Raw genomic sequence first — 72,089 nt, forward strand, 5'->3', positions numbered from 1 at the left:
TGGAGTTTGTTCACCTTCAGTGTTGTTTGGGTTGTATGTATATTATGTATGCTGGATTATATATTATGTATGTATATTATGTATGTGCTCCATTTATGTATTATTTATTCAGCCTAGCTAGCAGCGTGTGGCAATGTAATTACCATATCCCACATGCTTAATTAATGTGCCTGGCGACGTATGGAAGCTGCTAATGTCTCACTTGCCATACGTCGTCTATAGCAGTTGACAAGGAGCCAAGCTGAGGAGAGCGCTACTTCCCTTTGTGTACATATCTCTTATCCAGTAAATCGAACCTACAAAATCTATACAGGTGTTTATGTTCTCTCCTGTATATTGAACTTATTATCCAGAACCTAACATGGCGCAGTGCGTAGTTTTACTGGATAATTACGAGTGATAGTGCAAAGTTTGTGGAAAGCCGGCTTATGGACTCCTTCCCTGTGTCAACCGCCGCCACCCCTCCTCGAAGAATTTAGCAACTTTGGGCAGTGTCAGTGATTTTCTGTGAAGTGTTTAGTGCATTGTGTGTTTCGTGCCATACATGTGTGCCCTTGTTCTAAAGGATTCCCAAGGTACACGGCATGTTCTGGGCATCTGTGGGGAGTAGAGTTCAGTGCACCCTCCTCTGACCGCGTCCATAGGGTAACTGGCGACTGACTGTGAGTCGCCGCCTCTCCCTCCTCTCCCTCCCAGCGAGACGCTGCCCAAGGCGCGCACACACACATACATGTACTAACACACTGACCGCGGCGATTGCCTTATATATATTTTATATATATAATCTACTTATCTGTGTATTTAATTAATTTTTTGTCTGAGATCTTGTTGATACGACGGGCTGACCGGTCAACACTGATTTAAGACACAGTACACAGATGAAATAGTTATGTCTCGGGCCTTACGTAGCCGTGGAACCAGCGTCCGGATGAGTCAGTCGGATGATAGCTCCGCAGAGATGGATGACCAGGCTGACCATGACGCTCCAGCTCCCACAACATCGCGCAGCCCTTCACCTCGATATTCAGCGTTGTCTCCAGAGATAATTGCTTTAATGAAGTTTATGAGAGATGAAAGGCGCGAGGATGAAGCTAACAGACGTGTGGCGGATGAACACAGAAGGCAAGCAGAGGCAGAGAGAGACCACCAACGGAGATTGGAAGACAGTGCACGGTTTGAAGCCTTGATATCTCGCCTCACTGTTAACCAAGCCCCTGGCTCTAACACTGCCTCGGTACTGACTGGTTCAGATACCTCATCAATGCTTCCTTCACGCCCCCCAGCCCCACCTAAAGCAGCTGCTCAAACACCGCCCATCTTGAAGCCTGATGTGAATTTCCAGACTTTTCGTGAATGGCGGCGACGGTGGACTGATTATTCTACAATGGTGGACCTCCAGAGTTTGTCACAGCCTAAACAACTCATCCAGCTGCGTATGTGCCTGTCCTTGGAAATTCAGCGTGTCTTGGAACATACGTTGCAGGTACCTCCGACCTCTTCGTTGTCTGTAGAGGAGGTACTGGACATTCTACAACGGCACATCAAAGGACAGCAGAATGAAGCTCTGCGCAGGAGGGAATTGTTTAGCTGCAGACAGATGGAGGGTGAGACTTTTGACGCCTTTTATGTACGTCTTAAGAGAGCCTCGGAAGAGGTAGATATATGTCTAGGCCACCACCAGCAGTGCGAGGAGACCCAGTTGAAGCAGGTGATCCTGATGGGTGTTAAGGACGAGGAACTTGTCCAACGCCTCACCTCCCTCGACTCTTCCTCTTCTCTCAAGGATGTGTTGACGATATGTCGCTCCTATGAGGCTGCCAGGTGTGCCACCTCTGCCATCCGAGCTCCCCCTACAGCTGTACGCGCTGTGTCCCGGTACAAGAAGGACAAGAAGTCTGCTCCTACGCCTTCGCCCACCACGTCCACGCCCGGTTCATTTTGTAACAACTGTGGTAAGCAGCACGGAACACAGGTGTGTCCAGCTGCTGAGTCTACATGCAACAGTTGTGACCGTAAGGGCCACTGGTCACTCACAGTACGGTGCCCAGCCAAACGCGTCCAGTGCAATGTGTGCGGTCGTCTGGGCCACTATGACAAGTGTTGCCCTTCCAACAAACCCAAGGGACAGCGTCGGCGGAAGCATCAGCTCCCTTCCACCAGAGAGGGCCGCCCACAGTCTTCCAATCAGAAGCATGACGACCCTGGACAACGCTCGAGCCATATTAGGAATGTGTGCTCCCCCCCGCGTCCCAGGACCAAAGTCCCCCAGTACATCAGTGTCATTGTGACCTACCGCAGTGTGTCATCCCGTCTTCAAATGTTGCCCGACACCGGCGCTGATGCTACAGTCATCGGTCCCCAGCATTTGCAATGCTTGGGGCTCTCTCCAAGTGATCTAGGACCGCCCCCCAAGGATCTCCGCTTTATGGCAGATGGTTCACAGATGACCCCGGCCCTGGGTTCACTCCAAGCACAAGTCACCTTTGGCAACAGGTCGTGTCAAGCCTGGATTGATGTGCATAACGGTGTCCCGACTCCTTTGCTGTCCTACAGACATTGTCAAGAGTTGGCCATCATCTCCCAGGACTTCCCCAAACCTATTCTTGAGGTAAAACACGCCAACAGGGTGCAAAAAGGGAGCAGCAACGACCCTGCTGCCGCCCTACCCCTGCCTCTTGCCAGTGACACCTCTCCTTCGGATGCTCGGAAGTACTTCCTGAAGGAATTCAGCGACGTTCTGGTGACCAAGTCCGCTCTGGAATCCAAGCCTCTCAAGAAGATGGCAGGTCCCCCCATGAGGATCCACCTGAGGGACGACGCGAAGCCCTTCGCTATTTACACCCCTCGACTGGTTCCCCTGGCCTTCCGCGAGGCGGTCAAAAACGAGCTGGACTCCATGGTCGCCCAAGAAATTATTGCACCAACCGGCGATGACCCGTCTCCATGGTGTCACCCTATGGTTGTCGTCGCAAAACCTAAAGGTGGTGTTCGGATCACCACTGACCTCTCCAAGCTCAACAGCCAGGTGTCTCGTCCTGCGCACCCTTCTCCCACGCCCTTTGCAGCTATACGCAGTGTGAACCCGAAGGCGCGCTTCTTCACGACGATGGACGCCCTGTGTGGATACTGGCAGATAGAGCTTGCCGAAGAAGACCGACCACTCACAACTTTCATCACCCCGCATGGACGTTACAGTTATTGCCGTGGCCCCATGGGATTCGCCGCTACAGGAGACGCTTTCTGTCTTCGAGGTGATATGGCTCTACAAGGTCTGGCAAACTGCGTGAAAGTGGTCGACGACATACTCGTGTACGACGAGGATTATATGGATCACCTCTGCCGTATCTACGAGGTACTCAACAGGTGCCGGAAGCACGGCATCACCCTAAATGCCGACAAGTTTGTTCTGGCCAGCTCTTCAGTGGACTTTTGTGGGTACACCCTTTCAGGGAATGGTATCGCAGCTGACCCGGAAAAGGTCCGCGCCATCACGGATTTTCCCACCCCTGCTAACCTCACCGACTTGAGGTCCTTCATCGGTCTCGTCAACCAGTTAGCAGAGTTTTCGTCGGACATCTCCGCAGCTGCTCAACCACTTCGCCCCCTGATGAGCCCCAAGAGGACATTCCTGTGGACCCCCGACCACGACAAGGCCTTCCAGCAAGTGAAACAGGCCCTGTCTCGTCCACCTGTCCTCGCCACGTTTGACCCAGCCTTGCCGACAGTTCTGCAGACAGATGCCTCACGCTTGTATGGCGTGGGATACGCCCTACTGCAGGATCATGGTGGAGGGCAGTTCCGGCTCGTCCAGTGTGGCTCGCGTTTCCTCTCTGACACTGAGACGCGCTATGCCACTATTGAGTTGGAGCTGTTGGCTGTGGTTTGGGCGATGTCCAAGTGCAGGTTTTACCTCATAGGCCTGCAACACTTTCACCTAGTGACCGACCATCGCCCGCTTGTCCCGATCCTCAACCACTACACGCTAGACGCCGTTGAGAACCCTCGCCTCCAGCGTCTGAAAGAGAAGCTCTCGGCGTACATCTTCACAGCAGTGTGGCGTGCTGGTAAGGAGCTCTGCATCCCTGATGCCTTATCCCGCTCTCCTGTCAGCCGCCCTACTCCAGAAGACCATGTGCTCGACGCCGACCTCGCTCTTTCCGTCAGGACTGTGGTCACTCTCCATGCCGTCCAATCCCTTCGTTCGGACCTGTCACCAGATGACGACAAGGCAATGGAGGACCTTCGAACAGCGGCCCGAGATGACCCTTCCTACGTCCGACTTGTCGAGTGTGTGAGGAATGGATTTCCTAGCAACCGCTACGATCTTCACAACACCCTGCTCCCGTATTGGAAACTCCGCGATGAACTCTACTGCGACGGAGACCTTGTTCTGTACGGAGCACGTGTAGTTGTCCCTGCTGCATCACGTCCCCACGCCTTGGCTCGCCTTCACGACAGTCACCGTGGAGCTGAGGCCACCAAACGACGTGCACGACAGACTGTGTTCTGGCCCGGCATCAACTCCGACATCTCCAATGTTGTCCGTGCGTGTGAGCCCTGCCAAGTATTACAACCCAGCCAGCAGCAGGAACCCTTCATGAGTGACGACAACCCCACCCGCCCCTTTGAGTCTGTGTCGGCCGACTTTTTCTCTGTGTCAGGAAAGTCCTTCCTTGTTATCGTCGACCGTCTCTCTGGTTGGCCGGTTGTCATCAAGTGCGGTAATGACACGACGTCTGCCGCCACCATCAGCAAGTTCCGCCACTACTTCCGTGACGTGGGCGTTCCTGTACGCCTGCGAACCGACGGAGGGCCTCAGTTCACAAGCCGGGACTTTGCTGTGTTCCTTGACCGATGGGGAGTCCGGCATGTGTTGTCATCGCCCCATTACCCGCAGTCCAACGGCCACGCTGAGGCTGCTGTCAAATCCCTGAAGCACCTCATCCTTAAGGTGGCCCCTTCTGGGAACATTGACTGCGAGGCCTTCGACCGGGGTCTTCTTGAACTCCGCAACACACCTAACTACACCGGACGCTCCCCTGCCCAGGTTTTGTATGGACGCCCCCTTCGTTCTTGTGTCCCTGCTCACCCTCAATCCTTCTCCAAGGAGTGGCAGGCCAAGACAGAGGATTGTGATCGCCGAGCCGCCGAACGTGTTCAGGACGTCGTCGCCCGCTACAACGACCACGCCCGTTCTCTCCCCAGGTTGAGTGTCGGCACCCAAGTCCGTGTTCAGGACCCGACCTCCCTACGTTGGGACAAAGTAGGCGTAGTCATGGGTCTCGGTAGGTCACGGGACTACCAGGTGCGGTTACCCAGTGGTCGTGTGTGGTGGAGGAACCGCCGTTTTCTCCGCCCCGTAACAATGCCTTCTGCTGGCCCCGCCACCAGTGTTGAGTCCCATACCCTTCCCAGTGATGAAGTCCCTCGACGCTCAGAACGGATCCAAAAGAAAAGGTCCGCTCAAGACTTTGCTATGAGCGTATAGGGGGGAGGGAGGTGTATGTATATTATGTATGCTGGATTATATATTATGTATGTATATTATGTATGTGCTCCATTTATGTATTATTTATTCAGCCTAGCTAGCAGCGTGTGGCAATGTAATTACCATATCCCACATGCTTAATTAATGTGCCTGGCGACGTATGGAAGCTGCTAATGTCTCACTTGCCATACGTCGTCTATAGTAGTTGACAGGCAGCCAAGCTGAGGAGCGCTACTCCCTTGTGTACATATCTCTGATCCAGTAAATCGAACCTACAAAATCTATACAGGTGTTTATGTTCTCTCCTGTATATTGAACTTATTATCCAGAACCTAACAAGGGTGGCAAAGTGGTCGCTGGTTAGCGTGAGGTGTAGCTGCCAGGAGGCCGAATGCGGTAGTGCGCTGGAGACGAAGGTTAGATCTAGCCTTCCACCCCTAATGTGGGTGGGCTCTCCGGTGTTTAGGAAGGCGATCTCGGGTGTGTCTTGAAAAGAGGTGAATAGGTGTAGACCGTCTTCATTTGTGGGGCTTACCGAGCTTAGGAAGGGATGATGTGCATTGAAATCCCCTCCTATGAGTGTGGCGTGGTCAGCGGCTGAAGCAAATAATTGAGCCACCTCCAGTGAGCCCCTTGGGTTCTTGTAGATGTTGTGGACAGTTATTTACCGTTCTTGGAGGGTTACTTTGACGGCCTGTATCTCAATGTTTTCCCCACATGGCAATTGCTGCATGACCTCGGTGGCGGGTATGTTCAACTTGACCAAGATCATACATCCTCTTGTCGACGCCTGCGTGAAATGCTTCCTGTATGTCTTGTAGCCACTGAATTTGAAACAGAGGTGTTCTTGTGGGAGTGTTTCTTGTAGCAGTATAATGTCAAGCTTGTTCTTGGCTGCATCTTCTTGCAGGAGGTGTTTCTTGTTTTTGATGCCCTGAGCATTCCTAGAAAGGATGTTCAGGGTGCTGATGTTTTCGACCACTGTTTCATCGAGGACTTCTGGTGATCCTCGATAGATATGTTCAAGTCTGATTCCTACTGGATCAGGTTCATATCCTCTTGTTCTGTGGTGGTTTTTGCCTTCTGGGATGTGGTTCGGTTCAGGGGAGCTGAAACGTCCAGTTTCTTTCTGGAAGCTGATGGTATCTTTGGTTCCCTGGTGGCCTTTTTCGGTGTAGAGTGTACCTCGGCTGTCACTCGTATGGAGCCGGCATGGTGTCCTCCACTGAGGTGGCTGGGTCTGGAGCTGTGGCGACTTGCCCGAGGACGCTCCCCGTGAGTATTTGGAGCTGTGTAGGCTGGATCTTGTGGCCCAGTATATCTGGTTAGGCCCACCGCGAAGGTTGTCAGTACCTTGGCTAGGTTTGATACGTGTATCATTCCTTCTGGTGCCTTGGCTTGTGCTTGTTTTTTTTTTGTAGTTGTTGTCGTTGTCTGCTGCTTGAGGGGCTGAGGTGTGGCCGTAAGGAGGCCAGGAAACTGGGCCGCACTTTGGGTGTTGACCGGTTGAGGAGGTTGGCTTTGTTGTCTTTGCCCCTTAGGTTCCCCACAAGAAGGTACTTGGTGGGGCTGGTGTGCAAGCGGTGGAGGCCGGTCTTGCTGCTGGAGGGGGTGCTGGTCGGTTTGCCTGGAACCTCTTTGTCCTCTTGGTGCATCCAGGTTTCCTGGTGTGGTGTTTGACCCCGCAGTTGGCACACTCGGGGGCAATTTTTTTCCCATTCTTCAACTTGGTGAGGCAGGAGTGTGTGCCGTGCTTCTGCGCACAGACGGCGCAGATTTCCTTGTACGTGCACCTCGTCTGATGATGCCCGTATTTCTGGCATCTGAAGCACTGCAAAAGCTCTGCAACGAAGGGCCTCACTCTGTAGATCCCCCAGGTTTTGAGGTCTATGGTGCTAGGGGGTGGGCCGTAGTGCGTTATGAGAACTTGTTTTGTGGTGGCCGTCTTGTCGGTCGCGGGAGAGCATCTTTCGGCCTTTAGGATCTTTGGATGCTTCTCCAGGGGTTCGAGCGGTAGCTCCTTTGGGTATCGGAGGACTACCGACTTCATCTGTTTCTGGGCGGGGTCCAGCTTGGTTGATGCAACGGTGGTGGTGTTTTTCAGGTATGTGTCGAGGGTGGCGGCTGCGTCCTTGTCTTTGGGGTGAGAACTTGGCCAGTGGGTTTTGTTTCTCCATCTCTGTGATGGCGGCATATATTGTTTTCGTGTCCGTTTTCGAGATCCGAAATTTTGGCAATGTCGTTGGGGGCGAGCTAGTGGAGGTAGTGGGTGCCTTTTGGGCTGCTTGACGGATTTCGTTTCTCGAAAAAGCACGTAGGGTTTTTTTGTTTACAGCCTTCGTCCAGTTGTCGTCCTCGAGTGGCGGTGGCAGTGGTGGTGGAGTTGTTGGAGGCGGCGGAGGTGGTGTGGATGGCCCGCAGCTGGTCCGGTTTCTCTGTGCAGAGCCTGTCGTGGTTCGGGTAGTCGGGTTGGCGGTTCAGGTGGTGGTCGCGGTTTGGAGGGCGAACGAACTCCATAACCGTTAATTAAGAGGTGTTTTCTTCTTCTTTAGATATTTTTCTGTTGTTCAGAGCCTACCTATTCCGGTTGAGTAAGTATCAGAGGAATTTCAACACTCCCCACAGCCACTTGATGGCCGGGTGGTCGTAGAATGGCTCCTGAGCTTCTCTCCCGGAGCTCCGTTTGGGGAAACCTACTTCCTAGTGTATGTGACCGCTCACTTATAGACGTGAGCTAAGTGTGCCTATTGGGTAAGGATGAGGATTGCTACCCTCTTTCCAGGTGGACCCGCACGATCACGGTTTCCCGGAAAGACTCGACAGAGGGATGGGTTCTTGCTCCAACCCCCTTTCGTATTCACAATCTCCTGGGAAGAAGGTGAACAGTTACAAGGGGGACCGCAGGACGAATACACTTTTAAGGGTACAGATCCCTAGGCCAGAGCGAATAAAGTAAAAGTAGTAGTAGAAGAATAAGAGCTCAAACCACGTCGGGAATATCACGCTATAGCTGCTCTCCAGCTGGAGTGTGGGTCACTCACCCCACCAGTGGGGAGGACAAACCAATGCTCGAAAAACCGAAAACGTTCATGAGATGCTGTCGATGATGTCAGTGGCGTACGGTCCGGTCAGCAAAGTTAGCCAACAATGGCAGTCTTTGGAGTCACAAGGACTGAGAAAGGCTTATGTACACAGGGTGACCTTACAAAACATGAGCTGAGGTCAAAAACATGACATCCACTAATCCACACGCCAACACCACAGCAAATATAAGAGGTAAAAAATATAAGACCCACTCATCATCTATCCTACATCTACTTCGAATGCTTTCAAATCATTTTTAACCTTGAGCAACTGACAAATAAATTTGTGTACAATATTATCAGTTTTGTACTGACCATCACTAAGGTTTATAGAATTCAATTCTCTCATCAAACTTGCATCAACCAGAAGTCTTTCTGTGACACATAATGATTTATACAATTGTAATTCAGTTGCCTCTGAAGATGTCTTGAATACAGACGAAAGCTAAGATGCTCCATTGTTTCCCCCTTTTCATGTGTGATTTATCAATATATATATATATATATATATATATATATATATATATATATATATATATATATATATATATATATATATATATATATATATATATATATATATATATATTATAGTATATTAGGGTGGTCCTTATTTTTCAACTTTGGAATTTTTTACCACAGACCCTGCTAAAAGTGTCCATTTAGGACAAAAACATTGTGTGTAGAGTTATTTTTAAATATATTAATATTTAGAGGTTGCTCAAAGCTGTCAAAAATTAAGTAATCGATGTAGTCGATTACTTTGTAGCCGATTACGCCCACCACTAGTGCGTCGCATTTGGCACGATTGTGGTGAGTTTTTGCTGGTCGTGATTGATGATTGGGGAAATTAGAAACAGTTCTGCAGAGTATTCTCATTATTAATTTATATTAATAGTTAATTTCTTTATTCCTCAGGTCAAAATGGCTAATGCAGGAGTAAAAACACGAGAAAATGTGTATTTGATAAAGACATTATGTGATGACATTACAGGGGCTAAGTTACCTTCAAACAGGCAAGTGTTACAGTATTTTTTAAGCCTGCATCGCATACAGAAAAAAACCATCAGAGTGGCAGCTGGGGAAGTCACAGACAAAGTTCTTCAATTTTGGACAAAAGCAAACATTCCCACAACCACAAACCAGATTGTGTGAATCAAGTGCACAAAATGTTTGACAAGTGGAGTAGTTTGAAAAAGAACTCTTCAAGAAAGACAGAAACTCAAAAGCAGAAAGAGAAAGAGTTCACTGATACATTTGAAGATCTCTTTGACATTGCACATTGTCATCTCTTGACAAAGTATTCCTGAAAAGACAGAAACGACGAGAAAAACTCTCAAGAAAGCAATGAAAAGGAAGTTGGCTGCAGACAGTGCAGAGGAAGAAGCCAAAAAATGCCAGGCCATCGTTGTCTTGGACAGCAGTAGTACGTCTTCTTCTGAGGAATCCAACCCAGTTCCTGGCCCATCAGCACTTCAAACTCCACCTACTGTCAAGAAGCGTGGGCGAAAAGAAGTTCTAACTCCAGAACTTTCTGCAGCATTAGATCGGACCAAGTCCTCTGATAGAATGGCCAGTAGTACCAGAAAGATGAGACAGTATTGTAGTGTCAGGGTAAACATTTTCAAGTGTGGTGTACATTGAGTGATTGATAATATATTCAGAATCTTATATTCACGCATCTTTTGATGCGTGATTGCTGATGGATCTATAGATACCAAATTTCTTATTTTTTGGTACATGTTATATAAATTTTATTTCCTGATCTGAAGGTCATTCATTTTATTTCTCAATTATGTATAATGCAGATTTGCAACTATGTATTTCAGGTTGATATATAATAAAATTAATATATCACTAGTATATTCTTTTTTTTCATATACACTTGTAAGTAATGATGCTTATAACCATGATTATGAGTATATCTATTGTAATTGTAATTGTAATCGACTGCACTTACAGTTTTGCAATCGTAATCGTAATTTTCATAATTAAAATAACATGTAATCGTAATTGATTACACTACCCATGTAATCACCCCATGTCTGATTTTGACAGGGTTTTGTCTGCTATATATTCGCATTGACTGACCTGACTGATGTTTTTTATAGTGTTGTTTAACGTATATCCGATGACCATTTCTTGATTACTCTCATTGAAATTATCGTCCTTTATTCGGTGTTTTGTTTGCCTGTATTGGATTTGTTGTTGTAGCTTATTATTGTTGTTTTTGTTTATAAAATGGCTATTGATTTATCATTATTGCAAAAATCATGCTAGATTGGTGAATAATTTTCATGTGAACCAGCACCTTGACACTCTCAGTAAAATTTACTCATTTGTCCTTTTCCTCTCAATCATGAATAACAAGAAGCCAACATTTGATCCCCATAACATAAGTGTAAAAATCACGATCGTAATGTGAATCCTTGTGAAAAATTCTTGGATGTTATGTTGAGAAGGCAGGTAATGAGGCCTCTGACGGTGTGGCTATTTCGAGATTGAATGGAGAAAAAACAAAAGCTTTGATCATAAATGTTTGCGAACTTGTGAGGTCATCAGGACAAAGGCTTCACCTTCAGGCAAGTGAGGTTAACTTTCTCACACAAAATTCAACCCCGGGGAAAGTGCCCATCATGTGCAGGTACCAGAGGTAAATTTTTTACTCACAATTCTTCCTTATGAAGAAAGCGCACATAATTATTAACGTCTGAACCTTGAAGATTTATGCAGTATTTGTTATATATATTCTGGCTTTGAAAATTAACTTAACCATTCATCTCTCTTTGAACTCGATAAATTAACGCAATAATTAATTTTTCTTTGAAGTTTGAATATTCACTAAATATTCGTCTTACGTTGACATAAACATTTAGGAGAATGTGGGTAGTTGATTGCTGCTGCACTCTCAGCTGCACTGTGCGTGGCTTTAACAACATCTAAAATAAAAGTGAGAGCGTCGCTGGTATTGTATGGAAAATACAGTTTTACGTTTAGTTTTTTGTGTGTGTTTGTATTTTTCAACGTGGCTAAGAATATATATATATATATATATATATATATATATATATATATATATATATATATATATATATATATATATATATATATATATATATATATATATATATATATATATATATATATCAAATCCACAATGAAAACGCATTCATGATATATATATATATATATATATATATATATATATATATATATATATATATATATATATATATATATATATATATAAATAAGAAGTATGTCTGTGTGTTTGTGTGTGTGTGTGTCTGCACGAGAATCTCGGAAACTACTTTACCGATCTGTAGTGATGATGGATGGTGTTATATGTAGTGATGATGAATGATGTTATATGTAGTGATGATGGATGATGTTATATGTAGTGATGATGGATGGTGTTATATTTAGTGATGATGAATGATATTATATGTAGTGATGATGGATGATGTTATATGTAGTGATGATGGATGGTGTTATATACAGTGATGATGGATGGTGTTATATGTAAAGATGATGGATGATGTTATATGTAGTGATGATGGGTGGTGCTATATGTAGTGATGATTAGACAATAAAATAATAACAGTTTAATGCTAAAAAAATTATACTTTGCTGTACCGTTGTAGTGAAAAACATGGTGGAACTTACATACACCGTTACTGAACTATTGATGGAAGAAGAAGTTTTGGGGGCTGACCAGTGAGACAATGTGGAGCCTCCCTGGGGGTGGCATCCTACCGTTGCCTAACGGATGAGCCGCCCGGAGGGCGGCGATTCTGCTAGTAATTAATAATTGGTTTTTTTTCCATTCATGAGAAGAGAATGCTTACTCATTCCTTCTATCATTTACTCACAATCTCTCCTCAGAGTCTTCTTGATTTTTTTCTGGACGTTGAAAATGACAGGAGGTAAATGGTTGCTTCGCCGCTATAATGACTACAATTTATATATGTAATTTCAAGCCGGCAGCTGACAAGGACAATGTTTTGAATTATTATTACAAATGGACGTTAGTAAAATCAGCTGCCAAAGCGAGAGTTGTTCAATGGTAAAAGCAGACGTCAGTTGCTTTGAATTTTTATGTTTAACAAAACACCACCAACAGCCATCCGAGAATAAATAATAAACAGCAATATGAAAATGGCAGAACAGAAGTGAAAGGATCAGGAAAAACTTTGAAGCAAATATCAAATAGTTGTTTTTTTATCCGTTTCGTAATAAACCCTGTACGATTTTGTTCATCTGCAGCACTGCGGAATGAATACCCTCACCTACAGTACACCAGGAGTGTTTTGTGTGATTGTGTGTGTGTGTGTGTCGCACAAAGGGTGGTGAAATGCACCTAGTGTGGCAGCATTATGTCAGTATTAAGGTGCAGGTACTGCTTGCTCCCTCTCGCTTTCAGCTGTCGCCGCTGGCTATCCCTCGTAGCGAACAGAGAAGCAACTTGCATAAGTGCATAAGTCTTCCCCTGCTAGTACACAGCCTCCTCACCATCAAGACTCCTGGTGTGCCTCCTTGTGGCAACACACCGTAACAGGGTGCCTCGAGGGACCAGTCTAGACCAGCAGGGGACCTCGGAGTAGCAGTGGACCCCAGAGGGACGGCGCATAGGCCCACTGGCATGTGGAAACGTCCTGTCGCCTACCAACCACTGCCCCGCTGCCTTGCGGATTAACCTTGGTAGGTATAAGGCTACAGGAGTAAACCCTGAATGAAAAATCTGTGGTGGAACCCTACATCAGGCAGACATGCTTATAGAGCTCCAACAAGACCCTAACGGCGGTATAGGCGGAAGAGGTGACCACCGTGGAAACCCAACGACTACACTGGCGGACGAAGGCAATGCCTGATGGACAGGCTACAAAGGCGAAACTCAACAAACTGGGCAATCGGCAGTCCATTACAACTCTTCTTCTATCCAGTCGTTGTAACACTTGCTCCATTGGATCAGGAAAAGGGAGAGCCAAGATGTGTGGCTGCAGCCAGCGCTCCTCCCTCACCATAATAAATCAACTCATGCAAAGCCATCATCCAGCTCGTCATACCTCTCATCATCATCAAAACCCCTATACCCCAAAAAGTCCTATGGCGATGGACGAGTGGCGGCGGAGACAGGCAGAGATGATTGCCAGGAGACTCTAGTCACAACTCTGCACATGGGCGGTACAGGTAAGATGGTCGTTTATGCACTGGATTCTAGGCAGCAGTGCAATCCGGTCCTGTCTATGCAGCTGAGCAGCCCTTATGGGGAGCCACTACTGCCCACCCCACACGGTGAGGGGGTTAGAAAAGGTGCCCTAAACATAGCCTGCCAAAAACCCAACCTGACTGGGCAACCGCACCCAGTAAGGTCATCCTTATGCGGTCGAAAACATAATCAAAATCAGAGATCCAAACAAAAACAAACTATACTACCTCCTATGGTCGCTGCATGCAATGTCAGTACCCTTCTGGATACTGGCACAAATGAGCGTCCTGAGAGAAGAACTGCCCTTGTGGCAAAAGAACTGGCTAGGTGCTTCTTTTTTTTTCCGGGCATTAGCCCACCCAGGTACAGGTCACTGGCCCACATCGGGGCCTTTGGGCGAAAATGTAATAATAATAATAATTTCAATAAAAAGAATAAAAATAATAGAATTAATAATAATAATAATAATAATAATAATAATAATAATAATAATAATAATAATAATGATAATAATAATAATAATAATAATAATAATAATAATAATAATAATAATAATAATAATAATAATAATAATAATAATAATAATAATAATAAAGAACCATAAAGAAATACAAAACCGAAAAAAATAGATATCAAAAGTGAGAAACAATATATGTATGCTGTGTTGTCAATAGTAAGAGAAACAATTGAGACCCTGCAATTGTGTGTAAATGAGGCAGAAAGTCAGATCAGCAACCTGGGACTTGGTCAAAATTTTCATGATGCCATATGGCAGGAGGGTCTACCATTAGACAACACATTATCCTTCCAATATCTTCCCAGGCGGTAGTACCTCCCTGTTTGGTAGCTGCCTACTATACCTACTATAAGATATAAGGTATAAGGTCGACATAGCAGCCATTAGTGAGTCCCGGCTCCCAGACGAGGATGAACTCACAGAAAGGGGGTCTGGCTATAGCTTCGTCTGGAAGGCTAAGCCTGCTGCAGAGAGAAACTGCATTTATGGAGATGGCTTTGCCATCCACCAACGCAACCTACACAGGCTAACTGAAATGCCTATTAAGTTCATCAAGCGCTTCATAAAGCTTCGAGTCCCACTGAATCACTCACGTCAGGCCTTTTTTATCAGTGCATACTCCGCAACACTGGATGCAGAGGATGACATCAAGGGGGCCTTTTACGCCAAACTCGACAGAGTGTTACCTCTATCCCCAGAGAAGACAAAGTTGTGCTCCATGGTGACTTCAATGCCAGAGTTGGCAGAGATGCTGACATTTGACAGGGGACCTTAGGAAGAAATGGACTAAACAAATGTAATCTCAACTGCCTACTCCTCACTATCACCAATACCTTGTTTTAGGCAGGCCGACAAGTTCAAGGGTTCTTGGCAACACCCACGATCCAATCACTGGCAACTTTTGATTACATCGTTGTCAGAAAAGAGATAGACGAGATATCCTCATCACCCGTGCCATGCGTGGCTCAGTCCACTGTGACACTGATCATCGGCTCGTCAGCATCAAGCTCTCACTTCACGTCGCCTAAAACGGCGAAGGCAGCAAGCCTCTAGAAGAGGTTTTAATACCAAGCGTCTGGAGGATGCAGCTGTAGCACATGCTTTCAGAGAGCAGCTCCAACATGTGCCTATAAACAACCCAACAGCAAACAACTCAAATCCCAGTACTGATTGGGATATTCTCAACACTGTTATGGCAAAAAAATACAGAGCCCCCTCCGTTCATCTGACGGTAACTTCATAATTTTAGACGATGAAGGCCGTCTTCAGCAGTGGAAAGAGCACAGACATTCACTGCTCAACCGAAACACCGATGTGACTATCCTGACTACCCAGCAGGTACCTCCCACCTCAGCTAATCTCCATCCCTGGATGAGGTAGCTCCCGCTATAAACAGATGAAAAATAGCAAAGTTTCAGGACCTGATGGAATCCCAGCCGAGGTGTATAAAGCAGGAGGACCTCTGCTTACCAGCCGTCTCCCCTCTCTCCTGGTGATTATATGGGAAAAAGAAAGAAATCCTCCAAGCTCTTCAAGACACCTCCATTGTCAATATTTATTAGAACAAGGGAAACCGGTCAAACAGTGGCAACTACAGCGGGATCTCGCTGCTCTCCGTTGGTGGCGAGATTATTGCCCTAGTGCTCCTAAACAGACATCTTCCTGAGGCGGAAACTTCCTCCTAGAATCTCAATGTGAGGGGCGCCGGTGGTAGAGTGGTACCGCTCTTGCCTCGCAAGCGAGATGTCACGGGTTTGATTCCCGGACCGGTGGAAAGTTGCTTGGACACACTTCCTAGCCCCCATTGGTTCCTGTTCACCTAGCAGTAAAGTAGGTACCTGTTGTAAACCGAAAAAATTGCGAATTCGTATTCAGGGAAAGTTGATGGAGCTTCCAATAACTTACTGACAAAAAACCTATGACTTTTCAGGCTTCTACGCCCTTGACAAAAAACCTATGACCCTTCAGGCTTCTACGCCCTTAACTCAAGAGACATAAAAGCAAGCATGAACTTAGCATGCTTCCCAGATGGGCTTCTGCACTTCACCTTGCACAGATGGAATGGTGTTACGCACAAGGGTGAGGAGGCCACTAGCTTGCCCACGGTACCGAGGCGGGGTGTAAACAGTATAGCCAGAGAGGCGGAGTGGAGTAACATCGTCTGTGATGGTTTCCTGAAGTAGAGCAACATCTACTTGATGGGAGAGCACAAACTTGGCGTGGTCTGTCCGGCGAGGTCTAAGTCCCTGGATGTTCCATTGTAAGAAGAGGAGGGAACGGCCTCCGGTGTGAGATGAGTCGGAGGGGATAGACAAGGCTCCAGAGGAGGTACCAAATTCTGTTGAGAAAAATGAAGAGGGAGGAGTGGGAGAGCGAGGGATGGATCCTCCATCTCGGGAGATGGAAGGAGGCGGGTCATCAGGGCTTGCAAAGTGCGCCCCTGTTGGGTCAGGGTGTCCAGAATGAGTTGTTGTTGCTTCTGCAATGTCGCAATTGTTTTCACAAACAAGTCGAGTTGGGCTGAGAGAAGGTTGATTTGCTTGGAGTGGCGATCCAGACGGAGAGTGATTGTTTCCATAGAACCAACTTGGTGTACCTGTGCAGGAGCTGGAGGTGGCGGCGAGGATTGCCGAGGGCCCGACTGGGCATGTGGTGGTGGTAGCGACGGAGAGGGACGGTGAGGGTTCAGTTGAGTAAGAGGTGGTGGTGCTGGTGAGAGACAGCGGGGGTCCGGGTGGGCAGGAGATGGTGGTGACTGTGTGGCAGGGCCGGCAACGACCTTGTTCCAAGAACGGTAGGGAGAGGGAGGGAGGGGAGAAAGGATGGGTGGTAGGGGTGATAGGGGGGATGGTAGAGGAGAGGAGATCAATGGGAAATCCTTGGTGGATGGAAGAGGCGGTGGTGGATAGGAGTGAGGTTTGGTTGACTGGGGCTTCGTCAGAGACGAGGGCGGTGGTACAAGGTAAGTTTTCCCCGGGCGAGTGCCAGGACGCTGTGGGCAATTGGCATTCCAGGCGTGGTGACTGCCATGGCAATTGACACACCGTGGAATAACTGGGATTTTGTTCTGAATTTTCGATTTGCATTCCACTGTTTCGTGAGGACCTGCACAGAAACCGCAGGCGACCATCCTCGTGCACTCCCAGGTGCGGTGTTTCCACGATTGGCAACGACCACAGATTTTCGGGGTTCCGATAAATCGGTCGAGAGGACAGTTGTGAATTGGTCCTACATTCACCTTCGGGGGAGGGGGCCCACCCACCAGCCGATGAGTTCGTTGGATGGACGTTTGGAGACCGGGTTGATGCGGCGTTCCATGTCCAGTAGTTGTGGGAGAAGAGGGCGAAGATCGTCGATAGGGATCTCCCAGGGTACGTGGCGAACCATTACCTTGGTACGACGAGTTTCTGGGGTGATGATGGTGAACTTCAGCATCACCTCCCCCTGGGGAGCAGGAAAGCCCACCTGAGTGAGCAGGCGTACCGTCTCGTCCATTTGTGTGGTGACTATCACGGCTGTGGGACCTCGGCGGAGGCGAAGTGTTGAGTCCTGAAGCGGAGAGCAGTGACGGAAGAACCAGGTCGTCCGTGTGCTCAGAGGCAAGTCCCGAGGGAAGGCGAGACGACGAAGGCGCGACGGGGCAGGGAGACAAAGGGAATCCCCTATGTCCATCGTCGGCGGAGGGTCGGTCATTGAGCCACATGTAAGCTCACTTGGGGACCCCGATGACAGGAGGAGTCCACCCTCTACAGCCCCAGAAGGGGTGCAAGGGGGAGCCGTGGCCCCTGCTGGAGACCCTGACTTCTGAGGTTTCTGCTTCTTCTTTGACGTGTCTTCAAGAAGAAAGTCGTCAGCATCACTGTCACCTACTGCCGCCGTTTCCAACGAACGGGAGCGTTTAACGGCGGGCATAGGGCACGTTGGCACCACTGCAGTCAGGTGGAGTGGTAATGACGTCACTGCTACGTCACACTATCACATTGCGCATGCGCAAACTTGAAAAACTTTGCTCAGAGGGATCGGGTGGTAGGACCAGATGTTTTATCCCCCAAAAATGACAAAGTCCAAAAGTAAAAAAAAAATATATGCCACTGTGCTGATAACTGGGTCTTACTATAGGCACAGGCTGACGACCTGCTGAATCTGGGTCAGAATACGAATTTCATGAGCAGCCCAGCCTTTTGCTGACACTACATGCACGCATGCGTTCCATGTATATATATATATATATATATATATATATATATATATATATATTATATATATATATATATATATATATATATATATATATATATATATTGTGTTATATTATATATATATATATATATATATATATATATATATATATATATATATATATATATATATATATATATATATTGATAAAATCAAGTGGGAAAAGGGAAACAACGGAGCACCTTAGCTTTCGTCTTTAATCAAGACATCTTCAGTTGCTTCTGAAGATGTCTTGAATAAAGACGAAAGCTAAGGTGCTCCGTTGTTTCCCTTTTCCCGTGTGTTTTTATCAAGATTTATCTTATCCACGTTTTCATTGTGGATCTACATGAAATATAAATATATATATATATATATATATATATATATATATATATATATATATATATATATATATATATATATATATATATATATATATATATATATATATATATATATATATATATATATATATATATATATATATATATATATATATATATTTATATACATATATATATATATATATATATATATACATATATATAAATATATATATATAAATATATATAAATATCATAAATACAAACATATATATATATATATATATATATATATATATATATATATATATATATATATATATATATATATAGATTAACCAATTTAGAATATTCACAACTCAGCAAGCATGAACAGAAGTAAGGTTAATCAAAATTAAAGTGACAAGTTAGCAAATAATAACTATGGTTGGGTAAACACATCAATACAATGTTACTTAATACACAAAATAATTATATAACTTCACCGTTTATTCCCCACTATAATATTAATATCCCTTAAGCTTAGTATATACAAAAATGTTATATCCAATACACAAAAATACTATATCCTATTTTCCTCCACTCTCAACTTAACGCAATGTATACTCATGTTTATGTCTATTCCTTTGTGTTGAACTCCGTAGGATCCGTGTCCTTCCTTCCTCAGCCACATCAAACCTGCTTCTCTCTGTCCATTATACCATGGACGCCACGTCACATTTTGGCGGGAATCCACAACCAAACATGCATCCGTTTTCCAGTGGCGCCATGCAACGTTATTTCTGACTCCTTTCACCAGATCGACCCGTATGTAGGTGCAGTCCCGTTCAACACTTGCCCACGTGATCTAGCTATGGTTGTTGTTGTTGTTGTTGTTGTGGCTGTGGTTTCCAATACGTCCTCTCCACTTCCAGGACTCACGTCACATCACACCTCCGCCACTAAGGGAGAAGATGACAGAGGAGTATTCATAGTCGACTCCTACAGCAAGAGATGGCGCCGAGTCTTGACAGGTGCTGGTCCAATTAACAGAGCAGAGGGGTTTAGCTTATTCCGGGAAGAACACGTTGTAGAGTTTCATTGTAAGTCAATGGGTATTGCGGTGCACTTTAACTTCAGTTTGTCCAAAGGTTTTGATACTTCAAACTCTTCCACAAAGTCCGTGGGACAGGGGTTTGGTGATAAGCAGGGAGACTGGTGTGTCAAGCCGGGGGAGCAACTGGCATATAATTGTGTGTGTGTGTGTGTGTGTGTGTGTGTGTGTGTGTGTGCGTGTCTGTGTGTGTGTGCGATAGAGGCCGCATCAGGCAGACTTGCTTACAGAGCTCCACAAGACCCCAAACGGCGGTATAAGCGGAAGAGGTGACTAACATGGGAATCCAACGACTACACCGGCGGAAGAAGGTAATGCACGATGAACAGGCAACTAAGGCGAAACCCAATAAACTGGGCTATCGGCAGTTAATTGCAACTCTCCCTCACCCCAGTCGTTGCAACATTTGCACCACTGGATCAGGAAAAGAGAGAGCCAAGTTGCAGTCTGCGCTCCTGCTTCACCATATCATCAACTCCTCATACTCTTCATCATCATCAAACCCATATATCCAAAAAGTCCGATGGTGACGGACGAGTGGCGACGGGGACAGACAAGAGATGACTGCCGGGCGTCCTTAGTCACAACTCTGCACATGGAGGGAACAGGTAAGATGGTCGTTTATGCACTGGGATCTAGGCAGCAGTGCAATCCGGTCCTGTCTGTGCGATTGAGCATCCCTTTCGAGGAGCCACTCTGCTCACCCCACGTGGGTAGGGGGCTAGAAAAGATGCCCTAAACATAGCCTGCTTAAAGAACCAACCTGGTTGGGCAATCGCACGCAGTAAGTCATCTTTATGCGGTCGAAAACACAATTATAATCACAGATCGAAGCAAAAACAATCTATACAAACTTTAATGGTCGCTGCATGGAATATTAGTACCCTTCAGGATATTGGCACAAATGCACGTCCTGAAAGAAGAACCAACCTTGTGACAAAAGCGCTGGCTAAATATAACATACACATAGCAGCCAATAGTGAGTACCTTCTTCTGGAAGGGTAAGCCTGCTGGGGAGAGAAACCTCATTTATGAAGTTGGCCTTGCCATCCGGCTATGCATACTATACAGGTTTAATAGCCCCTATCGTATAGGCAGAAGTATTTATATAAATGGGTTAATTACATTTGATTTATATACTTTATCATCCTCTGTAACTTTCCACTCGCTATGAGGTAGCATGTTCAGAGCACGTGAAATGGTGTGCCCATGGGAAGTCGTGTCACTTAGTGCTGAGTCAAGGGATTAGGTAGTCCGCTTTCAGGCCACCTCTTGCGGCAGTAGTTCATTATCACTCACTAGATGAAGACGTTATTGAGAGCCATCGTGGATGGTTCCGTCTTCCCTCGAGGGAGGTACGTATATTACCGTTCTCCCTCGATGGGTCCCTACTCATTCTCACTCAACTATCGTATCGACAGGACGTACTTAGCAGAGCTATTTAACATAGCCTCCGTCCATCTCATGTTAAATCTCATTTTAAATCTCATGTTAATATCTCAATAGCTACATTGAGATAATTTTCAGTGATTAACCTACGGTAATACACAGTGGAACTACATGAAATATAGTTCATTAACTAATAGTAGAATCAACAGTGGTGCTTCTCAAGTGATTGTTACAAGTGGTGACAACCCAGGGAGGTTGTTACATATATGACAGTTTCACAAGTAACTGTTACATCACACTAACAGTCACCTCACCATATACACAGCTGGTAAAGGTAGAGATATTAAGTTCTCCCCATTACTGTGGCATACTGGTTCAATGAAGTAACTGTTATATAGGTGGCAGCGGATTCACGAACCCATATACGAACGTAAATATGAAATAACAATCAAAGATATTGCTATATGTGTTACATTTACAACTACAAATAAGAAGAATTGTTATATACGTGGCAGCGGATCTACAAAGAAACCGTTATACTACTGTTATATTAACTGTTACATTTGTTACAACGATCAAAGAAATCAGTAACGGACAACAACATTCCGGTTTATATATACAGTATGTATACATTCTACAGAACAAGTTCTAAGTGTTTTTACAAAAATAAGAGAAAACCGTGACGTGTAATATTTATCCAAAGTGTTTTATAATATCCCGTAGTGAGACGTTATACGTTGAGTGATTTTTATTTTCTAATCCAGAGATAATCTTTTTTTTTAAATCGATAACCAATACTGAGTTATTGATAGTTGCTGAATATTATTATGGCAACAATCCTGTGAGCTAAAGTGAACATTAGTTTCTGCAAATGATTCGTTCACTGCCCAGGGTGTGACAGGACGTGACTACAGTTGTTGTGACTACTTATCAATCAATATCCTGTCAACAAAATTCTTTCGTATGGCGTGAGTAACCCCCAGTTACTAGCACCCCATCACCCCCCAAGTGATGACACATCTCCAATCACGAGAGATGGTCTCAGCATTCTGAGGTATGGTGTGGTGGATGCACTAGTGTACCCAGTGAACCCCAGAGTCCTTGCGTTCACTGACAGGGAGCAGCAGTTTGCTGTACTCAGGATTTTCGTGGACATTGACCCAGTTACCGACCTTCGCATCAGCTGTGTCTCCTGTGAGTGACACACACGCAAGTCTACGGGATTGCGGCAGCATTTTCACATTTTCAAGAAATTCTAGAAAGGATTTTTTTAATCAAGCCTACAAGGAATAGGTAGTTTTAGGTATACATTACTGTATGTAGTATATACCCACATTAACATATTCAATGGCATAACTCCACACAGATAGACATAGTGTAGGGTATGTTAATTTAATAAGTGCCTTACTTATTTTAATATATACTGACGTAATATAATTTCCAGTATTTATTTTTCACCTGTTCAGTTATTGAAACTTTAATATAATTTAAATCAATTTCCTGTAAATGGATGGACAAGGTTATTTTTGGTGGTTAGTATCTAAATAATTTCTCAAACCTTAAGCCATAGAAAATGCGGACATTTTTTTTCCCAGGAAGGAAAATAATGTTAATAATTTTCAAAACTACAAATATAATAGTGTTATAGTTATGTTAATAATGTTATGAATTCTAATGATGTCATAGACACATCTTTTCAAACTACAAATGTGATAGTTTTATATTAATTTTAATGATGTCATAGACACATCTTTTTAAACTGCAAATATGACAGTTATACAGTATCACTTTTGTCTTTTAAGTCAGAATCATCCAATTTTGCCATTGTACATAATATAATCTCCACAAGGCATTGCAGACTAGGGCTTGAGTAGCTGTTCAACCGCAGGTGTCAGCTTCCCCAGTTTAGTGCTTACACACATATGCAAGTGACATGGTTAGGTTTATGTATAGGGGTTTTTCTTCGAGTTTAGTTTATTCCTCGCGGAGCTTAGATGGTGTGACCGAGCGATGTAATAGCCCCAGTCTTATAGGCAGAAGTATTTATATAAATGGGTTAATTACATTTGATTTATATACTATATCATCCTCTGGAACTTTCCACTAGCTATGAGGTAGCATGTTCAGAGCATGTGATAAGGTGTGCCCATGGGAAGTCGTGTCACTTAGTGCTGAGCTAAGGCATTAAATAGCCGGCTTTCTAGCCACCTCTTGCGTCAGTAGTTTGATATCCTTGACGAGAGGAAGACGTTATTGAGAGCCAACGTGGATGGTTCCGTTTTCCCTCGAGGGAGAACGTATATTACCTTTCTCCCTCGACGGGTATTACTGGGATTGTCACTCAACACCTCACACTAACCGGACGTATTTAGAAGAGCTCTTTAATATAGCCCCCGTCCTCATCTTAACACTCATAGGTACAGTGATTAAGTTACGGTGTTATGCAGTTGGAACTTTATATGACAGTTTCTCAATAAATAGAGAACAGACAATTGGGTTTCGCTGCTAAAACCCTATATACTTTTACATGTTCCAGCCCCATTAACCCAGAAGGAATTAACGGTTAAAGGGCCAGTTCACAGGCTAACTGAAATGCCTGTTGGTGATCAGTGAGCGCTTTATGACGCTCAGAGTCTCATTGAATCACTCACGTCATGTCCTTTTCATCAGTGTGTTACGAGTTGGGGATTTAGAATATAGTTATACGTCTACCCAGATCCCAACAGGCAACAACAACAAAAAAACAAAGACAATCGTACTATAAAAGGGTAGACAAAGGATGCGAGTTTTCGTTGTGTATAATAAAGTACCATAAATCCCTTAACAAAATATTCAGCTTATAAATTACCCTTAACCAAACTTAACCTAAACATTAACAGTATATACATAATAATACAACATAAACCATTTTGAAGCAAGTGGACGTGGGGGAGGCAATACAAGATACAAGTACTTAAGTGAGGAGCTGAGATGGCTGACGAGTAAGGCTGAGTATTGTAGAAGACGGTAGGTAGTCACTGTCCGTAGGTTTAGAGGATAGATGATCCTGTGGTCACTTCCCAGAGCCAAGTCCTCTCTCCTCGAATTGGAGCTCACAAAGAAGACTTGGAGGAAGTGACGCAACAACCAGGATATGGAGAAGGGAAACCCCGGAGTGTTAACTAAGACGAGTCATACTCGTGTCTCGTCCCTAGATGGCGTTGCTCGAGGTGCTGGGTAGGTAGATCAGGACAATAGATGGCGTGGTTCGTAGTGCTGGGTGGAGGGGTTCGTAACACACCCCCCCTCCAAAGACCTCCGTAGCGCGGGCGCGAAGGAGGTGATCACCTGGTGCGTCTGGAGAGTAGCTGCTGCATTTCCACTGGAGCTCGGGATAAGGAGTCTGCAATCAGGTTGTCCACCCCCTTTATGTGCCGGACTTGTAGATTATAGGGCTGGGTGAGGAGAGCCCAGCGGAGGATTCGCTGGTTGGAGGTCTTGTTGGTTTGGATGAACGTGAGTGGGTTATGGTCGGTGAAGACTAGGGTTGTTTGTGGGCAAGACTGGAGGTAACATTCAAACTTCTTTATTGCCAACACCAGAGCCAGGGCCTCCTTCTCTATGGTCGAGTAGTTGGTCTGATGTTTTTTCAACTTGGCGGAGTAATATGCCACAGGGTGAAGAACATCAGTGGTTGGGTCGGGTTGTAGGAGCACAGCCCCCACTCCGACACCACTAGCGTCGATTTGCAGATGGAAGGGCGAGGTGTAGTCAGGGGGGTGGACTACAGGCTTGGAGGCAAGGAAGGCTTTGAGGCGGTGGAAAGACTGGTCGCACCTCTGGTTCCAGATGTAAGGGACCGCAGAACTGGTAAGGTCTGTGAGGGGTCCGGCCACGCTGGAGAAGTTACTGCAGAACCGACGGTAGTAGCCGCACATCCCCAGGAAGCGCATGAGTTCCTTCCTCGTCCTTGGAGTGGGGAAGGACAAGATGGCTCTAACGTTTGCGTCCTTGGGTCTCACCATACCATGCCCAACGATATGTCCCAGGTAAGTCACTGAGGCCCGGCCAAAAGCAGATTTAGCCAGGTTTATGGTGAATCCAGTCTCTTGCAGTCGTGCAAACAGTATCTCCAAACGCACCAGATGTTCGTCCCAGCTGTCCGACACCACCACCAGGTCATCCAGGTAGGCGAACGTCCCACCTAGGTCCTGAATAAGGTAGTTGATGGCCCTCTGGAATGTGGCCGGAGCATTAGAAAAGCCAAACGCCATAACCAAATATTGAAAAAGACCAAATGGAGTTATAAATGCCGAGATTATTTTTGCCCTATCCGTGAGTCCCACTTGATAATATCCTTTCAACAGGTCCACGGTACTGATAAATTTTGCACAGCCTATGCTGTCTATTATATCTTCAATCAAAGGTAAAGGGTAGGAGTCTGAGACAGTGACCTGGTTCACTTTACGATAATCGGTACAGAAACGAAAAGTGCCATCGGGTTTTGGAATGAGAAGGCAAGGTGAAGCCCAGGGGGAGGTACTAGGCTCAGCTAAGTTATGTTTTAACAAAAAGTCTACCTCCTTTTTCATAATCTCTCTTTTTGTGGATTTAGTCGATAGGCTGATTGCCTAATGGGTTGTACATCATCTGAGATTAGCTTAATATCATGTTTAAGTATATTGCAAAACCCTGGGAGGTCTGACGTGACTTTAGGAAATGTTGATAATAACTTAGTGAGATCTTTTGCTTGAGATGGATTCAGAACAGAAAAATACTCATCCAAGTTGTTGAGTATGTGACTGTTAGCAGGGTTTTCTTTAGGTAGAGGGAAGTCTAAATTCTCCTATAGGTCCATGTCATCTGTCTCCGACTCCGGCCCTGACAAAACCGTATGCAATACAGGTTGGCTTATTGCCTCTGGGATGTCTTCCTCTGACTGCCTGGAATGGTAAAGTTTCGTGAGATTAATGTGAACAAGTTGTGAATCTTTTCGGCGATCAGGAGTATGGACTATATAGTTGAGGGGAGATAGTTTATCAGCATTGATTTGAAAGTTTTGATGGAACCGTTCCAAGCAACCTTGGGACGGTGGGTGGTAAGCCGAAGATGTACAATGGTGTACACTGGGGTCTTTCATCACCTGTTTGAACAAAGATGGATCAGATTGTTGGGCTTTAATGAGCTCATCCTTACTAATGGTCTTATTGTACAGATCTTCTGTGGGTAGTAAGATATTGGAGGTGGTTTCAGATGAAGAGGGCCCATTTCGCACACTCTGTGACCGGGTGACAGCACAAGATGGGAAAAGATGAGGAATAGTTTCTTTAAGGTCAGTGGTGGAGTTGACAGGTAAGGGAGAGTCAACTGTCTTTATGTTAGGAACCACTAGATCTCCTACCAAGTCATTACCCAATAATAAATGAATGCCGCACACAGGCATTGGGTCTTTCCTAATGGCTATTTGCACTTCCCCAGTAATCAAGGGACATTGGAGGTGCACTTTAGCAAAAGGATAGGAAGAATGGGATGAGAGATCTGAAATTAGAACACTCTCATTAGTAAATGCGGTAGATATATCAGGAATGACGTTAAACAGGAGGATAGATTGTGCTGCGCCCGTATCACGTAGTATACGAATAGGGAAAGAACGAGACCCCTCCTATGATTGAAATTTTTCCCTCATAGGTGAATGAAGAGAAGAGATCCTGATGGGGCCTTTCCACAATGGTGGTTGCTATTGGTTTGGATTTGGGATCCAGGGAACTACTTTTAGCAATTCGACACTTTGGGTGTTTACAAGTCTGGATCGTATGGCCTGGGTTTTTACAGTAAGAACAAGTAAACTTGGTTGCATCAGGGGGGGTAGGTGTGGGACCTTTCGACCTACCACTCACGCCCCAAGGTTATCATCAGAGGAGGACCTAACATGTCGGAAAGTACCACGTTCCCTACGGCACAGTGACTCCACCAGCAAGGCGTACTCATCAGCCAGCTCAGCGGCACGTCCCAAATTAACCTCTCCACGATCCTCCACATGCTTCAAGATGTGAAATGGTATCTTGCTCTTCCACTCCTCCAGGACTACCAAGTTTAACAAATCCTGAGGTGGCCATTAAGAAAACCTAGATAAATTAATTAATGGTCAAAAGATAAGTGGATTACCCTAGAAAATATCACGGCAGTGGATAACCAGAAAGTCCCGGAAACTAACCAAGTTATACCTAGGGAAATTACACTTATGAATATTGTTCTTCTGAGAAGATCCTTAGATAAGGATAAGAGACTTGAAAGAGGTAGGGCGTATTACGGCATTAATATAAAGATCCGGATTAACAACCCTGAGATACTTGAAAGAGGAAGGGCGTATTACGGCATTAATATAAAGATCCGGATTAACAACCCTGATAAATGGTATGATTGACCCTGAATGAGATAATGAGAAGAACAATAATTGAGGCTTTATAATTATGGGGTCCTGGTAGAGCGGGGCGTCCCAAGATATCACTTCACCCTAAACTAGTGACTATGGAACAGCCTACTCTGGAGTGAGGGTACGGCATTAAACAGATCCGGATTCTTCCCTACACTCGATAAGACTTACTACACGACTGCCACGTGTAATAACAGGTAAGCCTTATGACACTTGGAACCTAATATCCTACGGCTGTCACTCTTACTGTACGATAATACCAATATATGCACACACATATGAAGGAAACTTTAAACTACCGTAAAGCAATTGTGAACAGAAGTGACTGGGAGGAATAATTAACACTGAGTAACAAGGGGGGAAGGAGTATGGTACTTAAGGTCGAGTCCTGTCACGGTCGCCATTTGTTACGAGTTGGGGATTTAGAATATAGTTATACGTCTACCCAGATCCCAACAGGTAACAAAAAAAACAAAACAAAGACAATCGGACTATAAAAGGGTAGACAAAGGATGCGAGTTTTCGTTGTGTATAATAAAGTACCATAAATTCCTTAACAAAATATTCAGCTTATAAATTACCCTTAACCAAACTTAACCTAAACATTAACAGTATATACATATTAATACAACATAAACAATTTTGAAGCAAGTGGACGTGGGGGAGGCAATACAAGATACAAATACTTAAGTGAGGAGCTGAGATGGCTGACGAGTAAGGCTGAGTATTGTAGAAGACGGTAGGTAGTCACTGCACCGTAGGTTTAGAGGATAGATGATCCTGTGGTCACTTCCCAGAGCCAAGTGCTCTCTCCTCGAATTGGAGCTCACAAAGAAGACTTGGAGGAAGTGACGCAACAACCAGGATATGGAGAAGGGAAACCCCGGAGTGTTAACCAAGACGAGTTATACTCGTGTCTCGTCCCTAGATGGCGTTGCTCGTGGTGCTTGGTAGGTAGATCAGGACAATAGATGGCGTGGTTCGTAGTGCTGGGTGGAGGGGTTCGTAACAAGTGCATAAGCACGAACGCAGAGGATGGCATCAAGGAGGCCTTTTACGCCGACCTTGACAGAGTGCTAACCTCTATCCTCAGAGAAGATAAGGTTGTGATCCTTGGTGACTTCAATGCCAGAGTAGGTAACCATGCTGGCATTTGGCAGGGAATAATAGGGAGAAATGGACTCGGCAAGTGTAATACCTGCGGCCTACTCCTCAGCACACAACCTAACTATCACCAATACCTTGTTTAGGCAGGCCGACAAGGACAAGGGTTCATGGCAACACCCACGATTCAAACATTGGCATCTCATTGACTATATCATTGTCCTCATCACCCGAGGAATACGTGGCTCAAACTACTGCTACATTGATCACCGGCTCGTCAGAGCCAAGCTCTCACTTCACGTCGCTCCAAAACGTCAAAGGTAACACTCCAGAAGTGATTTAACACTAAGAGTCTGGAGGATCCAGCAGTAGCACATGCTTTCAGAGAGCAGCTCGAACATTGGCTGATAAACAACCAAACAACAAACAATCCAAATACCAGTGCTGTATGGAGTATTCTCAACACTGTCCTGACAAAACTTGCAGAGAGACCTTCGGCCATCTGGAAAGAATTCACCAGAACTGGTTTGAAGAAAATGACCCGGAAATTAATGCACTCGTCTATGATAAACGTGTTGCTTCAACTGACTGGAAGAACAACCCTAAGTCTAGGCCCAAAGCTGATACCTTCCGCAAGATGAAAGCGGCGGCCTAGAATGAACTTCAAACTAAAGAACGACTGGTTTAAAAATAAAGGAAATGAATTGCAAAAACTTGCAAATCAGCACAGGATGCACGAATTTTTCAAGTTCTCTAAAACATTTTTTGGGCCAACCACTCATGAAACTGCACCCCTCCGCTCAACCAACGGTAGCTCCGTAATTAATTACGAAGAAGACATCCGTCAGCGCTGGAAAGAGCACTACCATTCGCTGCTCAACCGAAACGCCAATATGGATGTCCTGATTACTCAGCAGGTTCCTTCAGCATCTAGAGCTGACCCATCTCAGCTATCCTCCATCCCTAGATGAGGAAGTTACTGACATCAAACAGATGAAATATAACAAAGCCTCAGGGACTGAAGAAATCCCAGCTGAAGTGTAAAAAGCAGGAGGAACTCTGCTTACTAGCCATCTTCACACTCTCCTGAAGAATATATGGGAAAAGGAGGAAATCCCCCAAGCTCTGAAAGACACCTCCATTGTCAAGGGAGACCGGTAAGACTGTGACAACTACCGCGGGATCTCACTACTGTCCGTAGCTGGCAAGATTATCGCCCGAGTCCACCTAAACGGACTTTTTTTTTTTTTACGGGGATATGCCCACCCGGGCTCAGGTCACTGACCTACAACGGGATCTGGGGGCGAAAATAAAATAATAATAATAATATTAATAATAATTCATAGTAAATAAAAATTATAATAAAAAATAATAATAATGATAATAATAAATAAAAGAACCATAAAAAAATAAAAAATAAATAAAAAAAAAGATCAAAAGTGAGAAATATACTTAAGTATATTGTGTTGTCAATAATAAGAGAAACAATTGAGACCCTCCAATTGTGTGTAAATGAGGCAGAAAGTCAGATCAGCAACCTGGGACTTGGTCACAATTTTTGTGATGCCATATGGTAGCAGGGTCTACCATTAGACAATACATTATACTTCCAATATCTTCCCAGGCGGTAGTACCTCCCTGTTAGGTAACTGCCTACTACCTGAGGCGGAAAACTTCCTCCCAGAATTTCAGTGTGGCCTTAGACCATCACTTAGCACCACTGACATGATCTCTGCTGCCCGCCAGATACATGGAAAGTGCAGAGAACATGGTCGTGACCTGTACATGGCCTTCATCGACTTAACCAGGCAAGACTTTTGGTGGACCCTCAGCATGATTGGTTACCCACCAAAATTCATCATCATTGAGAGGCAACTCCACGACGGCATGAACGGCAGTATCCTGCACGATAGCACCCAGTCTGCATTCTTAGCCATCCTTATTCGTGCTAGTGCCAATTTAGCCGGTGGGGTGGACATACAGTACCGGATGAAGGCAGGAACAAAGGTGGTGGCAGCTTCCATTACTAAACTTCAGTATGCAGACGACCTCATCCTTGTCCTTTACACTGAACGTGACCTATGGGAAATCCTGAACACCTATGTACATGTGTATGCACACTTCGGCCTTGAGGTGAATATGCGTAAGACTCAGATTCTCTTTCAACCTGCCCCTGGTTCATCCACACCTCCACTACCCATCCAGCTTACCGGTACTACCCTCTCTAATGTTACCCACTTTCAGTATCTCGGGTCCCACCTGTCCACCACCGTGGACATCGATGAAGAGATTGAAGATCGGATCAGATGTGCATCTCAAGCCTTTGGCAGACTCCATACCCGTGTCTTCGGCTGTAGGGAACTGATATTATCGATAAAGTTGCACTTATATCAAGCAGTGGTCCTCTCCACCCTGCTATATGGCAGGAAGTCATGGGTTACATACAGGAGGCACCTAAACGCACTTCGAAACGTTCACCAACGTAGTCTACACCCTATCCTCCAAGTCCGGTGGGAAGATAAGAGAACAAATGCCAGTATTCTCGCTGACACCAACTGTAGGAGCATCGCGGCTGCAATTATCCATGAACAGCAACGCTGGACTTGCCATGTTACCCGCATGGAGGACAGTAGACTGACAAAGCAGCTACTTTACAATCACCTAACGAATAGTAAACATAACGCCGGACGGCAATTGAAAAGGTATAAGGATAGTCTTAAGACAAACCTGAAAAAGTACCAAATCGACGCCCTCACCTGGGAGTCGATTACTCCACATCGTAACGCTTCTAGGAACACCACACGGAAAGCTGTCAATACTTTCAAGTTAGCCTGACTGCAAACCGAGTCAGACAAGCGCCAACTCCGGAAAGACGCTGCCACCGCCCCTCCCGCACTAGATGCAGCCCTCCACATGTGCAACGAATGTGGACGACCCTGCGGGTCTCTTTAGTAACATCAAAACTCACCAGCCTAGATGACATTCCTAATAACTCGTATCATTGTACCATAGCTGGTTGATCGATACCGAGTGACAGCAAAGTATTAGTAGTAGTAGTGTGTGTGTGTGTGTGTGTGTGTGTGTGTGTGTGTGTGTGTGTGTATGTGTGTGTGTGTGTGTGCAAACACTTCTGAATTAGTCTTCAGTATATCAAGGGTGAAGCTAAAGAGAAAGAGAGAATATAGTAAAATGTATACACTCGTCGATTGGTGGAGGGGAAACTGGGTTTCATCCCTACTAGGGGTGAGGACTGCTATATACAGTAGGCCTCGATTCTACCAAGGAAAGATTCAGTGTCACGTAAAAACAAAAACAAATCGACAGAGCGATCGCAAATCTGACACAGTCTAGAACAGCGTGATATTCAAGGAAGTCAGTTTTTTGTAATGATAAAAAAAATCAAGAAATAGTTATTGGCATGGCAGTTTACTAGATGAATGTTTGGAGAATGTTTTTCTGCTTTCATGGCCTTTCTAATCTACCTTAATTTCCTAATGGAAACAACGGTATGAGACTCCAGATTAAAGTTATTTCAATATGGAAAGAAAATCCCTAGTGACCTAATTTCAAACTTAAGGAGAAGTGAAATATTGTGTTATTGAAGCTTCAACAAATTAGATTTGCAAACCAAGGAACGAATTCTTCGTGTTATCATTGCTGTTCAGCCAATGGAATATTCCAATAACATTTGACATGCTGGACCATGATGCCAAGACCTACCTGCTTACACCTGGCCCCCTCTGACCGTGACAAAGTGTTTTATCAACGCAGTAAGCTGAAAGGCACCACTGTCTTTGTCAAAGAGGACCTTTGCCCAGGTAAGATTGAAGCCCGCCTACAGCAAAGGGATCAGTTAAAAGAAGCCAGAAAACAAGGGAAACATGTGACATTCAGACATAAAACCCTTGTTGTGAGGGATCAGGCAAGTGGACACCCGCCCAATCACCGACCCGCTGTACCAACCCCCCAAGCCCCTCGAGAACACCCTCCCCACTGAGGGGGAACCAGACACTGTCGCTATCATCTGAGAGTCCGCCCCCCCTCGGGTACTGCGACTACCCTCTGTGAAACCAGCAACCCTCAAAACCAAGTGACAGGCGCACCTCCCACTCCAATCTGGGAATCACCCTCAACAGTACCGGTCATCATAATTCTGTTGGTTGTAGCACTTGTGAGTACGTTACCCCCCGACACTATTATAACTTTCTTAGATCTTCCTTTTTCACACCTCAGTGACCCTGAGTTTTTACTGTTCCTTAATCACTATCAATGTTCCTACACTGATGATGCTAGTGTCATTCACTTAGATGTGCTAGATCGTATGTGTTACACCCCCTTTACCCATGGTGTCGACACAATACTCCCTCATATCGATGCTGATGTCTTTCTACAAAACTCACTGGGTTACACCAACCCAAACTGTAACTATTACATTCCTGACTCTCCCGAGTTTAGTTCTAGTCTCCTACTACCTCATTCCTTCTCCTTGATTAGCCATAACATCAGCAGTATTCCCCTTCATCTAGATACCTTTTTAGATCAGTGTTTATCTTCTATTGACCACAAATTTGATGTACTTGGGTTCTGTGAGACCAAACTCACTAACAATATTGAACATTTGTATAACATTCCTAATTATAATAGACACTGCGTCAACACGTCACGACACAGTGGTGGTGTCGCCCTATATGTTGGTATCAAGTATAACACTTCTGTAAGAGATGATCTAAAGGTTCAGGAGGAGTACATGGAGAGTGTTTTCACTGAATTTCGTAACGACACACGAAATATTCTAGTAGAGGTAATCTAAAGAAGACCCCACACTAATGTAAGAAATTTTCTTGATAAATTTTCGGAGCTTATCTCTATCATAAGTTCAGAGAGAAAACTTTGCTGCATTACAGGAGATTTCAACTTTGATCTTTTAAAATCAGAAACCGACACCTCGGTATTAGACCTTCTTGCTACCTGTCATTCTAAGCTCTTCTTCAACACTATAAACCAAACCCACTAGAGTAACTGCCACCTCTGCCACTGTGATAGATCATATCTGGACTAACAACACTCCTAACAACCTAGCAAGTGGAATTATTTATAACAATATCTCAGATCACTTCCCAGTTTTTGCCATGTATAAAACAGCCACAAGACCTGAAAGGTCTAGTAGAGTCTCAATACAATACATACTGTAGACTACTGCACCGACAACATGCTCCTTTTTTAAAACAACCTAATGAATGCCTCCGACAACCCTAACGTTAACAGCTGCAACTTCCCTTGCATCTTCAATGCTTGCTTTGATAAATGCTTCCCGCTCAAGACTAAGTCAGTGAAAATTGCATCCATTTCCAATCCCTATATCACAAGCGAAATTAAGATAATAATAAAAGAAAAACACAAACTCCAAAGGAAAGTTGCAAAAAGACCCATAACTTTCGGTGATGCTTACCGAAGTATCAAAAATAGAGTAACACAAGCAGTTAGAAATGCCAGACGTACCTATTATACAAATATGCTCCAGTCAGCATCAGGCGCCGGTAAGAAAACCTTGAATGTCATAAATTCTATTCAGATAGGAACACTCAGTCTTCGGCCCCCCCACTCAGCTTTTATGTTAAATGATTCAGTTGCAACTAACTCTCCCTCAGTGCCAACCACCTCAATGAATATTTTATTAATGTTGGCAAAAATCTTGCAGAGAGCATCCCTGATCACCATGAGGAATTTAGTGCCTACCTGCAAAACAGACAGCAAAATGAGCTGTTCTTATCCCCTGTCACAGTAGATGAATTACTGGCCATCAAAAAATTTCCAAAGATGCAGCAGCAGGCGAAGACAATATACCAATGAGCATCATTAAGAATGTAGCCCACCTATTACTACCTGTTCTCCTACACATTTGCAACTCCTCCTTCACTAGTGGTGTCTTTCCGGATAAACTGAAAATTCCTAATGTTCACCCAGCATATGAAAAAAACCTGGGGACAAAGGTCTCTTCAAGAATTACCGCCCCATATCTGTCCTACCAGCCTTGAGTAAGATACTGGAGAAGCTAGCATGTAGTAGACTAAATTCCTTTTGCAATGCCAATAACATCTTTACAGAGCTAGAAGGTCGACTGAGAGTGCTCTGCTATCCTTTACTAATGACATCTAAAATTCCATTTGTCTCGATCCCACTACCCTTTATACTTGGGGAGTGAAACCTACCCCAAGTTATTAACAAATAAAGGAACAAATAGGGAACACGGCAATAATTATCCCCACAAAAAACCTACTCAACTAAATGTACTTGAATAAGTATGAACAAGTTGAAATAAGTGAATCACTAAAGGGAAGATAATTAATTAATTCAATTTATGTTCTAAAGGGAGTAATGACTAGCAAACATGAATTTAAGGGAATAAGTAATTGTATAATAAAATAAGAGTGATGCCGGAAGGGCGAAAATATACCGTAAGGAGTTAGACCAAACGAATATTGCTTAACATTACTATATTACACAGACATACGAAATATATATATACAACAATCACTACAAAATGATTATTCCTACCAAACAGGAGATTCCTTACCACCAGGATCCCTTCCTAGGCCTAACTAAACGTGTCACTAATACCTGATACCCCTAGGGCATTGCAGAAGACTGGACAAGGCACTAGACAAGGGTCAAGGCTAGAGAACGAATGGACACATCTACCCTATGCCACGGTTTTTCGCTACTGGGGAAGCGTGGGCACGCCGAGGAGCGCGTCTCATATTACGTGATCCAGGACATTTGCTGGATATTTTATATAATTAATTAATACTACTCTTGAGTTGACTTAACAGAGTAAGACAATGATGCGTATTAATAACATACATAAATATACAGTTAACCTAGTAACTAAGAACAATAATAATATAATAAGTACAATTAACAAATTATTAATAGCTTGTGTGAAATGTAGGCGTGAACATATGCCTCACGCTATGCGAGTTCCCGAGCGCTCAGGCACGTGACACCTCCCCAAAAAAAGTGAGCTTACAACTAACTGGAAGCGAAAATGGATATTCAGCTACACAGTGAAAGTAATAACTAACACAATCAGTTTAAATCAATATGAAGCAAAATAATTCATAATATAAACACAAGGTACTCAATGACAATAAAACAAAAAATAATTTGCATATAGACATTGTTTCTAAATAATCAGACTCGAGAAAGTGCCTCAGCCAACACGTTCTCTTTTCCGCGGATATGGGAAATGTTCAAGTTATAGGGCTGAAGTGATAGAGCCCACCTCAAAAGTCTTTGGTTGGTATGTTTCATCTTGTCAACAAAAGTAAGTGGGTTATGATCAGTGAACACTTGAACGGGATAAGCAGTGCTGCCAATAAATACGTTGAAGTTTTCTAGTGCCATGATCAGTGATAAAGCCTCCTTTTCAATGGTGGCATAGTTTCTTTGATATTTGTTAAATTTTCTAGAAAAATAGCACAGCGGGTGAAGCACTTGATCACTCTCACCCTCTTGCAGAAGCACAGCACCGGTGCCAATTTCACTGGCGTCGACATGGAGAGTGAACTGTTTCTGGAGGTCAGGTGCAAGTAGTACAGGAGCATTTGCCAGCAGGGATTTAAGATTCTCAAAAGATTCCTGGCAAGCCGTAGTCCACTTGAAGGTTTTCTTGCCACTCAGCAGGTCAGTCATGGGAGAGGCAACGGAGGAGAAGTTTGGACAAAAACGGCGGTAGTACCCCGCCATACCCAGCAACCTCATCACACTCTTCTTATCGCCTGGCACTGGATACTGTTGAATTACCTCAATTTTGGCTGCTATAGGCTGGACTTCCCCTTGTCCGACAACATGCCCCAAGAAAGTGACGTGGGCATGGCCGAACTCAGGTTTGACGAGGTTCACCGTCAGCTTGCTTGCAGCCAGTACGGAGAAGAGGGCTTGTAGACGACTCATGTGATCTTCCCAGGAACTGCTGAAGACGATAAGGTCGTCTAGGTAACAGCGGACACCTTCCAGACCAGACGTGATGAAATTCATGAGGGGTTGAAAGGTTGCAGGGGTGTTCCGCATACCAAACGGAAGGACTGTGAATTGGTACAACCCTTCAGGAGTGACAAAAGCAGAGATGGCCCTGGAGTGTTCAGTCAGTCTTATCTGGTAGTAGCCCTGGAGGAGATCCAACTTGGTCACGTACCTTGCCTCTCCAAGATCGTCGATCACGTCGTCGATGCGTGGCAAGGAATAACCATCGGGTTCGGTGACAGCATTCACCTTGGGATAATCCACACACAGCCGCATTGACCCATTCGGCTTTGGAACTAGAACAACAGGGGATGCCCATGGACTGATGCTGGGTTCGACGAGGCCTAGCTCTTGAAGACGCTGTACCTCGGCTCGCACACACTCCCGCTTGAAGGCATTAAGACGGTAGGGACGCTGTCGGATTGGCTTGGCTCCCCTGGTCTCAACGTCATGCTCCAGCACTGAACAGGAGAGTGGGTAATCACCAACTATAATAAGATACTCCTGTAATAGAGACTTTATATTATTGGCTTGGTCACTAGAGAGATGGCACAACTTAGCACTGGGGTCCTCCAAGATAGTCGAGTTTTCAACTTTTACACTAGACCCATTCATTATTTCAGAAAAACACTGATCTTTATCATCCTTACACTCTGGCACAATGATACAAGTTGGCAAGGATTGATCAACACAAGCAACTGCTTTTCCCAGGGTTTCGTTACGAACATGATATGACTTTAAAAGATTGACATGGATAAGGCGTTTTTTCTTACGCCGTTCAGGGGTGCTAATCACATAATTCACGGACCCCTGTTTTTCTAGTACTTCATATGGACCACTGTATTTGGATTTAAAAGGGTGATCATGTAAGGGCAGGAAGGCCAACACCTGCTCCCCCACTTGGAATTCTCTAGGTTTTGCCTGATGGGCCTTATCAAAATGCAGTTTCATTTTCACCTGAGCACACCTTAAGTTGGACTGGGCAAGTTCTACAGCCAGACGCAACTTCTCCTTGAATTGGACCACATATGAAGCTAAGGGCGTCGCGCTCTGATCACTCAACCAACACTCTTTTAACACCTTAAGAGGCCCTCGCGCCTCATGTCCATAGACGAGCTGGAAGGGCGAGAATCCTAGCGACTCTTGTTTACTGTCCCGAACAGCAAACAAAAGCAGGTCAACTCCCTCGTCCCAATCCTTCCCAGTCTCCAGACAGAAGGTGCGCAACATGAGTTTTAGTGTCTGGTGAAATCTCTCTACCACCCCCTGTGACTGAGGGTGATAGGCCGAAGACCTCAACTGCCGGACTCCCAGGGTTTGCATTACCTGATTAAACAACCGGGAAGTAAAATTGGAACCCTGATCTGACTGCACCAGTGTAGGAAGGCCTACTTGAGTGAAGAAGTGGGTTAAGGCTTTGATAACATTCTTCGCTGTGATGCGGCGCAAAGGAATGGCTTCAGGATAACGGGTTGCACAATCAATAATGGTTAGCAAGAACTGATGACCACGAGGGGTCTTAGGTAAGGGACCGACACAATATATGACCACCTTACTGAAGGGCTCTTCAATGACTGGGATAGGCTGCAGAGGGAATGGTTTGACACTGGGGTTCGGTTTCCCCACTACCTGACAATCATGGCAAGCGCGACAGTAAGAGCTGACGTCTTTCTTCATCCTAGGCCAAAAGAACTGGGATAAAATTTTTGCATAGGTCTTCCTAACTCCTAAATGACCACCCACCCCATCATGAGCGATACTAAGTATGTCCTGCCGCAAAGATTTGGGAATAACAACTTGATGATGAACTAACCAAGGGTGATTGGCAGGAGAATTGGAGGGACGGAACTTCCGCATTAATACACCAGACCTAGTGTAGTAGCAATTTGATTCTTGCTCAGCTTCTGTCTCAGTAACTGACCTATTGAGAAAACCTACTAGCTCAGGATCCCCTGCTTGTAGCTCAATAAACTTACTCCTAGTGATGGGAGAGGAACCAAAACTAGTGACATCTGGGTTCCTATCTCCATCAGAACTAATCTGGAGGTTATCTGGTTGTGGGGAATCCTCAAAAAATTCACTGAGACCAAGATCAGTATGGTCCGGCTGGATAAGATTATCCTCGGACTTCTCACAGTCCTGGAGGGAAACTTCATCAACTTCACTAGTCTCTTCTACCTCTGTACTGCGGCTCATGCTACGGGTCACAGCACACGCAGGGAACAACCCTGGAAAGTCTACTTCTAACTGCACAGTATTATTCTCGGCAGTGGGACAAGATGAGATCACAACATTAGGGAACATCATGTCGCCAACGAGGTCATTTCCTATCAATAGAGAGACCCCTTCTACAGGTAAGCTATCTACTACTCCTAACGTGACATAGCCTGACTTTATGGATGACCGCAGGTACACTTGACAAAGGGGAATACGCGACCCACCGGTCAAACCGTTCACAAGCACCCAGCTACCAGTATAGCATGAATCCAGGAATGGAGCAGCTTCTTTAGTAACAAGAGATAAGGCTGAGCCTGTGTCTCTCAAGAGTTTAACAGAAATGGGTTGACTGAATTGATCCAAAGCTAAGGAACCAGGAGAACAAAATGGTTCAAAGGTTGATATCATAGAAGAGGGGGAAGCATCAGGGCAACAGTCTGACTGAGGGCAGTGACACAGGGCTCCAATAATTTCTCAGATTGCTCGGCCACCCTGACCAAAAGAGCGGGGGATCCTTGGTGAGAGGAATTTCTTTTCTTTAACTTGAGACAGTCGCTGATGACATGTCCTGGCTTCTTACAGTACCTGCAACTAGAGTTTCTCTCACCAGTAGGAGTAGATCCACCTGTCCCATGGACCATGGGCTCACCCGGGGTAGATGATGCAGAACCTGAGGGTCGGGTCGGTATGACAAGAGGCAGGGACCCCGATGTAGATGTTGGTGTGGGCCGCTTGAAGGAAGTGAAGGACTGGGACATGGGAGCATAAGACCTGGAATTTACATTTCTATTAGTTAAGGAATAATGGTCAGCCACTGGACCAGCATCAGCCAGGGTACAGATACCTCTCTGATCCAAGTGTGCTCGAATGTCGCCTGGGATACACTTTCTAACCTCCTCTAGCAGGATTAGTTCAACAAGCTTGTCATGTTCTACATGGGCAGACTCACTTTCAATCCACCTCCGACAAAGGACCTGTTTCTGCCTGAAGAACTCCACAAATGTTTGTTTGTCAGTCTTCCGGCAGTTACGGAACTGTTGCCGGTAGGCTTCAGGAACAAGTTTATAAGCGCTCAAAACCGCGGACTTAAGAAGGGCATAGTCTAGACATTGATCCTCAGAGAGGGCAGAAAACACATCTAATGCTTTACCAGTGAAAGATCTATAAATAAGTTGAGACCATTGAGAAACAGGCCACTTGTTAAGTCGGGCAATTTTCTCAAAAAGAGAGAAGAACTTGTCTGGTTCTTCCTCATTAAATTTAGGAACACTGTTGAGACATTTGTCTACACTGAATGTTGAAGTATTACTACCCTGAGCCAAACCTCGTTGTTTGAGAGTTTCCAGCTCCACCTCGAGTCTCTTGAGTTCAACTTGTAAGGCCAAATTACTTGGTGTAACAATTTCCTCTGAATTTCCCGACGGTTGGGCTATGATTTCATTGTCAATAAGGTAGTTGAGGACAGCCTCTTCTAACCTAGCCTTATTCATGGAAGAGCGGCCTTCTACTTCATAATAAGCAGCGAGGGATTGCCACTCTGCCTTAGTAAGCCCCTTCAGTACTTCGGCTGAAGGTGAAGCCAAAAAGCTTTCCAGGTCAAACATGTTGAACTCAAAATCGAGTAGCGAAAAAAACAGTAACCGTGGCAGCTAAGCTAACTAGCTAGCTAATTAATAATATCAAAATGCAACCAACTGTGAAACACAGCAAGGGATTAACCAAAGACCTGGTACACAAGATAAGGGTTAACTCACCAGTAGCTTAAGCAATAACAGGAGCAATAAAAATGAACACTGTGAACACAGCAAGTTGCATCCAAAAATACTTAGCGATGCAACAACACCTGGCGAGTAACAACACTTGATATGACACAACAATGGTGGTTAGTTCCCGGACACAGGCCCCCACTTGTCGCGATCCCACTACCCTTTATACTTGGGGAGTGAAACCTACCCCAAGTTATTAACAAATAAAGGAACAAATAGGGAACACGGCAATAATTATCCCCACAAAAAACCTACTCAACTAAATGTACTTGAATAAGTATGAACAAGTTGAAATAAGTGAATCACAAAAGGGAAGATAATTAATTAATTCAATTTATGTTCTAAAGGGAGTAATGACTAGGAAACATGAATTTAAGGGAATAAGTAATTGTATAATAAAATAAGAGTGATGCCGGAAGGGCGAAAATATACCGTAAGGAGTTAGACCAAACGAATATTACTTAACATAACTATATTACACAGACATACAAAATATATATATACAACAATCACTACAAAATGATTATTCCTACCAAACAGGAGATTCCTTACCACCAGGATCCCTTCCTAGGCCTAACTAAACGTGTCACTAATACCTGATACCCCTAGGGCATTGCAGAAGCCTGGACAAGGCACTAGACAAGGGCCAAGGCTAGAGAACGAATGGACACATCTACCCTATGCCACGGTTTTTCGCTACTGGGGAAGCGTGGGCACGCCGAGGAGCGCGTCTCATATTACGTGATCCAGGACATTTGCTGGATATTTTATATAATTAATTAATACTACTCTTGAGTTGACTAAACAGAGTAAGACAATGATGCATATTAACAACATACATAAATATACAGTTAACCTAAGTAACTAAGAACAATAATAATATAATAAGTACAATTAACAAATTATTAATAGCTTGTGTGAAATGTAGGCGTGAACATATGCCTCATGCTATGCGAGTTCCCGAGCACTCAGGCACGTGACACTTTGATGACAGTCAGTTCACAGTCAGTATATTCTTGAACCTCTCTAAAGCCTTTGATACTGTCGACCATACCATCCTCCTTTCAAAGCTTGAACATTACGGCGTTAGGGGCCTGTCCCACAATGGGTTTACCTCATATCTGTCCAATAGGAAGCCCTATGTCTGCTATAATAATCACCAATCTAACTCCTCCCCAATCTTGCATGTCGTCCCCCAAGGTTCCATTCGCGGTCCAGTACTGTTTTTGTTGTACGTAAACGACATAGTCCAAGCCATCATAAAATGCAACTTATTATTTTGCAGACGATAGTAATCTCTATGCCAGCAACTCAGACCTCCATTTCTTGACGAGAACTACGAAAACTGAATTGACTAAAGTCAGGACCTGGGTAATACGTAATAAACTGACCTTAAACGTTATTAATACCCACTACATGATCTTTCACAGAAGGATAAACTTACCCCCAGACTTGGACCCCTGTACCTCTGTATACAGTCCTCAAACGCGAACAAAATACTGAATTCCTCGGAGTTATTGTTGATGAGAAACTTAACTGGAGAAACCACATACAAGCCATTCACAGTAAAGTCAATAAGCAGTGAGGTATCATGTATCACATTTGACAGTCACTCATTCTCACAGCAATGAAAGAAATCTATCATGATCTTGTTTACCAACACCTGATACACTGTCACACACTATGGTGGGCCTCTGGCTCCTTAAAAACACAATCCCTGGTTACTGCACAAAAGAGAGTTGTACGGACAATGACCTACTTGAAAAAAAAACTGATCACACAAACGAAAAATTTGCTGAATTGAAAATGTTAAAATTCGAAGATATTAACATCTGAAGCTGTGCCCTCTTTGCTTACAAAGGTATCAATCACTTGCTTCACAATAATTATTTCCAGTTCCGGAAAAATCAGAGATGCAACCTAAGGCACCCAGAGCTACTAAGACCACCCCCCATGCGCTCCTCTCAGTCCCAGACCTCCATAAAATATCATGGTGTGAAGGTGTGGAACAACTTACCCCCACACATCCGAGCAAAGACTACGCTCCCTTCCTTTAATTCATTTCTTAAAATATCTATTGTCTAATTATTAATATTTCTTGTAATATCTTCTATATTTACAGTACCTGCTTTTATTGTACCATCAAAACCGTTTTATCGGAAATTATCATGTAAAAAGATAAGAAATTACCATTGCAATAAACATATTTGGACATAATCCTGACAGCTCTGTTCTCTTGATCAACCTTAATACTGTACAACCCATGTTGTACTGCTCCCCCATTATACTTATGCTTTTCAATTCAAATGTAATTTATGTATATACTTATAATATAAATAAAAGATAAACTAAAAAAAATCAATCAATCAATAAAATAAATACATATTGAAGTGATAACCGTGGTAACATTATGATATGTTCTTATTACCACCATGCTATTCCAGATGATAAATGCATAGTATATATCAGGTGCCTACAGGAGAGCTCTGGTTCTCAACTGGCTCAGCCATGTTAATATTGTTATTATTATTCACTCTGTATCTGTGTTTTTCTGGCTAAATAAACTGTTTCAATTCAATTCAATTCAATTCAACGATAACAAATGAACTCCCACATCTGACAACAACGCATTCTTACATACATACATACATACATACATTATATACCGGCGCATACATACAAATAGTTCCACAAGGTGTTTTCTTTATTTTTTTAACAAAATCACATCAATTAAGAAAACTTATGGAGGAACTATGGGTTGTTTTATGAAGATTTGTTGCCGTATCTTCCCTCGGCTTCGGATCCTCACTGTTTACGTTTTATGTGAACTTTCATGAATATTTATTTTGCTTTGTATTTTTCCTCCGGGTTGGAGCCCTAACACTCTACCTTTTATGGAAAGTTTCATGAATATTTATTTTACATACTATTTTCCCAGTGCTGCGCCAACCCGGGGTTAATGGTGACTGTTGAATAAACTGGACAACATAGCAACATGAGTTGTGAAATTTTCTTTTCTCTTAAGGTCAGAATATATATATATATATATATATATATATATATATATATATATATATATATATATATATATATATATATATATATATATATATATATATATGTGTGTGTGTGTGTGTGTGTGTGTGCTGTATATGCCATGCGTTTTGTGTATTATTGTGATATCACTGCAATTCCTGTATATTTATTTTTCCGAAAATTAAAGGTCTCTATACAGGGACGGTCACATAGATAATCAAAATACAAGCTATAAATGTATTGCATCATTACTAGCCTAACTAACGTACTGTTACTTCATATTTTTAACATATCTGAAAGGAATTCCATTAAATTATAGCAATAAGAGTAAAAAGTGTTCGCTGTTTGGCAAAAGCATGAGTTGCATTTTACTGATTAAGTGGCGGACTGTTCCTAATAAACGTGACGTGTGTGGGTGTGTGTGTACGGAGGTGAGGGGAGTACCAGCCATATATCCTGGCAGAGAGGGGCCCTCAACTCGTGTCCAGATACCTGTATTGTAAATAATTATTGCCATTGCAGGGTAACCTTATACTTTAACCCTTTGTAGGGCAATGCCGCACTTTGGTATTTTATTCTGGCTAATGCCAGACGATTTTATTCCGCTGAGAGAAGCCCCTACACTACAAAAGGTTAATAACTGGTAATATTTATTAATATTAATACCTGAATTAACAAATTATGAATAAATGAATTTGCCAAAAGTAACCAAGCTGAGTTAGAACTGGTTAATCCAAAAGTGATTGCAATGAGTGAAAGAATCTGTCAATCAGTCAGTCAGTCAGTTAGTCATAATTGGTGTTCCAGGCGATACATCTGCAACTGTCCTTAGATAACCTGAACCCTAAATCATTCCCTTAGGCATCAACTTTGAAAATTATGTTCATCTCATCCCTTCACTCATGCTTGATATCTTCAGGGTATCTTATAATTTCTCTTGTCTTTATCTCCTACTTTGTCAAGCTTTACTGGGAACAATTCTGCTCCTCTTTGCCATTAAATATAGATTTTAAAATCACATCCACGAAGCATTTTATTCCTCAACATAAATTATAGGGGGATGCACGTCGTGTTAGCCCAGTAGTCCGTTCCAAGAGATATATCGTTTCCGTTTACCAGTCTGGTAAAGGCTCCAGGGATCAATATGAAGTTGATATTCACAATCATATTATGAATAAGTAAGTCGAGGTCGATAACACTGTAAAACAAAGAAAGATATGCAAACTAACAACTATAATTTTTATGCTCTCTTAGGAGGTGTACAATCACTTCAAAAAGTTGTGTCATGGCAATAAGAATGGACCGCTGGGGTGAACCCTGTGAGTCATTTAGTTCAGTTTTGATTTTCAACTGACGGATGTAGTTTCCTGCAGTACGAGTTAAACGACTCGGCGCCTAGTATAGTTGCCGGGAGTGTCTCAAAAAGTGGAACTATTCACGCCTGGCGACTTTATACACACATCACTAGCGTGAGAGCAAGCTTATATTATAATAATAAAAAAACCATTTTGTTAAAAGAATAATACTGCAGAAAACAATATTTGGTTACTATACCTTCTTATCGTGAATGCACAGAGAAACACCGCTTCGCTAGTTTCCACATTATGTCTAATGGAGTAGACCCTGCTGCCATATGGCATCACGAAAATTGTGACCAAGTCCCAGGTTGCTGATCTGACTTCCGCCTCATTTACACACAATTGCAGGGTGTCAATTGTTTCTCTTACTATTGACAACACAACATACATAGTATATTGTTTTTCACTTTTGATTTTTTTTTCATTTTTGCATTTCTTTATGATTATTATGATCCTTTATTATTATTATTATTATTATTATTATTATTATTATTATTATTATTATTATTATTATTATTATTATTATTATTATTAATATTATTATTATTACATTTTCGCCTCCCAGTCCCCGATGTGGGTCAGTGACCTGTGCCCGGGTGGGCTAATCCCCGTAAAAAAAAAATGTAGGGTCATTGTTTGGAATTACATATAAGTTGTAGTTTTTTTACATGTCAGACTTGTCATTATAGTCAGACTCATTATGCAAATTCGTGGGAACTTTCTGTTAATTTTGGTTCGACTACATAACTTTTAAGTTTCATCAATAGAAAAGAAGGAGGATTGATGTTTCCACTTTTTGGATCGGTTTTAGATATTTGGGACAGTTCTCGGAAAAGTGCATCATCAGTAGTGAGCTAACAGCATATTGCGTACAAATTTGTTTCCTTCGTCATATTAAACAAGCTTAAGTGCTACACCCATGAAAACACAATACAGGGATCAAAGTCAAATGGACAAGGTGTGGAGCTGAAGGAGACCAAGACTTTATTTGGAAGACTGATGGTAATAGCAAAAACAAGTAGAGAAATTGACCAACCCTCTACTATTGGAATATACGAATTCATAGTTAATCCACGTGCTCTGTTTGCCTTTCATTAACCAAAAAAAGTTAATTCATCTACTTCTGCAAAAATCTGCAAGTTATGAGGATGATGGCCCACAGGAAGCAACAGGTGATCAACTAGTGCTCTCACCACAACTTACACCAGTATATGAAGCTCCACAACCTCTTGTTTCATTGTTACATCTAGAACGAAAATTTCCATTGTAGACGGAATGGTAGTTGTCCAGAAGATGAAGAAGCCTCTCATTATAAAGACAATGGCAGATCTTGCAAATCGATTCCTTATTGATTTATACAGGTTGACGTACTCCAAGTTTTTGACAGCTACAAATCAGATTCGCTCAAGGCCTGCACGAGAGAAAAGAGAAAGATTGGGATAAAGGTAGTTACTTACAAGGTTACAGACACCGCAAACTTTGCCAATATTAGCATGCTGAAAGTTCTGTCATCAGAAACAATAAAACAAAATATGGCGGTGTATATTGTAGAGAAGTCTCTACATCGTTTCAGGCAACATGACAAGGCTGTTTACGTATCAGCAGCTGGAAAAACCTTCTTCAGCAGGTAATTTGAAGAGATGGCATGCAGTCTTTGCTAGTGCGGAAAATCCAGAGGCAGAGGAAATTTGTGTTCACTCCTTACAAAAGATGTGTTGATTCTGCTCATTACACATTATCTAAAAATGATACCAAATGTTCACATTTCCATGTTACCTGAAAAACATGAAGTGTTACCGATGTTTCGAGCTCTAGGGTCAGACATGTCTCCAGCACTAATGGGGTTTCAAGCCTTCACAGAATGTGAAACCACAAGGAGATTATCTGGTAAGAGCAAAGCAACATAGTTTAAGCTATTTTGCAATTTAGATGAAAGAATGATTGATGCTTTCCAGCAATTGAGTAATGTAGGTGATCTGAACGACTCAACGTAGGATATACTTGTCAGACTTGTGTGTCAGGTATATTGAACTATTGGTGTCGTTATTCATCAGCTGAAGGAATTACGTTGGAACCTGTTTGTAAGAAAGTAACAGGCTACCATCAACAAACAGATACTGCATTGCATGAACACATCAAAAAGCTTACTTGCAGTCTTCTGTGTTGGGCCAGGCCAGCATACGCATACAACTTAAATTGGATCCACGTGAGAATGGTGAAAGGGAAATTGATGGAGTTCTCTGTGCCGTAACATCACATCAAAAGCCTGCACTTACTGCCATCTTGGAACGTGTTAAATGTGCATGCAAATAGGTCAGTTGAGTGTCCAACCGATGTAGACTGTGAAAACGAAGATCAAGAGCGAAGCAATTTAAATGAAGATGAAGATGACGATGCGTAGATTGCTTTTTGTTTTGTGGGCATCTACACCCTCCCCAGTCGATGATTCTTGATACCTTCCGTTGTAGCCTGGCGGATGGTACCATTATCCACCTCTCAGGATGGATGAGGGAGGTACTGTAAGTCATAGTCGGGAAATCATAGTCGGTAAGTCATAGTCGGTAAGTCATAGTCGGTAAGTCATAGTCAAGGTCGAGATGACAGCTCTCAACATCACTACCCATTCAAGTGCAGTGCAGGAATCAATGTAACACTCGTATGAGATAATGTATGTGATAAAGTGACCCACCCAAGTGATCATTTCAAGTGAGCAAGTGAGCAAGTGTGTGTGTGTGTGTGTGTGTGTAATAATAATAATAATAATAATAATAATAATAATAATAATAATAATAATAATAATAATAATTAACGGTTTATTGAGAGAGAATACTAGTCAGAAGGCTGAAAATATACAGTTACATAATTACGGAATGAGTCACTTGATTGACAAATAACATACAAGTAACATAAGAGATACAAATTTGATATATAATAACAAGGTGGGGAGAAGGTCATACTACAGGGCATTTCAACATAGTAACAGTGCATAATGGTAAGATTGGCTGGGAGTGAACACACTGGTTGATTACGAGTTGTTGATAATTTTCACATTGGCTGGGAGTGGGCTGTTCTTATAGCAATCAGTATGGGTTGGATGCGGTTGTGGTGTCGAACTGCAATTTGCAGACGAGGGATCTCGGATGGAAGTAGGAACAGATGTCGAGTATGGTGCTGAAGCTTTTCACCAAATTTGCTGATGAGGTCGTGGTGATGATCGGTGAGAGCCGAGAGGGTCAGTGTGTTGAGCGCTTCTTAATATGTGGAGTAAGAGGGGGAGAGAATAATCTTGCATGTCCTCTTCTGCAATTTTTGTAGGTGTTTCCGTTGTTTGGCATTTAGCAAGGATGACCAGGCAGGGGAGATATAGGTGAACTTAGGAAGTATGAATATTGAGTAATCCCTGACAAGCTCGGGTGCAGGAACTCCGAGGGACTTAAGTCGCCGGTGGAGGTGGAGACGAAAACTGGAGGATTTGACAATTGTGCTGACGTGTGTTTTCCAATTTAGTTTGTTATATATCGTGACGCCGAGGAGCTTGGTGGAGTCCACAACAAACCGGAGTGTGTTGGGCCCAAAGTAATGGAGGGAGGTTGGACAAGGTCAGAGGAGAGGTTGATCTGCATAAACATGGTCTTGGTATGGTTGATGGTAACATGGTTGTTGGTGGCCCAATTTTGGAGACTTCAATATTTTCTGGAGGGCGGTGTAGTCGGAAGCTGAGTTGTTCTCTCTGATCCCAGTGGTGAAGTCGTCGACAAATATCCAGAGAGCAGAGGTTTCTCATAGGGCATCATCGATAAGCATGAGGAAGCAGGGCAGTCCTGTCTTGGTTCCTTGGGAAACGCCACAGGTGAGTGACTGAAGAGTGGAGACAGCCTCTCGGAAGCGTACGGCTTGGCGTCGGTCACTAAGGAAGTCTGTAAACCGTGGTATAAGATTTCTCCAAAACTCGAGGTCGAGAGCTTTGTTGATGATTAAATTGAGCTCGACTATGTCAATTGCTTTGGTGAAGTCAATGAAAGTGACAGCCATAGACGTCTTTCGTTTTTCCAGATGGCAGTATATGTAGTCGAGAAAACTGACAAGACAATGAGTGATGTAGGAAGTTTTCATATTGCCAAATTGCTGATGATTTATGGCGCCTGCAATATCAGAATAGGCCCAGTCAAAAACGAAACTTTCGCAAATTAAGCTGTGTATTGGGGTGATGGCATTGGGTCGTAGCTCATTTAAGGAGTGTGGGCTGGTTGACTTGGACACTGGTGAAACATGTGAGGTCTTCCAGTCAGCTGGGCATCTTGTTGAATTGAGGGAAGCATTGATGTGTTTAGTTAGTTCCGGGAGAACTCTTTGTAGAGTTTCATTGGTAAGTTAATGGGGGTGGTGAAGCGCTTAAACTTCAGTTTGTCCAGACCTTTTGTTATTTCAAATTCTTCCACTAAGTCAGTGGGAAAGGGGCTGGTAGATAAGCAGGTAGACTGGTTGTGTCAAGCCGGGAAACGTCTGGCATATAGCTTCGATATGAGTGTTTGATTGCTCAGTTGCGTCACCATTAGTGAGATGGCTAAGGAAAGGGAGGGGTGTGTCTTGTTATTTAGTACACAGAGTTCTTTAATCTTACCATACTACTGACTGATATTGGTCTGCTTCAGGTGTAGCAGCTTGGTTAGGTAGTGGGACTTCTTTGAAGTGAGTATTTCACGGATGATTTGGTTGCGAAGGGACCTGTAGCGGTTGCGGTCATTGCGATAAAAGGCACTGACTCTCTGTTGCATAAGTCTTTTGATCCGAGGTGTGATCCAGGGCAAGTCAGCTGGGTGTGATCTGACGGATTTTTCGGGGAAGACGTGGTGGTGAGCTTCCGTGGTGGTATTAGCATAATTCATCCATTTGGCAGCCACGTGATCCACACTAAGTACTTCATTCCTGGGATGGTGAACTATCCATTGCCCGAGGACACGCACTGCAGAGTCACTAATCGGCCTGTAGGTTTTTGATGTGGGGACTCTGCACATGGCTGGTAGCGGGAGCTGGAGACCAGAACACTGATAGGTGTGTACTACTAGGAGGCATTAGTTGAGATGATCGGCATTGGTCCACTAAGTCAGTTAAGATAAGGTAAAGGGTATTTTGACCGTGTGTGAGGAAGTTCACAAATTGTGATAATAGGAGCTGGTCTTGGATATCAATGGTGTCAATTTCTTCATAGTCCCTGAACAGTACTAACTTGACACATGGGTACTTAACGCTGAGGTGGTAATGAGGTGATTGATAAGAGTGTCTCTGATGAGTGAGCGAGGTGGATTGTATGCCACACAGTATATGATAGAAGCAGTGTGGTGTGGGTGGGCACGTGAAACGACACGTACCCATAATGCCTCCGCATCCCCGGGGATTAAAACATACAGGTGTGTTGGGCGTAGTTCATCTTGTCCATGAGGATGAAGGTGATGAAAGAGTTGATATCCCTCAATGTGGCACGTTTTAGGAACAATCCGTCATGCCTCGCATATGGCAATGGCGTTGGCAGTGTCTGATTGGACTGTGGTTGCCAGTTCGTCAAATTTATTAGCTAAGGAAGTGACGTTGAGAAGCAGTAAGGAGGGGAGACCGTACCATATTCGGGGAACTTCTGTGTATTGGTATGGTCTAATAGCAGTAGGTTTATCTGTTTTTTAGTGGAGGTGGTGGTCTTATTGGGCTTCTGTTTATGACGTCCTTTTCTTTGGCTACGAGCATGGAATATGTTCAGTGATTTTAGTCATGCGATTACACTGCCATCAGGATAACCATTTACATGCTTTAAATAATTCAGGAAGAGTCTGGAGAAAGTAATTGGTGGACATCTGTTGATATCTGTTGTTGTGGATGGACGAAAGCGTTTGTCCACAGTGGCCATACACTCAATGGCGGCACTGACACTGGTACACATTTGTTAATATTTGTCTAGTCATAAACACAGCGAGTACTTGTGTCCGGCACCAACACAGTACCCACGGTTTATGTAAATACCTCAGTGGTCCTTGTCGCTGGCAATTTGAAGGTGACCAACAACATGCCCACGGTCTGGTATTATACTTCTGTGAATCAAGCTTATTTTTTTATGTTTTCCTTGGAAAACACTATCGTATCACTGTTTGGTAACCAATTACTGCATTGATCACTTGAACTTTTAGCTGATAAATCCCGGTTGGTAGGGAGATGGGATATAGAAGGGGAGGGGGGGGGGGGCAGGGCCAAACAAACTTGACCTGGCTGCCAATCAGGAGCACCTACAGAATACGTCTTGGCTAACTGGGGGCTGACTAATGTGTGTGTGTGTGTAGGTATTAGGCTATGGGAGTAAACCATAACTAAAAACCTGTGGTGGGGCCCCACATTAGGCAGACATGCTTACATAGCTCCAACAAGCCTCAACGGTGGTGTAGGGGGAAGAGGTGACCACAGTGGAAACCCAACGACTACTCTGGTGGACAAAGGCAATGCCTGATGGACAGCCTACTAAGGCGAAATCCAACAAACAGGTCTATCCCTCTCCTCAGTCATTGCACCCCTGGATCAGGAAAAGGGAGAGCCGAGATGTGTGCGTTGCAGCCTGTGCTCCTGCCTCACCACATAAATCAACTCACGTGAAGCCATCATCCACCTCATCATACCTATCATCATCATCAAAATCCCTATACCCTCAAAAGTCCTATGACGACGGACTAGTGGCAACGGGGACAGGCAGAGATGACTGCCGGGTGTCTCTTGTCCCAACTCTGTACATGGGCGGCACAGATAAGATGGTGGTTTATGCACTGGGATATAGGCAGCAGTACAATCCAGTCCTGTCTGTGCGACCCCACAGCCCTTTCAAGGAGCCAATCTTCTCACCCAACATGGGGAGTGGGCTAGAAAATTTTGCCCTAGAAATAGCCTGCCTAAAAACCCAACCTCACTGGGCAACCAGACCCAGCAAGGTCATTCTTATGCGGTCGAAAACTAAGTCAAATCACAGATCCAAACAAAAACAAACTATACAACCTCTTATGGTCGCTGCATGGAATGTCAGGAACCTTCTGAGTACTGGCACAAATGAGCATAAGGAAAGAAGAACTGCCCTTGTGGCAAAAGAGCTGGCTAGGTATAACATCGACATAGCAGCCATCAATGAGTCCCAGCTCCCATGTGAGGGCCAGCTCACAGAACGGGGATCTGGCTATACCTTCTTCTGGAAGGGTAAGCCTGCTGCGGAGAGAAACTGCATTTATGGAGTTGGCTTTGCCATCCGCCAACGCATCCTACACAGGCTAACTGAAATGCCTATTGGGATCAACGAGTGCCTCATGACACTCCGAGTCCCACTAAATCACTCACGTCATGCCTTTTTCATTAGTGCATACGCCCCAACACTGGAGGCAGAGGATCACATTACGGAGGCCTTTTACGCCGACTTTGACAGAGTGCAAACTTCTATCCCCAGTGATATCGCCACGCACAATTGTGCGTTCCGGCCACATGTTAAATGAAGAAACTGTTTACAAATCAGAATAGTTTACTAAGCGAGATGGAGCTGGTAACAGCTGTGTGACTGCCTGAGGGACAGTCTATCACATTCTACTGTAGAGGCAACATCTTGATTCTCGTCAGCCAACATCTTCCTGCAGGACATTATATTTGTTCTCGTTGGTCTAACCCTAGACCCCAAAACGTGAGTGTGATTGTGAACTGTTGAATCCTCTGAGAACTCAAAAAAAATTTATTAAGTGTAATTATGAACTGTATATGTATGGTATTATTCAAACTGTGAGTCCTGATGTACCAGCAGTTGTTTCTGTGAATTGTATTCCACAGGTTTTGACTGAATTATACTCATCGCGTCAATGACAATGGTCTTATTGGCCTGCACAAAACGTGGGATAGGACCATCGTGGAAGTTGCCATTGGATCGCATCATCGCAGGGAGCGGAAGGAAGAGGACCTGTGTCAGAAAGACTGGAATTCGTGTCAATATTGTTCGGACGATCGCTCGAGAGTGTTAGTGTTCATTGCGGATAGCTGCACCGGCAACCGTGAGAACTGGTGTCAGAAAAGCCTGGTCTCGGTGCCAAAATTGTTCGGACAAGCGCGCGGGAGTGTTACCGTTGACTACGGACAGGTCATGTGGACCCATGTCAGATAGGAGCTGCCTCAGTGTCAATAACATTCGTGCTAATACGTGGAAGAGATAGTGATCAAAGCATACAGCCAGACTAGATCGCCATGTTTAAGAAGACTGGTGTGTGTGTGTGTGTGTGTAAATAAGAAATAAGAGCGAGTGAAGTGCGCTTTCTGTTAGAAAATAAAGGGTTGTGACAGCTAGGTAACGTTGTGTAAGTGAGTAAAGGTTCCGCAGTAGTGTTTGTGACATCAGTTGTGTAATGAGTCCCTACATCGATTGTGGGGTTCTCTGTGGCCATGTTAAGTGTGACATCGCTCGTGCGTATGGCACGTCACGTATCTGAAGGACATCGGTCGCGCGTATTGCACGTGTTTGTGTGATATCACTCGTGCGTATGACACGCGCTTGTGTGACGTCATTCGTGCGTATAGCACTGTTTGTGTGACGTCACTCGTGCATATGGCACTGTTTGTGTGACGTCACTCGTGCGTATGGCACTGTGTGACGTCACTCGTGCGTATGGCACTACGTGACGTCCCTCGTGCGTATGGCACGCGTGAGTGTGTTACTCGTGCGTATGGTACGCGTCAGTGTGACATCTCCAATTGTGTGATATCAGCAATCGTGGGACGTCAACATGAGTAGTAGCTGATACTAAGCGTTACTGCATACATTTATCGAGCAAGACAGATCACGCTCGCTGTTGTGGCAGTCATGGACGTGGATGGGAATAAGTAAAAAATGAGACACTGTCGCGTCACACCCATCCCGCCAAGGCAGCATGAGATAAACCTGTCTCCCGAGAAGAGAAAAGAACAACCAGACGAAAGGATTGAGGGGCAATTATGTGAGCAATACCAACAGACGCAGCAGATGTTCGCTCACATGATGGCGATGATGCAGAACGTCACCGAAGGTATGAATCGACTACAAAGTAAGGGCAGCACAGAACTAGTTGATAGCAAAGCCAACCTCCAGAAGGAGGACCTAAAAATAATAACTCAGGAAGCCATGGCCACCGAGATACAGGCTGATGCAGCATCATACTTCACAGACGCTCGGTGGACCCAAAACATCATAGATCTATAGCGGCCTTCTACACCCAAGGTCAGACCCTCCTATGGAGACTTTCTAATGACTGATCCACCCTACAAACAGAGTTGGTAGCAGTCTCAAAGGCCCAAACAATCTTCTGGTCACCACACGAGACCCACCACCCAGATAGCTTTGGAAGTATCCTCCCCAGCAAGTGCGGACCTAAATTCGGGGGGCGCGCCACTCCGAAATTGACCAAGTCCAAGAGTGGGGATTGGTGGTAAGCGTTCACTGACCGAGGGTCGGCATACACTTACAAACTTACAGTATCCTTTCATATCTGCAGGTAGGACAACCTCCATCCCCAATCCCAAATCCGGCCTGGCTGCTCCAAGAGCTCCAGCTGGAACCACCAAACGGGCCGCCTACAGGCAAAGGCCCGTGTTGGACTACGGTCCGACAATCTCAACAACAACAGAAGATCCCGGAAAGGTGTTATCACTACCAGAGATACGACCTTCCTCAAACCGAAACTGACGAAGAAACGCTATATACTCCAAGAGAACTCCCGGCGCTCACCTTAACCGCGGAACCGGGAAAGTTTCACCTGGGGGAGCGCGGAAGTACTTCCGAATATCAAGCTCGCTCACCGAAACCACTAACGCCGAGGTCCGAGGGCTGGGTGAGAGAACTGTTAGAAAATATGAGGTTCTCCCAAAGGCAGACGCCGAAGTTCAGCGGAGGAACTTGTGGTGAATACTGGGAGTTCAAAGGACCCTTCCAGCGCCACGTTGGAATGCCGCAGATACTTGATGCTTTGAAATTAGAGACACTTTTCGTCGCCTAGGCCAGCTCCGCTAAGGACGCTTTGCGAGGATGCCTGCAAATACAAGATTCCAAAGCATGGTACAAGGAAGCTTTGAACATATTTGAGAAACGTCACGGCGACAAGCACACTTGCATGTGCCAGCTATAAAGAAAGCTCTGTTAGGTCCAACTTTGAGACTAAATGACGCGAAAGGCCCCCAACAGTTCTCAGACGAAATGGGGAATTGCGTAAGGAACTTGAAGGTTCTGGGAGAAATACATCAGATTGACAAGTATGAATCAATACATATGTTAGCTGAGAGATTCAAGGGAAAGATAAGGGATGACTATGTGGATAAGGTGCATAAATACAAAAGGAAGCAAGGGAAGCCTCCTGGGATTGAGTGGATGTTGGAATTCACTATGGATATAGTCGACAAGGCAGAGGAGGCCCCAAAGGGACAAGGACCGATGTTGTTGTTGTTGTATAGATTGTCGGACCGTAGTCCGACACGGGCCTTTGCCTATAGGCGGCCCGTTTGGTGGTTCCGGCTGGAGCTCCAGGAGCAGCCAGACCGGATTGGGATTGGAGGTGGTCCCACCTGCAGATTGGAGGGATACTGCAGGTTGCAAGTGTGAGCGGACCCCCGATCAGTGGACGCTTACCACCAGCCCCCACTCTTGGACGTGGTCAGCTTCGGAGTGGCGCGCCCCCCGAACTGGGGTCCGCACTTGCTGGGAGAGGATGCTTTCTAAGCTATCTGGGTGGTGGGTATCGTGTGATGACCCGGAGTAGGTGGTGAATGTGGTCTGTATGGGCCTTTCGGGTTAGAGTGGCCGCTGGTGTTGTGTGTGTTTCTTGGGAGATTTGAGTTCTGTTTCGGAGGCTTTGTGTGACCTCGCAATCGAGGAGATAGTGTTCAAGTGGGTTGGCTGCTGGCTCCTGACAGTAGGTGCATTCCGTGACGTCATTTCCGATCATCTGCCAGGAGCACTTGTACCCTAGTCGTAGTCGGTGAAGGCTGACTTGGGTTTGTCTTGGAGTTTTCTTGTCTGCGAAAGGTGGTTCCCCTTTTGTGGCCGCCAGGTACCATTTGGCTGATTGGGAACCAGCGTTGAGTGCATGAAGGAAGCTCTTTTTGATGTGGAGCTTGGTAGTCTTTCTGAGGTGATTCTTGATCTGTTGCACACTTGCTGGAACTTGGATGTGTACGCTACTAGAACGTGTGGCTGCCTTGGCTGCTTCGTCTGCCACGTCGTTTCCTCCGATCCCTACATGACTGGGAATCCAGTGTAAGACGACTGGTCGGTTTTGGCTTTGGAATTCCTGTAGCTGTGCGAGGATCGAGGTGATGATGTGGACGTTGTCTCTTGGTTGACTGTGTTGCAGCGCCTGCATGGCCGATTTCGAGTCCGTGTGAATTATGACGGACTTGTTGTGTTGTGTTGCAGCGTGTTGTAGGGCCTTTGAGATTGCTACCAGTTCTGTTTGTAGGGTGGAGCAGTCGTTGGAAAGTCTCCATTGGAGGGTCTGACCTTGGGTGTAGAAGGCCGCTCCGGATCTATGATGTTTTGGGTCCACCGAGCCGTCTGTGAAGTATGATGCTGCATCAGCCGGTGTCTCGGTGGCTATGGCTTGGAGAGTTATTTTTTTGAGGTCCTCCTTCTGGAGGTTGGCTTTACTATCGCCTAGGTCGGTAAATTTGAGTGTGGCTGGTGGAGGGCTCCATGGTGGAGGAACAGCGTAACCATTGTCTCGTGTGTCTTGGTTGTTCTTGACGAGTGTTTCTGCTTGCAGGTGTCGGATGACCTCGCTTGCCTCGTGCGACCAGGTGGCCCCTCGCACTCTGTGGTCGAGGTGGAGGGAGGCACTGATTCGAATCTTGGCAACTGTGGGCTTGTCTGCTCTACAGATTTTGGCGAGGAGACCGGCTGTCACCTGCTTGACTCGTACTGCCAGGGGTGGTAGCTCGGTTTCCATTTGCAGATTGCAAATTCTGGTCCACATGGGTGCTCCGAGCATGGTCCTGAGAGCATTGTTTTGAATGACTTCTAGCTTAGCTATTTGGTCTTCTCTCAGTCCAATGAGTGCTGGAGCACTGTAATCTACCAGCGATCTGATGGCGGCTGTGTAGTAGGCTTTGAGCACATGAAGGTTTGCTCCTGCGGATTTGCTGGTGAGCGACCTCATTATATTGTGTCTGCTCTTCGTCCTGTGCCTGAGATACTCGAGTTGCGGCTTGAAGGTGAGTTTCTGGTCAAACCAGATTCCAAGACACTGGTGGGCGTTGGTCCAGACTACCGGCGTGTTTTGTATGGAGAGCATCTTGTCTGGTGTGTCTGTGCAGATGGCCATCGCTTTCGACTTGGCTGGATTTATCTTGAGTCCAAGTCTGTTGCACTCCTCTTCTATAAGTTGGAGTGCGTGTTGCGTGTTGGCTAGTCTGTTCGATCCTCTTACTATAAGCTGTAAGTCGTCTGCATAGCATAGGAGCTTGGCTGTTTGTCTGAAGGGAAGTTTGACTAGATTTTCCATCAGGACATTGAACAGCATTGGACTGAGGATGCCTCCTTGTGGGGTTCCGTTTTCGTGGACCCTGTAGCTTGAGGTTGCTCCCTGAAAGCGTACTCGTGCTTCTCTCTGTGTGAGGTAGTTCTGGATCCACCCCAGCAACCTTCCTTTGACGCCTTTTTTAGCGAGCGTAGTTGTAATGGCCAAAGGATTTGCTAGTTCGAAGGCTTTCTCCAGGTCGAGGAAGACCACCAGAGCTGGTTTGTTGTCCACTGTGCTGAGTATCTCGGCGATGTTGTTGCCTGTGCCGGTGTTCTCGGTGTAAGCAAAGATGTGAGGGTGTGGGCTGCCTACTTTCCACTTGAGTCGGTTGAGAGCCATTCTTTCTCCGGTCTTCGCTATGCAGCTGAGAAGGGAGATGGGCCTCGGTTTGTCTGGTTCTCTGGGCTTCGGAATGGGCTGTATATCTGCCTTCTTCCATTCCGGTGGGAGTCTTTGTGCTGTCCACGAAGCATTGATGGCTTGCAGCAGAGCGTCGTGTCCGGCTGTACCGGCATGAGAAAGCATGGAGTAGGTTATCCTGTCGGCCCCTGGAGCTGTATCCTTGCTTCGTTTTAGCGACTTCTGGAGTTCTTGCTGGTTGAATGGTCTGTCAGTGTCATCTTCACTGTTGCAGGCCTCTTCGATCATCTGGAGTCTGACCTGTCGCAGACGCCGTTGTGTCTCCTCCGCCTGTCTCGGGAGGTTCTTCGTTGCTGCTCGGTCAGAGAACAGTTTTGCAAGTCTCTCGGCTTCCTCTTCTGGGTTGGGATGAGTTGGTGGTGGTGGTGTTGCCTTCCCAGATGCCCTTCGGATCTGGGCCCACATCTTGCCAAGGGAGGTGTGCTCGTTCAGTTCGGAGCACCACTTGAGCCAGCTTACGTTTTTAATTTCTTCCTTCTCTTCCCTGGTATCCTTAACTATGACTTGCAGGAGATGTCTGTTTGTTGCCGTGGGATGTCTCCTGTAGTTTCTTCGGGCCATGTTCACTCTGTGGTTGAGTTCTTTCACCCTGGGACAGTAGTACCAGTAATCATTGTACTGTCTTGATGTGGGTTTTGTTTTTGGGATAGCCTCTTCTGCCGCTAGGTGAAACGCCTCGACCAATTGGTGGTGGAGGGTTGTCTCATCCGCGGGTGCTGCGCCGGCCGGCTGTGATTTTTCGCGCCACTTAGCCAGGTGTTTCTTGAAGAGTCCCCAGTCTGCCTTTTGAGTGTTGTATCTCCATCTCGGGGGGGGTGGAGTGGGGAGTTTGTTCACCTTCAGCGTTGTTAGGGTGGCGAAGTGGTCACTGGTCAGCGTGGGGTGTATCTGCCAGGAGGCCGAAGGCTGTAGTGCACTGGAGACGAAGGTTAGATCTAGCCTTCCTCCCCTAGTGTGGGTGGGCTCTCCGGTGTTCAGGAGGCAGATCTCGGGTGTATCTTGAAAGGTGGTGTATAGGTGTAGGCCGTCTTCATTTGTGGGGCTTGCCGAGCTTAGGAAGGGATGATGTGCGTTGAAATCCCCTCCTATGAGTGTGGCGTGGTCAGCGGCCGAAGCAAATAATTGAGTAACCTCCAGTGAGCCCCTTGGGTTCTTGTAGATGTTGTGAACAGTTAATTCCCGTTCTTGGAGGGTTACTTTGACGGCCTGTGTCTCGATGTTTTCCCCACATGGAAATTGCTGCGTGACATCGGCGGAGGGTATGCTTGACTTGACCAAGATCATACATCCTCTTGTTGACGCCTGCGTGAAATGCCTCCTGTATGTCTTGTAACCGCTGAATTTGAAACAGTGGTGTTCTTGTAGAAGTGTTTCTTGTAGGAGTATGATGTCAAGCTTGTCCTTGGCTGCTGCTTCTTGTAGGAGGTGTTTCTTGTTTTTGATGCCCTGAGCATTCCATGTAAGGATGTTCAGGGTGCTGACGTTTTCCACCACTGTTTCATCGGGGACTTCTGGTGGTTCTCGATGGAGATGTCCAAGCTCGATTCCAACTGGATCAGGTCCATGTCTTCGTGTTCTGTGGTTTTTGCCTTCTGGGCCGTGGTTCGGTTCAGGGGAGTTGAAACGTCCAGTTTCTTTCTGGGAGCTGTCGGTATCTTGGGAGCTGTCGGTATCTTGGGTTCTCTGGTGGCCTTCTTCGGTGTAGAGTGTACCTCGGCTGTTACTCGTGTGCGGACCGGCGTGGCTTCCTCCACTGAGGTGGCTGGAGCTGTGGCGACTTGCCCGAGGACGCTCCCCATGAGTATTTGGAGCTGTGTGGGTTGGATCTTGTGGCCCAGTAGTCCGGCTAGGCCCTCCGCGAAGGTTGTCAGTACCTTGGCTAGGTCTGATAAGTGTATCATTCCTTCTGGTGCCTTGGTGTGTGCTTCTTTTGTCTTGCTCGTGGTTGTCGTTGTCTGCTGCTTGGGTGGCTGAGGTGTGGCTGTAGTGAGGCCAGGAAACTGGGCTGCACTTTGGGTGTTGACTGGCTGAGGAGGTTGTCTCTGTTGTTTGGGCCTTTGGGTTCCCCACACGAAGGTACTTGGTGGGGCTGGTGTGTAGGCGGTGGGGGCCGGTCTTGCTGCTGGTCGGTTTGCCTGGACCCTCTTTGTTCTCTCGGAGCATCCAGGATTCCAGGCGTGGTGTTTGCCCCCGCAGTTGGCACACTTGGGGGCAATTTTTTCCCCATTTTTCAGCTTGGTGAGGCAGGAGTGTGTGCCGTGCTTCTGTGCGCAGACTGCGCAGATTTCCTTGTACGTGCACCTTGTCTGATGGTGCCCGTATTTCTGGCATCTGAAGCACCGCAGGGGCTCTGGGACGAAGGGCCTCACTTCGTAGATCCCCCAGGTTTTGAGGTCTATGGTGCTGGGGGGTGAGCCGTAGTGCGTTATGAGCACTTGTTTCGTGGTGGCCGTCTTGTCGGACAGGGGAGAGCATCTCTCGGCTTTTAGGATCTTCGGGTGGTTCTCCAGGGGTTCGAGAGGTAGTTCCTTTGGGTACCGGAGGACTACCGACTTCATCAGTTTCTGGGCGGGGTCTAGCTTGGTTGAAGTAATGGTGGTGGTGCTTTGCAGGTAAGTGTCGAGGGTGGTGGCGGAGTTCTTGTCTTTGGGGTGAACGATCATCTCCCCCTTTAGGTTGGGCCGCACTGAGAACTTGGCCAGAGGATTTAGCTTTTCCATCTCTGTGACGGCGGCATATGTTGTTTTTGCGTCCGTTTTCGTGATCCGGAATTTTGGCAGTGTCGTTGGAGGTGAGCTGGTGGTGGTGATGGGTGCCTTTGGGGCTGCTTGACGGCATTCGTTTCCCGAAAAAGCACGTCGGCGTTTCTTGTTTTCTACCTTCGTCCAGTTGTCCTCAGTAGCGGTAGCAGTGGTGGTGGTGGTGGAGGTGGTGGTGGTGGTGGAGTTGTTGGAGGTGGTGGCAGAGTTCCTAGTTTTCAGGGCTTCATTGAAGGCGCGTAACTGGTCTGCTTTCTCTGTGCGAAGCCTGTCGTGGTTCGGGTCGTCAGGTTGGCGGTTCAGGCGGGGATCGCGGTTAGGAGGGCGTACGCGCTCCATAACCGGGTTTTTTTATTTTTTTTTTATTTTTTTTTTTATCCTACCTATTCCGGTTGAGTAAATAGCAAAGGAATTACAGCACTCCCCACTAGCTGGTGGTCGTAGAGTGGTTCCTGAGCTTCTCTCACGGAGCCCCGATTGGGGAAGCCTTCTTCCTAGTGTATGTGACTGCTCACTTATAGACGTGAGCTAAGTGTGCCTATTTGGGAAGGATAAGGATTGCTACCCTCTTTCCAGGTGGACCCGCACGATCACGGTTTTCCTGGAAAGACTCGGCTGGGGAGGGTTTTGCTCCGACCCCCTTTCGTGTTCACAATCTCCTGGGAGGGAGGTGAACAGTTACAGGGGGGACCGCAGGACGAATACACTTTTGAGGGTGCAGGTCCCTAGGCCAGAGCGAAAAAGGAAAAATAGTAGTAGAAGGAAAAGGGCTCAAACCACGCCGGGAATATCGCGCTATAACTGCTCTCCAGCTGGAGTGTGGGTCACTCACACCACCAGTGGGGAGGGCAAGCTAATGCTCGATAAACCAAGAACGCTCGTGAGTTGTTGTGGGCGATGACAGTCGTGGGTGGTCCGGTCCGGGAAGATGGCCAACAATGGCACAAGGGAGAGGGCGGTCTTCACAGTTCCGGGTCCAGCAGGAGGTCTTGTTGAGAGGTCTTCTTGGTTCAGGAGCGATGTGAAGTGAAGGACCGGAGGAACCAAGCAGAATATATGCAGACTCACCCTCAGGCCAATCCTCGTCGAGGAAGAAACTTGTGGGTCTGGTGACATCAGGAATAAAGGCAACCAGAGAAACGGACGATGAACTCTGCTCGTTATGCTGCGGAGATCACCTTCTTCAGATGTGCCGGACATTCCTCAGCATGTCCACAGGGTAGCGAACTTCCCTCGTAAGGGAAGAACGTCGCTGCTTCGCTCGCCTGGGTCGTAATCACCGGATAACAGAGTGCAGCCAGAAGATGGTATGTGGTGTTGATGGCTGCTCTGGAGTACACTCGAGGCTTCTGCACTCCACGGGAGTTCTGACGAGCAGTGGCAAGGTGCAACGGGGCGAAGTTGAAGGAGGAGAACACCAGACCAGATTCCAAAGGGTGAAGAGAGCAATCACTGGGGGCACTTACCAAATTGACATATCACCTGACCACAAGCGACCTAGAATGAGTCAACTTAAGGCCATTATGCCACCACCGGAATCGGCAACTAGTGGAGCTAAACCATGGAAGACCGAAGCCGGTACAAACACCATGGGGAAAAAGACAGGGAGTACACAAAGTGTGCTGGTGACCACGAATAGAGGAAATCCGCATAGATGGGTCAGGTAAACCATAACCAACAACGGAATTGATGATCGGCGTGAAGAACCCAACGATTGCGAGTTGTGATTACAGGAGTCCAGCAGAGTCGCACTTCCAATAGTGAAAGTCAGGATGGATGAGAAGAACCAAGAGGCTAAGGAGCAGAGGTCACCGGAGCTGTCTTGGATTCAGGCAGCAACCGATCACACTGCACTCGTAGTCTAGCTAACCAGCTGCAGGCAGAGGAAAGGCCAGTTTTTTCCCTCTCCATTGGCACGATCATGAAAGAAAGAAGTAGTGTGAACACCGAAGAGATAAGTGTAAGGGTGGTTAGCGTAGGAGTAAGAAAGAGCCGATCCATCACTATCCCCAAGGTCATTGTTGTTGTGATCTACAGTCTTCTCTGAGAGTTTTCGGTCGAAGACACCCAAGACGTCACCATATCGGAACACCTTCGACGTACTGCACTACACCAAACACCGAAAAAAGTGGATCTCCTGAAAGGTCTGGATGTACCACAAGTATTAGTGCCGTTAGAAGTAAGGACCGGGAAAGACGGAGAGCCGTTTGCAACACGAGCCCTTCTGGGCTAGACTATAAATGGACCGCTTGGAGTGGTGAGCCGTGATTATGACGTGATCAACCACTTTGTCAGAATGGCAACATTAAATTCGGAGACAAACCTGGAAAAATAAGTCAGGAACTTCTGGGAATAAGACTCCACCTACAGTAAAGATGATCCCGTCCCTGTCGAAGACAAGAGAGTCCTGATGCAGTGGTCAACGTCAATTACTCAAGTGGATGGACACTACAAACTTCCCATCCCGTTTCGCCATGAAGAACAGGAACTCCTAGACAATAAGAAGCTAGCCGAACAGCGATTGGCGGGACTGAGAAAATCCCTCCTAAAGAACCCAGGGCTCCCTCAGAAGTATCAAGAAGAGATGAGATATCTAGTCGACGAGGGACATGCTGAGCGAGTCCCACGTCAAGAACTCAGTGTTGCACCCGGGAAGACCTGGTATCTCCCACACCGAGGTTGAATCCCAACAAGCCGGAAAAGGTGAGAATAGTTTTTGATTGTACAGCCGAATATAAGTCAATGTCATTAAACAGCCAGGTGATGCAAGGGCCAGACCTTAACAACAATTTGATGGGAGTCCTCATCAGATTCAGACAAGGAAAGGTGGCACTCATGGCTGATATCGAGGCAATGTTCCACCACGTGCGAGTAGTACCCGAACATCGAGACGTCTTACGATTCTTATGGTGGACGAACGACCAGCTGCCAGGAGCCCCTACCACTTACCGAATGACAGTGCATCTCTTTGGAGGTATGTGTAGCCTTTCATGTGTCAGGTATGCGCTATAACGAGCATTCCAAGATTACAGGGAAAGTCTCCATGACGTCATCAAGAAAGCAAATCGTAACTTCTACGTTGACGATCTGCTTCTCTCAGTAGATTTGCCGGGGAAGGCAACGATAATTACCCATTGACTGAGACAGCTGATGAAGAAGGGCGGATTCAGAATTACGAAGTGGGTCTGTAATCACAAGGAATTCCTCAAGGCATTTCCACAGACAGAAAATGCCGTGGGAGTAAAGGAAGTAATTTTGAAAAACGACATGCTCCCCATTGAACGAGCGCTGGGAATCTTGTGGGACCTGGAAAAGGACGAACTCGCGGTCCGGGTCTAGATCCCTAAGAAACCGGAGACGAAACGAGGCCTTCCGAGTATGGTCAGCTCCATATATAACCCACTGCGACTCATCGCTCCGAGCATCACAAGAGCCAAAATTATATTCCAAAATGAGTGTAGACGAGGTGTTGGGTGGGATGAACGAATGGCTGAACAGAACAGGGTGGCTTGGCGAAGATGGCAAGATGAACTTCCTCCTCTATCACAGATACTCGTTCCACGGTGCTACCCACCCAAGGATGCAAATCCAGTGACTGCCGCGCAACTACACCACTTCTACGACGCCTCCTAACAAGCGTGTGGAGCTGTATCGTATCTGAGGACCACGTGTGAAGATGGAACCCATTATATCTTCTTTGTGTGTGGCAAGGCCAAGCTAACCCTTTGAAACAGCAGACCATACCTCGACTCGAGCTCTGCGCGGCAGTACTGGCTGCCAAGGCAGACAAACAACTACGACGAGAACTTGAATTACATATAGATAGATCAGTGTTCTGGACAGACAGTACGGCAGTCCTTCAGTACATACGAAACACCGAAAGACGCTTCCATTCCTTCGTGGCCAATCGAGTGGTAACGATACACAAGGACTCCAATGCAGAACAATGGCGCCACGTGTAGTCGACACTGATCCCAGCCGACCACGCTAGTCGTGGACTACATGGAGCAGAGCTCAACGAGGAGGGCAGGTGGATTCGGAGACCTGCTTTCCTCTTGTTGGAAGAAGACAGTAGCCAAAGAGTCCAGTGAGGATTCCAGACCTCACAGAAGGAGACCCAGAGGTGAAGAAGGAAACCACGGTGCTGACGACGAACGCTGACCAGGGGGGGTTATCCTCGATAAGCTATGGGCCAGGTACTCCTCGTGGCATCGACTTCTGAATTGCGTAGTGTGGATTAGAAGGTTTATAAAATGGCGGCTGGGGAAGCGAAAAAAACAAGCATCACCGAAAACATCGACTCAAGGTCAGCGAATTGGAAGATTCAAAGTTAGTCGTCTTAAGATTTATGTAAAGGAAAGGATTCCCTCGAGAACTCGAAATGTTACAACAGGGACAACCCGTGGGAGGTAGCGACGTGAGTCGACTGGAACCTCTTCTAGACACGCACGGTTTGATCAGAGTAGGCGGCCGACTGAAACATGCCGCTCTCCACCCAGTCCAGAAGAATCCCATACTGTTAACGAGGGACAACAGGATCACGGGCTGGGCACTCAGGACGAGAACACACTCTTTCCATAAAATGTGGGACATTTTGGATACCTAAGTGCTGTACTCGACCTGCCAGAAGATGGAAGCATGCCCAATTCATCGTGGACCAATTTTGGAAGAGGTAGGTAAAGGAATATCTCGCGATACTATGTCAGTGGCAAAGATTCTTCAAAACTCGCCGTAATCTCCACGCTGGGGATATCGTGATCATCTTTGGAAAACCCTTCCCCAGGAGTCAGTGGATGCTAGAGAGAGTACTGGAGGCACTACCGAGCACAGATGGCGTGGTGCGAAGTGTTAAAGTGAAGACAAAGGACTCAGTGTTAATACGCCCAGCGACGAGACTCAGCCTGTTGGAAGGGGTCGGAGATTGAATCTATTGGTAGGCCGTAATTTCAAGCGAAGCTCGACAAGGGGAGTGTTATCGCCACGCAGAAATTGCGCGCCGGTCACATGTTAAGTGAAAAAACTCAGAATAGCTTACTAAGCGAGATGGAGCCGGTAGCAGCTTAGTTCAGCGTGAGCCACCGCTGTGAGAAGACGTATGTCGCATTTACACCCGACCCACGCGCTTTCCACTTGCTCACGACGGCGCCTAGCCAGACTTACTGTCGCCACACACGCCACTCTCTCTTTGACTTGGATATCTCGTCTCTGTTGAAGTGAATTGACTTGCTTGTTTCTCTGTGTTTTAGACTCACATTTCTTCGTGCCCTCACCGATTATCCCAGTATTAACGAACCCTGAGGAACTGTCGTTAGGATAGGCCACAAAAGGGCCCCTTAGAGGGGTGTGAGCTGGGCCGGTGAGTTTAGCTGATAGGGTAGAGTGGGCTCCTCCTTTTTTGGGGGGTTCTGTTGCAAAACCAGAGCCACCAACCTACGACCCCTGGGGTGGCTACAGCACTGGTCCTGGGGCAACAAGGAACTAGGTAGGTGTAGTGAGCCTTCATTGTCAATTTATTGATTTAAGACGAGCGAGAGAGACGTAACCAATGGAAGGAAAATGCCACAAGAGACTTCGGAAGGAAGAAGATTTCTCCGACATGGGCATTATGTCCCCTGCAATCCACCCCGTGGCAGAACCACCCACCGTCGCGAATCCGAATGTGATAAAGTACAAGATTCCCAAGGAAACCGAGTTCGACCATGCATACGAGGTAGTAGTAGTACTGGGACTAGAATACAAGAACATCAAGTTCAGTGTGAAGCCCAATCTAGTTGGAGACCTGATACTTTCCCCTCAAGACAACAACACAGCCAAGATCCTCAGCGAGGTCACCAATCTCTACGGGAGGACGGTCACGATAATACCATTAGACCCCGAGGAGAAAACAACCAGAATGGTCCTACTACGATATCCCCTGGAACTACCTGTAGAAGTCATCATAAAACATCCAAAAGTGGCCAAGGCAGAGCGCTGTGTTACGAGTCAGGACAAAGCACAGACAAGGCAAGTGCTAGTGGACATCAAGGGGACAGTCCCAGAGGAGGTAGACCTAGGCAACTGGGGGACTTACAAGTTGCGTCCTTTTGTCCCAGAACCACTACGATGCTACAAATGTCAGAAATTTGGACATCACCAATCCAGGTGCCACAAAAATGTGAGATGTGGCATTTGCAGCCAAAGCCACATGACAGAAATGTGTATTCAAAAATACAAGGACGGAACTACCACGACAGCCAAGTGCCCAAATTGTGGAAAGAAACATCACACTTGGAGCACATCATGCCCAGAGAGGAGAGAGCGGATGAAAGTTGCAATGGCAAAAGTTCAACCACAATACAGAACACGAGCACCTCAGAGCACATTCGTGTGGGGTCAACAGCGACAGAATACGGTCAACCCAACACCCACTCCGCCCCAACTGTCAGAGGATTCCTTCCCTGCACTTCCTCCACCAGGATTCAGGACAAAACTGAAGACACCGGGACAAAATCAGTCCATGCAGGAAACCATGACAAACCAGTGGACTTCTCAACCGCAGCTCCAGAGCTGTGTAGCAGTAAAAGGACAGAACACTCCAGTATTGGCGCAGAACATCATATTGCCTGGGACACTGCAACCCCTTCAGGCGACTACCCAACTGAATACACTCCAGCCTGCCAATCTACAAGCGGCATTCACCGAAGAACAAATGAAACAGATGATCACTATTATGATAGTGACTTTCTCTACGATAAGGAAGACACAAGATACCAGCACCGAAAATATAATAAATGCAGTTATGACACAGCTCACAGAAAAGATGCAGGGAGACCAGACCCCCAAAACTCCACAACTACGAGTGGAACAGACGACGCCCTTGAAACAGAGACAGACATCAGACAAGAGGATGAACTTGCCATCCAAGAGATCACCCAAAACTGTGAAACCTCAAGCCCCTTGCAACAGATCACGAGGAATAGAACAACGAGCACAGACCGTCAGCAAACACACGATCACAGACAAGAGCGACCGCACCCTGAAGAGAGAAAAAGAAAAAACTCCCGAGGTTCCACCTCCTGCTCCTCCCTCAGAGCAGGTGCCCACCACCCCTAACGGACGAGGAGGAGAGCGACTCAACCATGAACGCCGAGAGCAACTACAGCACCAGCGACGAGGAGATAATGATAGAATAGCTTCACCTCCTTTTAATCTCAAGATATCACAGTGGAATGTACAAGGCCTGTCCAACAAACGGCATACTGTACAAGCAGCAGTCACAGCTAAAAATATTGATGTCTTCATTCTGCAAGAAACCATGAAGTCCAAAAATAAACAATTCCGCTTGCCTGGATACCAACAGTACTCTGTACCAAAGGGGCCTAACTCCCATGGTAGCATGATTCTCGTCAGGGCGACCATCCTCAGTTCAGAAGTAAACCAGTTTACTGTGCAAATGGAGTAGAGGCACAAGCTGTTCGGATACACCTTGGCAAACGACAGTCTTGTAGTATACAATATCTATAAGCCGTCTACCAAACGACTAGAAGCCAGTGAACTAGTGACACAAGCAACACAGGAACTTGTGCTCATTGCTGGGGACTTTCATGACCACCATCCAACGTTCAATTCGACCGCAAAAATGAACCTGGATGGACGTCACCTAGTGGAACTGCTGACAGATGTTCCAGAAATAGCGCTCATTAATACTAGGGAACCAATACATATACTGGGAGGAACACTGGACCTCACATTTATCTATACTGAGCTCGTTCCAGTAGCTCAGTGGGAGATAGATGATGAACTGATTAGTGACCACTTTGCAACGACAACTACTTTCAAAATGCAACTACATCCTTCTCCCTCACGTCCGCCACCCAGATGGAATACCAAGAAAGCAAATTGGAAATTATATCAAGATGAACTTCAAAAATGGTTTTCGAACTACGAACCAACAGAAGATATTGACCAACTAAACCAGGACCTTACTGATGCCATACAACACGCAGCAGAGAAAGCAATACCAAAAACAAACTCTACAAATAGACACCACAAAGACTACTGGTTCTACAATGACGAAGTCAGAGAGCAGAATCACAGAATCAACCCATTCAGAAAACATCTTCGACAATACCCTTCCCCTGAGGGAGTGAAAATCTTGAGAGCTGCTGTTCAACATGCTCGTCAAATTACTCAGTGCGCAACCTTTAATGCACACACCAGCCTGAGTGAACTCTGGAGAAAACTCACGACAGCAACAGGAAAACTGAACAGATCTCCAGCCCACCCCCAGTTACTACAGGAAGCAAATCGCTTGGCAGAGCATTTTGCAGAACGTTCGTCGTCAGCTCAACTACCTCCTGAAATAAGACCTCATCTACAGCAAGTACAATTGGAGAGAGAAGTAGTAGCCAGACATGCGATTGAGCAAGCTGACACTACAGACTGTCTGTTTACTATAGAAGAAGTCAGAAGGGCCAGGAAAACAAGCAAGGACACCGCTCCTGGCAGTGATGGTATAACCTATTCATTACTCAGCAATGCAGGACCTGATGGTGAACTTGCTTTTCTAACAGTTATAAACGCATCATGGTCAGCAGGCAAACTCCCGTCAGCTTGGAGAAAAGCAAACATTGTTCCTATTCCCAAACCCAATGATCCCCCGAATTTCAGACCAATATCACTAACAGCATGAATTGGCAAAACTGCCAAAAGAATGGTCCTTACACGACTCCTCTGGAAAATTGGACCACTTCACCACAATATCTTTGGATTCACCAAAGTTCTCAGCACTGCACACAGTTTGGTCACTCTCCTGGGATCGATTGGACAAAATAAAGCAATCGTAGTATTCTTTGATCTAGAGAAAGCATTTGAGCTGGCAAATGCACAGGCCATTGTAACCACTCTGGTCCGGAAAGGCGTCAAGGGATACCTATTGGCTTGGATTGCTGACTATCTCCAAAACAGAACAGCAAGAGTTACCCGTCAAGGACAAGTCTCAGATCAACAAAGACTGGAAAATGGCACACCACAAGGAGGAGTTCTTAGTCCAACTCTCTTCAACATCCTCATGGAAAACCTGTGTCAGCTCTCCTTTCAAGAGGGTACCAGACTGCTGTGCTATGCTGACGACTTAGCACTGATAGTAAAAGGCAGAAACCAAATCAGCAAAGTTCAAAGGGCACTAGACCTCATCAGTGAAGAATGTATGAGGCTCGGGCTCAAAATATCAATCTCCAAATCGAAAGCCATGAGGTTTGGACACAATGAGCCGGTGACACAACTTCAAATACAAGGTATTGCCCTACAATGGGTCAATGTATACAAATACCTGGGCATCTGGATTGACAAATGCCTCAAATTTGACACTGAGATAAACTATCTTAGAGACCGAATAGGCAAGAGAGTCAACATGATGAGAGCCATGACAGGACCCAAGGTGGGTGCGGGACATATAGTCCTAAGAACGCTATATATACACGCCATTCGATCATTAACAGACTATGCGATACCGGCTCTTAACACACTGTCTGAGGGGCAGTGGGCGAAATTTGAAGTTGCCCAGAATAATGCTCTGAGAATCATTGTCAAGGCACCTATGTGGACAAAAATTGAAAACTTACACATGGAGACAGGTCTCACATCTCTACAAACCAGAGCGGAACGATTAACAGCGTGTTTTGCAACAAAACTGATTACCAGGGCTCGGGAAAGTGACGTCAAGAAAGGACTCTTACGAGAACTGAACCTTGACAGAGATGTCTTTAACAAGAACACGTGGTTATTGTGCGCAGCTGACGCTGTAAATCGACTGAAATTGAAAGACATAATTCTCAACAAAGGACCTGATACAATGAGTCCAGACTACAGCATTCCAGCACCGTGGGAGTCCCCGCCAGCAGTCTTCAACATTCTACAAACTGGGACAAGAAAGGCTGACTGTAACCCACATGAGCTCCGACAGGTAGCAGAGAGAAACATGAAGGCTCTAACACCACACAATAGTACAGTGTATTACACAGACGGTTCCGTAGAGACCACCAGTACGAAGACAGGAGCAGCCTCCACAGAAGGAGGTAACACGTCCCTTTGGAGAACCTCAGATGGATGCTCTACTTTACAAGTTGAGCTAGCTGCCATACTTGGAGCCCTAAGACACGCTTCCATAAACAGTCAACAAGGCATTGTAATACACACTGACTCACGATGTGCTATTGAAGCACAACAATGCAAAGAGCATAGAGACAACATTCATCTCATAACATCCGTTATTGGACTACTGCAAGGTTTAAGTCTACAAGATCGGCAAGTTATCATTAACTGGGTGCCCAGTCATATCGGAATCCCAGGGAATGAACGAGCTGATGCTGCTGCCAAGGCTGAAGCCCAGTCAGGAGCAGATAAAGAAGACAACAATAACACGAACTGCCCAGTGGAAAATAGAGAAACACAGAAGGTTAACACCAGTATCACGATCGGCCAGGTGGTACTATCTGGTCACGAATTATGAGAGACCACCATTCATGAAGGATATAACAAGAAGGGAAGAAGTCAACTTCCACCGACTGAGACTGGGATACCCATGCATTTGGGAAGTAATTGTAACAACACCAGCAGAGCAGCGCATATGCAAGACCTGTGGCAAATTTTGTCAACATGTTAAAAATCAAATTTGGTAGTCAAAATATTGTGCCTCTTTATGTCTAAACTTGAGATTAGCAAACAAAAATGAATTGAAATAACCCTCACCTACATCAATTATACCTTAAAGTTTCAAATATCAGTATTTCAACAAATTAATGAGACTTGATTAGAATTATTCACTTGATATTAACTAATCTCATGTAAGCATATGGATTATGGAGTATTTTATGGTTCTATAGCTTGTGTACAATATGCATGTCAGAACATGAACATGAACAGGCTCTCCGTGTGGGACAGTTTAATTCTTGTTTTGACTTGTACCAAGCGTGAGGATAAGGCGCCCGGCTCACTCTCCTTCTAGATATCATAGACGGTGGTTTGCTCTCATTGCACTTGCACCTACTCTACCAGACGAATTCTACATTTTAATTATTGTAAGTAGGGCATATTGATTGTCGCAGTTACTTATATCATTGTATAAAACATTATGTTCTAAGAAATTATTATGTT

The sequence above is a fragment of the Homarus americanus genome, unplaced genomic scaffold (genome assembly GCF_018991925.1).
Source record: "Homarus americanus isolate GMGI-L3 unplaced genomic scaffold, GMGI_Hamer_2.0 scaffold39675, whole genome shotgun sequence".
In the NCBI taxonomy this organism is placed as follows: Eukaryota; Metazoa; Arthropoda; class Malacostraca; order Decapoda; family Nephropidae; genus Homarus; species Homarus americanus.